The sequence below is a fragment of the Cupressus sempervirens genome, chromosome 10 (genome assembly GCF_028749045.1).
Source record: "Cupressus sempervirens isolate cs-2001-9-10 chromosome 10, ASM2874904v1, whole genome shotgun sequence".
Taxonomy (NCBI): Eukaryota; Viridiplantae; Streptophyta; class Pinopsida; order Cupressales; family Cupressaceae; genus Cupressus; species Cupressus sempervirens.
Genome location: NC_143127.1, coordinates 358,847,198 through 358,919,286, shown reverse-complemented (window position 1 = coordinate 358,919,286; position 72,089 = coordinate 358,847,198). Strand labels below are relative to the sequence as shown.

The window sequence follows — 72,089 nt, the reverse complement described above, 5'->3', positions numbered from 1 at the left end:
TTGTGTTGAGGATATAGAATCATGTCATGCTGAACGAGTGCCAGAGGATGTTCAGACTGATCAGCAGGTAGATCATGTGGCACATTCAAGTAAAGAAAATCTATGTTTTGTTCTTTTAAATTAAATTTTTGATTTATAGTTCTTTTACTTAAATAAAAACTCGTAATTCACTAATATAAAATGGTGGGAATTTAACCTCATGAAGTACTTGTTATTGCAGCAGACCACCCTTTGGTGTAGCGGCCTCATGGTGTTCTTGAACAGATAAGGAGGAGACATGTGTTAGAACCAGTAGAGGAGGGGGATCCTAATGAGGACATTGATATTCCTCTTAGAAATTTTATGAAAAAAAGAAATGGCAAGAAAGAAAAAAAGAGATGATTATTCATGAATGACTTACTCTTGAATATTGTTAATGAATATTGTGTTAATGAATTATTCATGAATGACTTACTCTTGAATGTTGCGTGTTAATGAATTATTTGTGAATGTTGTGTGTTTATGAATTTTATGTGTTAATGAATGTTATCATGTGATTATAATGATTGAATGTTCTATTTCAAAAATGGATGAATTCAATGTTATTAAATGTTAATGGGGAATTTAGAGTGATGTTCGGGGGGGGGGGGGGGGGGGGGAGGGGCCAAATGAGCTTCCACCTTCATGTGGTTGGCCCTGTTAAGTAGAGAATATTTAACTATTCTCGAAACCAAGTGAAGCTCAAAATTTAAAGATAAGCTTATAGTTAATAGTGACAACCAATTAGCAAGTCGAAATGAAGTTCTTCGTTACAGGTACCTTTTTAGTTTTTAAAGTACGATATCATGTTTTAATATTGTATAGTTTTTTTCTCTTAAGTTAAAGTATTCTTTTACTATAACAACATAATTTATGACCATTTTAGTAACTATTCTAACATTGCTTTATGACAAATCCTGTTTCTCAGATGTTGAGCATGGTTGCAGTTGTGCAATTGGCATTTCAGAGTATTGGTGTGGTTTATGGGGACATAGGAACATCACCACTTTATGTGTATGCGAGTACTTTTCCTGATGGCATCAAACATCCTGATGACATTCTTGGGGCTTTTTCTTTGATCATATATTCTCTCACTCTTTTGCCCCTCATCAAATACGTCTTCATTGTATTGTGGGCCAATGATAATGGAGATGATAAGATTATAACAACTCTAGTTTCACTTTGTTTTTAGGTCAAAGTTTGATCTTTTTGATGTGAAAACATGTGTTCTAAGTTTAAAGGGATGATTTCTTTTTTAGGTGGAACATTTTCTCTTTATTCTTTGATTTTCCGCCATGCAAATGTCAGCATGATACCCAATCACCAGGAAGAAGATAGGAAACTCTCCTCATATACACTTGAAGTGCAGGTAGACAGCCCAATAGAGCCATTAGGATAAAGGAAGCTCTTGAAAAAAGTAACTTTGCCAAGAGATGTTTGTTAATAATAGCCCTTGTGGGGACTTGTATGGTTATAGGAGATGGCATCCTCACCCCTTGCATCTCTGGTACATATTATTGTTTTTACAATATGTAATGCTTTTTGTTGTTATTTTTCAATATATTATATGCTTGTTATATCAATGTTTCAATAGTGTGATCTATTATCATATGTTAGAAATCAAATGATCTTGAAGTCTACTTAATTCACAATAAATCCATTAGATTATACAAAATTTGTTAACTTTTCCCTTTCATTTGTTCAAGTAGTTTCACTAACACTTAATTTGTTGATATATTTTAGTTCTTTCAACAGTGGAGGGAATCAAAAGGGTGGACAAGTCACTCAACCAAGGTGAGTTTTCGGCATTTGCTCACATTATAATATTTGAGATGGGTAGGAAGGTTATGGTGAGCAGAAAACATGAACACAAAATTAGATTGATAAACTAATGACATTTCATTCTTTGTCATATTCCTCAATTTCATGCTTGGGTTTTGTAACCCCAATTGATCTTCCTTAAAAAAATATTCCATTTCTTTTATGAATTTTGAAGTCAGGAATCTTTGAAATTGTAATGAATTTGCAAGGTATCCCAACAAATCTCAAATTCACATTCTTTTTTTTCTATCTTAAAGTCTTGCCTGTAGGAAATTGTGATCTTGTGTTGAATACACATGTTAACCTGCAAATTTATCTAACTTTCTCTTTAGACCTACTTTTGGTGTAATCTTAGAACCCATATTGTTGTACTTGAATTTGGAAGGTGCGCTGGAGATGGCATAGCTGTGAAATTCCTATGTTTGGAAAGCTGTTTAGTTTTTATCTTGATTGATGAATAGTTTGCTGTCATTATGTGGATAATGGCTTTGGTTATGAGCATCTTATCTTTCCAAAAGCTATCATACCTAATGACCTGAGAACATCCTAAAATTTTGACGTGTTATATCTATTTTGGAGGAGGAAGAAGTACAAACGATTCAAAAGGTTGTCTAGAATGAGAGAGTAGTGTGCTTCCATAGTTTTCATCTGTCTTTTTGTATATTGGAATGACTTGAATATTTTTAAATGCAGGATGAACTGTGCCAAAAAGAACGTAAAAATCGAGATGAATTTTGAAGATTGCTGGAGGATCATAAAGCAACTAGCTTGCTTACAACAAAGACACACTTCATCTGAAGCAGGCTCTTTGCTTTATGATCCTCCAGTTCTTTGATAAAGTAAAGAACTGGAGGATCATAAAGCAAAGAGCCTGCTTTAAATACATCTGGTTCACCACCCAAGGATTTGTTTGAAGATGTTGTAGAAGGGATGAAAAAGAAGGTAAGAAAGTTGCATATATTTTAATGATTTGATTGTAGGATTTGATTGCACTTTCACAATTAGGCTTGCAATCATTATTACTCAAGCTAATGTATGTTTGATTCCTTTGATGTAACCATTTTTTGAATATGTATCTTTGGTAGTACTAGGAGGACAAATCAAACATAAAAGATGCTATGGAGTCAGGAAAGGTGTGCCTTTTGTGCTTTAAGATTTTCCATTGGATGTAAAATATATTGTAATCTTTTTGATGTAATGATTGCAGCTCGCAGTAACATCAGCATGGACTCTTGACAAGTTCAAAGCCTCCATTGGGGAACTATATGATTTGGCTGCTGCATCTGAAACAAATCTTAAGGTTTGTTCTGGTTACATTTCTAGATTTTTTGTCTCAGCTACAAAAGACGTCACAATAAAAGTATTTGGTATTTGCCTTTGAACAATGTTGTCACATATTGTTATGTTCCTAGTAACTACTATTTATACAAACAAGGATCTTATCCTTATGTTCCATATGACTCTGGTTCCTAATTGATTCAATCATTGCATCAGCTATATTATGTTTTGACTCATTTGCACTGGTAAGTAGTTGCTGGAAGTGAATCGCTATCACAAATGCATTAGTCCGTTCTCATTAGTGGATAATGGATTTTTATTAGGTTAAACTGAAACAATTGCAAATGTTGAAAGTAATGCAAGTTATTTAGGGATATATGATTTTGTTAGGTCTTACTGACATCCTGTGTATTGCTTGCAGCTTGTGTTTGAAGAAGTGATTGAACAAGTAAAGGAAAAGGAAGAGAAAGAAGCAAAAAGGAGGGAAAGGCTGGTAGATGATTTTATGGCTTTGCTTTATTCTTTGAAGGTTTACATTATTCATTTCGGAAAAAATCCTTCTAATGTAGTCTCTTTTTCCTCTACTACTTTTACACCTGGAGTAAAATTTCACAGAGTTTTGTACATTAAAAATCCTGAATATGAATGAATTTCTATTCTTATCATAAATGAATTTCTATCTATGTAACGATAAATTAGTTATATATTGTTTTTCCATTTCAGGAAATTGTTGCTTCCTTAGAATGGGAGGATTGCATACCTTTTCTCAAAGATGCGAAAGCATACAGGTAAAAGAGCCACTATAAGGAATTAATCTTATTGTGAGTAATTAAAGGTAGTTATCATGTACCTTACACTAGTAGTAGCTATAAATATATTGGATATGAATATTCAAGACAATTAGTGATGAAAGCCTCTGTCGGGAGATATTTGATAAGTACATTGCAAATCTTCACGAAAAGGTTAAGGAAAACAAGCGCAAATGAGATGAAGAAGAGGTACATGACCTGATTATCATTTCCACTTTCATATCTAATTTTGTAAAGATCTAATTGCTGTTTAAATACCTTTTGAAAGCATATTTGGGTGAGTGTTGTATTGAGAATGCAAATTAGACCTCCTTATGAAGATAATTGTATTACTAACAAGTTATTTTGACTACTTTTACAAACTAGCTATTAGAAGTTAAATTGTTGCAAACTAGCCCTTATCAAGATCTGATATGACCTAGATGAGATGAGTTAGGGTTAGTAGACTAACCAACATGAAAGGTCATTCCATGTTGAACTAGAAAAAAATAATTTTAAAATTTAATATGAGAGGCACCCACCAGATAAGATTTGGATGTTGTCTACAAGCACAACTCTTAACTATGGTGTGTTAAGATTTGGATGCCTTAGTTCAATTTCCTCTTGGTAGAGTTTCAAACATTAGCTCAATGCAATCCTTTTGGTTTAAAATTTGACAAAAAAAGTTTCTTAAAATTCTTGTAAATGACAAAATGTTTGTAAAATAAGCCCTCATATTTCTATACAGTGAAATTTCTTTTTAATTACAAATTAGATTAATTGAAACTGTGCACTTCACTGTACTATGACCATTTCTGCCACTTAGGATAGCCCATACATTGCGACCAGTCTTTTTCTTGTATTTGCAGCTTAAGTAGTTCACCGCCAACAATTTTTCTCTTCAGTTTTGCTACTATTAAGTTAATCCATACGACTAGTTTCTTTTTTATTCGAGCTTCTCTTCAAGGCTCTCATACATGAGGAAAATGGGGCAAAATTAGTGCCTTGGCTGTATTGATGTTTTCACATATTATTCACCAGACCTAATTAGAACTAACCTATGAGAACTTTCTGCCGTAGCAACTTTAGTAAGTACATTATTTGTGGATTAGATAAAAGGTTCTGTCTCCAGCATTGAATGCCTTGTAGATGGAGAAGAAGTCTAGTGCCAAGGTTTGTACATTCCATAGAGATTTTTGCTGTCTTTATCACATGGCACCATCATTTTTTTGTTTGAGGTATAATACAAAATGGTGATGTACAAAATGTAAGGTTGCTCAATCAAATTATATTAAGTTCCTCATTTGTAGGAATAATTTAAATAGTTAATACTACAATATATTGCATTATTATTGATTAGTTTCAAAGGATGATGAAAGATTTTTAGGATAAGCAATCTATGGTTTAGAACATTTTGTTGTGCCGTCATAAAAAAATCAACTCTTCAATGGGCAAGTGACCTACAACAGTTGTCATCTTGACTATAATGATTACAAATATATGTATACATTATGGTTAACTTCAACAAAAGTCATTCTATTGGCACAAGATTCATATACATCGGCCATTTGTGAAGCAAATATTAGCCCAAAACAGTTGGAACATAGTCATCAATGTTAAAGCCAAAAGAAATACAAAAGTTGTCAACAACACTCTTGACATTCTCTATGTATATCCTAAACAAATGTGCTATCATCAAATGCACTTATCGATGATGTCAACCATTCCAATATGCATGCAACTTTAATGTTAAATGAAGATAATTCTAATGTAACAATCAATCATTCTAGTGATTCTTTTGGCCACAACTTCTTCCAGGCTAAAATCTCTTCCTCTGTAATTAACTTTCGAATGCCTCCATAAAATCCTTCAGCCTCACCTCCTACTTCATGATGATGTTTCCTATTGATTGGAGCACATCTCCATTGAGAATCAGAGGTATATTGATGAAGAGATATTGAATCTTATTAATATAACAACTAACTTGATAGCATTAATATACATTATGGATGAAGAGATATTGAATCTTATTATGGACCTTATCCTCAAGGTGGCTATGAAATGACATCTAACTTGATAGCATTAATTTTGAAGTTTCTAACTAAATGCCCTTAGGCATTGGAGCATTATTAAAGAAAACATCAAGGGATAATATTTGAATTGTGGATATTTGTAAATTATGTTGGTTTTAGATAGTTATAGTTATAGTTATATATGCGCTCTTATGATGATGTGATTGGGACTGTAAGTTTTTTTGTCACGTTTATCTGTTTGAAAAATAGATGAAATTATTTGCTTTCATTCCTGATAAATAATTATTTCCTAATTTTATTCTTCCCTGCAAGAACCAAAATTTAGACGCGCTGTGCCAATTATTGCAAAGCCTTTGCTCTCATAGGAGCCTTCTAAACTCCACAAAATTTGAGTTGTAAAGCATAATAGCTCGGTGGAAAAAGGATATCATGCACATTTCTTCCTCCTTCCCATTGTTTTGTATAAAATAAATCATTTGACGAACGAAACAATAGTGTGGAGGAAGAAATGTGCATGATACCTTGACTCTCATGCATCAAGCAATTACGCTTTATAATCAAGTTTTGTGCAGTTTTGAACGCTCCTATGAGAGCAAAGCTTTAAAAAAAAATGGTACAGCACGTCTCAATTGCGACATATGTTGGTCTCAATTGCGACCAATCTTCGTCGCAATTGAGACACCAAACTGGCACCATTTATGTCGCGAGTATGGCTCCGACATCGAAAGCTAAGGGTTTGTCATCGAAATTCCAACTCAAAATTGGGCAAGTTTACATCAAAATTGGGAAAATAATAGTTTAGGCTGGATAGAGAAATGGACAAAATTTGTGTCAGTAAATCAACGTTTATGTTGTCAAAATTCTGACGTGCAATGAATGTGGCAAAAAACTGACAAAATTTGTCTGACGACGACTTTGGTGGCTTTAGTGACCAACTTGTGTCAAAATTGAGACCTTTTCGCGTCGCAAATTAGGCCTAAATTTACTAGTGGGGTTAGGGTTAGGGTTAGGTTTAGAATTAGTGTTAGGATTAGGGCTAGAGTTAGGATTACAGTTAGAATTAAAGACAGAGTTAGGATTAGGGTTGGAATTAGGGTTAGATTTAGGGTTTGAGTTTGAGTTAGAATTTGAATTAGAGCTAGAGTTAGGGTTAAAATTAGAGTTAGGGTTAGAGTAGAATTAGATTTCTAGGGTTAATGATAGGGCTATAGTTAAATTTTGGGTTAGCATTAGGGTTAGGCCTAGTTAGAATTAGAGTTATAGTTAGGGTTCAAGTTAGAGTTAGAGCTAGTGTTAGAGTTAGAGTTAGAGTTAGTGTTTGGCTTAGGGTTAGTGTTAATATTATAATTAGGGTTACAAAACTAGGGTTATATATAGTGTTAGGGTTATGGGTGGAATTAGAGCTAGATTTAGGGTCAGAGCTAGGGTTAGTGTTAAAGTTAGGGTTAGGGTTAGGGTTACAATTAGAGTTAGAGTTAGGATTAGAGTTAGAGTTAGATTTAGAGTTAGGGTTAGAATTAGGGTTAGGGTAAGGGTTATAATTAGAGATAGAGATAGAGCTAGAGTTATAGTTAGAGTTAGGGTTTTAGTTCAAGTTAGGACCTTAGAGTTAGAGTTAGAGTTATAGTTGGAGTTAAAGTTAGGGTTACAGTTAGGGTTATAATTAGTGTTAGGATTAGGGTTAGGGTTAAGGTTAGGTTTAGAATTAGTGTTAGGATTAGGGTTAGAGTTAGGTTTAGAATTAGTGTTAGGATTAGGGTAAGGGTTAGGGTTAGGATTAGGGTTAATGTTAGGCTTAGGGTTAGGGTTACTCTTAAGTTTACAATTAGATTTAGGATTAGGGTCATAATTTGATTTAGCGTTAAAGAGTTAGGGTTCTAGTTCAACTTAGAGTTAGAGTTAGAGTTGGAGTTAGGGTTACAATTAGAGTTATAGTTGGAGTAAACATTAGGGCTAGAGTTAGGGATAGAGTTAGGGTTAGAAATAGGGTTGGGGTTAGAATTAGGATTAGAGTTAGGGTTAGAGTTAGAGTTAGAGTTATTTTTAGAGTTAGAGTTAGGATTAGGGTTAGCATTAGGGTTAGGGTTATAATTATAGTTAGAGTTAGGGTCAAGATTAGAGTTAGAGTTAGGGTTTGTCTTAGAGTTATGGTTAAGGTTATTTTTGGGGTTACTACTCCTATAAGAGTTGACATTAGTGCTATTATTACACTCTAAGTTAATGTTATGGTAATTGTTAGGTCAATTTTTTAATGTGGGTTAGTTATATTAAAATGCTCATGATTAGTACTATTGTGACTAATATTTTTCTAAATTTTTTCCTAATGTTATATACTAATATTTTTCTAATATTCTAGACTAATGTTTTTTTAATATTTTTCTTATATTTACTAATATGTTTTCTAATATTTTCTAATATTTTTCTAATATCCCTAAGATTTAATTAACCAATAAAAAATAATTATGACCTTTAGCTCTCAAAGAAAATCATTTTTTTCTTCTTCTAATGTTATACTAATATTTTTGCTATACATTTAACCAATGTTTTCCTAATGTTTTGTAATGACTTATTATTATTATTTTGTGTTTTCTAATATTATAATAATATTTTCTAATTTTTTTTCTAATGTTATACTATTTTTTTCCTAATATCCTAGACTAATGTTTTTTTAGTATTTTTCTATTTTTTTCTAATTTTTAAAAAATATTTAAAAATATTTTTCTAATATTTTCAAATGTATTTTCTAATATTTTCTAAAGTATTTTCTAATATTTTCCTAACAACGCCAATATTTTTCTAAATTTGTTTCCTAATGTTATACTATACTTTTCTAATATTCTAGACTAATTTAAAAAAAATATTTTTCTAATATTCTAAACTAATTTTTTTAATATTTTTAATATTTCAAATATTTTCAAATATTTTTTTCTAATGTTTTTCTAATAACACTAATATATAATTAACCTATTAAAAAATTATAAACGAAAAAGTTAATATAATTACCTAACATTAATAAGAAATAAAAATATTAAATTAACACTAAAATATTTATTGAAGTCTTAAAAAACATTTTAAAAAAATTCAAATAATCACATATAAACATACCCAAAATAGCGCAATGACCAAAAACTTGAGAAAAATGACGTAACTCGCTCAACACCCACGACATGTTCACTCCAATCTCTAGACCAATTTCTATCGCTCTAAAAGTAAAAATGAAAATGGAAAACAATATAATAGAGGTTAAAAACACAACTTTTATATGTTTGTGTGAACATATGGTGCACATATGTTTGTGCAAACATAATTAATTATGTTCATGTGAATGTTTGTCAAAGGTATGTTCGCATGAACGTTTATTTAATGTTCACGTGAACATTGGGAGTTTGGGTGAACAGTTGAAAACCATAAATTTTTGTACTGTTGTAATTTTTTTCATGCCACAAAAGTGACACCCATTATTGTGGGATCACCCAAGTACAACAAAATACAAAGATGTGCAAGATTTTGAAGTGCAATAGAGTGACACTTTATCTTAGCGTGTTTGCAAAAATACTACAAAAGGATTTCAAAAAAGATCAAAAGAGACATAAGGTTGATACAAGACCTAGTACAACCCATGAAAAATCATTCGAAGCAACAAAATTGAACCTCAGACTTGAAACAACCAAGATATCCACCATAATGCAAACAAAACTAAATAGAGTGTGTCTGAAGTAGAATCTAGAAAAAAACCAATATCAATGGAAAGAGTATAGAAAGATCTTTCCAATGATATAAAGAATTCCCAAATCAGAGATCAGATGCTCAAGATATGTCTCTTGGAGTGCAAAATAGAACTTTTAGCTTTGATTGCATAAAATGTGTTAGGATAAACCACAGACAAAAATAAAAACTACATGCAAATATAACCAATAACAAAAAATAATAGATCACATAGAAATGAACACAAGGCACCAAGATTTAACGTGGTTCACCCAATCCATGGGCTACATCCACCAAATAGCAAGTCCGATCTTATTACAATCCAGTGATTAACACCTGATTACAGTCCGTAATCCCTTACAGCTCAATACTGCCGCAAGAACCAATTTCGCATCACAACATAATGAAAAAATACCCAACCCTAAACCCTTTTATACAAGTATTAAACCATTTTAGGGTTATAACATGTCGGCCATAATCAACCATAACTTTAGTACTAATTATGAAGTATGTACAGTACTTTCTTGATCAGTCACCACAATCTAACAAAATGGAAACCAAACAACATCAAAAGTCTAAATAACCTTCACCATCATGATGAGCTTGGAAAGAGATTTTTGATAATATAAGATTTGTCAAAAAATACTTGTGTATGACCAAGATATAACCAAAAACCCACAGATAGTTTTTTAAGACAAAACAAATCAAAGAAGAGACAATTTGTAGGTCATCAAATTTTGGCTCCAAAATTATTGACATCACACTTGTACATGCATCAGTACCTTGTTGACATATGCATCATTCAATGATGCAAGGCATCACATGATGTTTAGAAAAAAAATGCACTTTTCAAAATGCTTTTTGAAACTTTAGTTTAAAAAAAAAGTGGTTTTTTTAATAAAGTGCTTTTTTTTTTTTGTGTTTTTTTTAATAAAAAATTAATTCATCTCCTTAGGAAGCATGCCTAGATCTAGGAGAAAATTGTTTGTGTTACTAGTCAACTATGTCCAAATTGGACAAATTTTATATGAAAATAAAGGTTTTTGGGTGACACAAATCCAATGATGAGGTCTATTTGGGCTCAAAATGCACCAAAAAAATAACTCCGTAGATCCAATATAAAATATTTTTGAAAAGTGAAACCCTCTGAAATAGAAATACAGATCTAAAAACCAAACCAAACCTCTGATAAACAGAACACAGGCATGAAGATTTGGAGTTTTGATAGCATGTTGAAGTTGATGAAAGATCAACTCCATAGCTTTCAAGAATCACTTGAATGCAAACACTTGTCACAAAAAGAGAGAAGCAAAAGCTATGGAGGATGAAAATCCTAGATCCATAGATACGACATTCTTGATGAGCCAAATTAGAAATTGCTATAATAAAAAGTAAATTAATAAATTACAAAGAGATCTATCCTTATAAAAGGAGATCAAAACCCTAATAGGTAACTAATCTAAGTTGCATGATAATAATTAATAAAAGAATTAATTATTATATGCCCAAAGTTTAGCTTAAATAAACTAGAGATAATAAGTGACTTAATAATTAAATCAATATGATTTAATTATTTAAAAAAACTTTATTACTCTAATAGAAACCATACAAAATATAGAATTTTCCTTAATGCATTCATTTCAGATCACAATGAACCGTGGATTTCAATATACATTGTAACATAAATTCCAGATTTGATCATGGTGCCCTATCATAGACATTACTATAAGTTGTTACCATTAAAGTATTCAATAGGTACAACCCATAGATTTTGTAATAGATTTCAATGCATACACTCCATAATGCCTTATAACACAAAGTTCTTTCTAATAGATGTTCCCAAACTATGTAGATGCATTATGACTAAATTTCAACCACATTCTTACTACACATTCAAGTTTCAACAAAATTTTCATTCACTCCTAACTCAAATGTACATCATACAAGAACAATATGGTGATAGTTAATGTTTTTATTTGAAGTCAACACATCTATATTTCAATCGCATGAATCTTGGCTCCTGATACTAGTAAGTAGAGTAGAGAGTAACTAAGTTCAACTTTTTGTTTCTATGGTATTCAACATTCCAAAATGTAACTGATATATTTCAAGAAGGAGAGGTGACAAGCTACATAACCACTCCACTCTATGGTCATCAATTGTAAGGAAATACCATTAATACATTCTCAACATTCACAACATTGGAACCATCACCATTCTTTGGTCCTTATAACACTACCAACCATTTGCCTAACTTAATTTTAAGTCATTGTCACCTCATTCAAACTTTACATGAGAAAGATCTAGTGAATCTTAAGCAATCCTATAATGCATATTACATATCCCATAACTTCTTAGTTTTAACAAAAAAAAATGTAAAAAATGTCCATATGTTAATATGATTGGAAATATTTACTACACATAATGATTTTCATTGGTTTTTATTTTGAAAGAAAATTATATACCATTCAGGCATATTCTTTACATGGCTATTATGATGAAATTCACCCTCTTAATACATTCATGGCAAAGACAAAATATAAAATGAACAACATTCAAAAAAAGATTTTTACTTATATTCATTCCATTCACAAAAAGACATCTCAATTCCCTCTTTTCTCTACACTTAACAACATTATTACCAATCTTTGGGAATCGGTTCACATTATTTACTATTCACATCAAACTCTTGGAAGTTTCTAGAAAACTCTGTGTTTCCATTATCTTCTTGAATGGAAAAGATGTTTGGTTGATAATTCTTAGAATTTTTTCTATTCAAGAAGTATCTAGGTCTAGAGACATTTAGAGAGGAAAGAGATTCATATAATTCTCAACTTTGTTTTGGTTTAGATGAGGTAGTTTAGATCTATAGAGATTTTAATTACTATGGTTTTGAAAAGATTCATGGTCCAATGTATGACTCTAAGCATATCGAATATGTAAAGTTTTGGTCAAGCTCAACAACCACATCATTGTGGTTAGAGTATACTCTAATGTCAGGCATGATTTGATTAGGTAGATCTTTCAACAATACAATGTTTACAAAACCATTTTCCCATCCACATTATCTACAAGATATGGTTTTCATGTTCTTGGCTTGTATTCTATTGGCCACTACCTAGTATGAATGAAGGAAAATTTTCCATATGAAAAGATCACAACAACTACTGAATATGAAGGTGGAAATTCTAGTGGACTTCAACCAGAGGAATGGACCAATGACCAATACAAAAAGATCAATTATGCTAACAAGAAACAAGGTCTAATCATAGGTTAATCCTCAAGAAATTTTAAATACAATCGAGCCTCGAACGAAGGCACAATAGATTTAAGAAAGAAAAATGAAGATCTACCATTAGTTAACATATATCTTTCAATATCATATGGAATTTAGTAATCTACATAAGACAAAAAGGGGGAGCCTGGGGATTTAAGCTTTCTTTCCAAAGCCTAATTGCTCTTCCCAATTCCCAACTGCCTTCTAGCTCCATTCTTTCTTTCTATTCTCCCCTCTCTTTTTGCAAAAAGAGGGGTAAAAATTTATTAAGAAAGAAAGGAATACAACAAGGAGAGCTCAACAAGGAGCTTGATCCTGAGCAACAAGATCATCAAATTCTTGCACCATCTCAAAATAAAGTTGCCTCCTATCCCTAATATTCCAACCCGGATCATGACTAGATGCCCATTTGGCTAAACAATCAACAGTTCTATTCCATTCACAAGGAATATACGTGAACCTAATGAACTAAAAAGAGGAAGAGAAGAAAAAAATCTGCTTAACAACAGTAGCTAGCTGCCAACTAACATCCTCAAGCTCTTGCGAAGAAAGCATGTTCACCACTACTTGGGAATCAGACTCACAGATAATCTTACTCCATCCCCGCATGCAACACTGTTCCATAGCATATAAAATAGCCTGAGCTTCCATGAGATTGTTAGTATAATCACCTTATGAAATGAGAAGAAAAATTTTAACATCCCCAGAACTACGAGCCACTTCGCCAATACTAGCCGGACCAAGATTCCCACGGGAAGAACCATCAGTGTTAATTTTCAGAACTCCACAGGGAGGAGGAGTCCAGTGCCCATCCCGGTTAACCCGATCCTTCCTCTAATGATGAAGCTACCTGGACATAGAAGGAAACCTATGAGCTACAACCCCATCCTGCAGATGAAAATTGAGGCGATTATAGATAGCAAGATCAACCGGATCCATACCCCCATCAAGCCCAAAGTTGATGTTGTCCAGAGCACCATCGCCAATAAAGTTTAGTAGCCAAAGCTTGACTACTCAATAGAGCAGATCGAAGACCAAGACCACCCTCCTTTTTAGGCCTACAAACAGTTGCCCAATTAACCAAGCTCCATTTAGTACTATGCAAATTACCACTCCAAAGGAATTATCGAGAAAGAGCATCAAACTCCTTGAGAAAGTAAATAGGTGCAGTGTGAACCATGCTTCGATAAGTAGGAAGAGCTTGGATAACAGCTTGAAGAAGAGTAACCCGGGCAGCAGTAGAAAGCCATCTATGAGTCCAATGATTTACCTTATCCTGAAGCTTGGTAATCAAATTTTGCTAGAAGAGACGTGGCTGCCTGGAAACAGGAATAGGGATGCCAAGATAAGTCAAAGGAAGTGATCCTATCTGAAACCGTAGGATACCAACAATCCTGTGCTGAATAGAATCAGGAGTGTTAAAAAAGTAAATGGAAGATTTGTGCTCATTAACTTTCTAGCCTGAAGCTACCAAATAAATGTCCAAAGCATGTCGAAAGGCTTCAGCTTCCTTGATCCTAGCAAGACCAACAAGAGCAGAATCATCAACAAATTGAAGATGGGAAAGAGAAGGTAAGACAATACCCCACTGCCAGCCTTGAATAGAGTTCTGGGACACCTAAAGCTTAATGAATCTGCCCAAGCCTTCAGCCATGATGATGAATAGATATGGGGAGAGAGGGTCACCCTGGCGGAGGCCTCTAGAAGCACCAAATAGTTGAGAAGGTTGACCATTAATAAGAACAGAAAAAGAGGCAGAAGTAACACAACTCATAATCCAACTCACCCAGTCAGAGCTAAATCCAAAAGAAAGAAGAATACACCTTAGGAAGCTCCATTTAACTCTATCGTAGGCCTTAGCCATATCCAGCTTAACAAACATGGCTCTCTCCCTTGAAGTAGCCATAGAGTGAATAGCCTCAGTAGCAATAACCACCCCATCCAAAATTTGTCTGCCAGCAACAAAACCACCTTGTTCTTCTAAGATAATAATGGGAAGCCACCTTTTCAATCTCTCAGCAATCAACTTAGTAATAACTTTGTAAACCACATTACATAAGGTAATTGGTCTAAAAAACTCCAATTGATTAGCACCCTCTCTCTTAGGAATAAGAGTCAAGAATGTAGAGTTCAAAGCTTGAAGCATCTGCTTGCTAGCATAGGATTCTTTAACCACCTCCAACAAATCATGATTAATGATGTCCCAAAATTCCTGAAAGAATTCAACTAGAAAGCCATCAGGACTAGGAGCCTTCCCTTTAGGCATGCCAAAGACTACCTCCTCCAGCTCTTCCAAAAAAATAGGACGCATGAGATAATCATTCATTTTCTAAGTGATAAGGGAAGGAATACAGGACAAAATAAGATTTTCTTTATTATTAGCAGGAGGAGAGTCCTCAGAGAAGAGGGTAGAGAAGTACCAAATAGACTCCTGGAACAAATCTGGCAAGGAATTCAGTTGGATACCTTGAGAATTAACCAAAGAAGAGATAGTGCTCTGATTCCGACGAGATTGCACTGTTTTATGGAAAAAGGCAGTGTTACGATCACCTTCCTGGAGCCAATCAACTCTAGCCTTTTGCTTCCAAAAAATTTCCTCTCCAAGTTCCCATTCTTCTAGAGCTCTAGAAGCAAGGGATTCAGCCTTGCCAAGATCCTCTGAGAAACCTCGATCTCTAATCTCCCTTGTGATGACATCAAGATCTTCTTGAGCAAGCCTCTTCATAAAGTGAAGGTTCCCAAAGCATTCCCTATTCCATATCTTGAGCTGCCTTTTAACATATTGAAGCCTTTTAGAAAATGAGAACATTGCAGTACCATATGCAGGAGCACCATCTTTCCACCAACAGAAAACACAATCATGAAGAGAGGAGTCCCAAAGCCACATCAACTGGAACTTAAAAGGAGGATGCTTCGGAACATAAGCCCCTATAGCGGAAAATTTGATTGGCCAATGATCTGAACCCCTCCAATCAAGGATTCCTGAAGAGATAGTAAGGGTGCCACTAACCCAGAAGCAAGAAACAAGAAATCTATCCAGACGTTTTGAGATAGTAGCAACACCAGTCTGGCGATTATTCCAGGTATAGAGACCATTAGAAGGCTTAATATCAAAGAGATGCAAAAGAGATATATGTTACCGAAGAAGAGTAGAAGAAGGCCCCAATCTAGCCAAACCACCATGCTTCTCCTCCAGACTTAAAACTGAATTGAAGTCCCTTGCTAACACCCAAGGATGATAAGGATGACAATTTCTAACATATTGAATATGTTCCCAAAGTTCCTCCTTTCCCACAAGATCAACAGGTGCATACACATTAGTAACCATGATTACCTCTTCTGAGTCTAGAGCAGAAGCTACCATAGAGAGAGCTGAGTGAGAAGACATCTAACCAAGAGGAGAAATTTTTTGAGGATCCCAAAATATAGCTAAACCACCTGCACTGCCTGTTGCCCCAACACACTGGCATTGGCCACGAGACCAAATACTAGAGGCATGTTGGACCATAGACTCCACAGAGAGCTTAGTCTCTTGGATACAAAAAAAATCAGGGCTATGATCAACCACCAAGTTATGAATAGCCTTTTGTCTAGGGATGCTATTCAACCCCCTAACATTCCATGAGAGAATAATCATCATTGGGTAGAATTGGGAAAATGAGAATCCAAAGGTTTCACTGAACCAGACTCAATCAATATATCTCCTATGAGTTTAATCTTCTCTTGGTCTATTTTGCGCCCACTCCTTAGAGGAGGAGTAGAAGAAGCCCGCTTAAAGGGTCGAGAAATCAACCCCAAGCGGAGAGGAGAACCCCTGCCCTTACCTGATGGTAGCACATCCTTAACCAAATCAGCTAAAACAACATCATTATCCTCCAACACTGCAGGAGTCACCAGAGCCTCTGTCACAGGAGCTACAGGGACCTCACAGTTCTGATATACTACAACTTGGGATGCCCCACAAACATCATTAGGAATAGATCTCTCATCTGGGAAAACTAGATCAGAAGAGATAGGAGGAGGAATACCCTCCTCTAGAACCATACTATCCAACACCTCAAAGCGGTTAAAACCTAAATCAGATAATCTTTCTTTCAAAGGCCTCTTTTGACCACGACCCTTAGCACGAGAGCGAACAGGGGTAAATCCATCCTTATCCTACATTTGAGCCTTACCCTTACCTGTAGCATCTTGTGGATTCATCCCCTTGGTAGTATTAGCCATTTGAGATTGTCCTTTCCCTGTAGGATCTGCCAAACCACCAGTATTGCCAGCTATAGAACCATCCACTCCTTTGAAACTTGAGTTACGAGGGTACTAACGCAGTAAATGACCATACTCATGAAAAATCTGGCAATGAAAAGGGAGAGATTCATAATCTAACTGCTGCACCCAAGAAAAATCCCCCATACAAATTTCCAAAGAATCTGGTAATGGGTTATTCAAATTAATTTCAACACAAATTCTAGCATAAGAAATAACCTTTTTATCGAGGGATTGATGTGCGATCGCATCCGGCTTCCCCAACAAAGTAGCAATTTGTCGAAGGATGTCTTCACGCCAATATTCCAAGGGAAGACGAGGCAAGCGAACCCAAACTGGCACTATTGAAGGGAGATCCTCAACAGAATTAAAACCTGAATGCCAAGGTTTGACAAATAACCCCACATAAAGGGATGACAAATAAAGGGATGCGTGAGGCATTTTATTACAACGCTTGCATTTATAGTGATTCATCGATAGGTAATGAGGGAAGATCAATGCTATTGATTTTTTTGTTTTTAATTGGGGATCATACGGGATCAAGGAAAAACACTCGATAGGACATGGTGCCCAAAAGTTGATGATTGTGTTGTGGTATAGTACACATCAAATATTCTTTGGTGGAAAGCTTTGTGTGTTTTCTATTGTCTTTTTTGTCTTGCAAATTCTTTAGGTAGTGGTGTTTCCTTTACTAAGATTAAATTGTGTTCTATGGGAGCAAAAAATTTAGGCTTATGGTTTCTAAGTGCTAAAGTTTCTTCTCTTTGTGAGCCAGTGATTAGGAAATACTTGGGAGGGGTAGGAAGTCATATTATTCCCCAGTTCTTTTGGATGTTGTTTGTGTGACTCAACCTCAACGTACCATTACATGGGATAAATAGTTTTCAAACCAATTTTTTTGACAAAATTCTAAGAGTGATAATTATATATATATATGGTTGACTTTCTCTTCTCGATTTTGGTCATAATATTGTTAAATGTATCATTTTGTGCAGCTATCAAATGTTGAAATGTCTGTAAGTTTGGTTGATAACCCAACTTTATCATCTCTTCATACTAACTTTATTGAACTAATTAAAAACAACAACATAAAGAGTAAAAATAGAGCTAAAAAAATAGAGCAGCGAAAAAAGATTGAACATATCAAATATGCACACTTTATATTATTAAAGCACTATAATTTTTCTTCATGCATTTACAACTAAGAGGAATGCTCTATTTATAGAGCTTATACATATTTCCAGAGATTTCTTGAGAAGCTTCAAGACAGGAACCATTCTAGAGATTTCTAGATATATATTTAAATTTACATATTGCTCAAAGAAAGAAGCTTCATGAGGTAAGTGGAAAGTTCTAGAGTATGCATTAAATGCATTCCTACCACTGAATAAATAAACATTATTCCAACACCCTCCCTTAATTTCCACCACTAATGGATCTATATGTGGGAGAAATTAAAAAATCAAATAGGATGGGTCTCAACATTTAACCTTCTTAGGTACCCATTTACAACATAAGATCTTTGTTCTACTTATCACTATCACTTTGTTTTTGTTGTCATTATACTTTGGGTTTTAAATCGGTTTACTCGTAACCATTTGAGATTTTTCAACTAATACATTTTATTTTTGCTTTAGGTTTTTCACCCAAGAAAGTGGTTTTGGATTACCACAAATCCTTCAAAGACTTGGCACAAATATCATCTCAATGATGGGGAAATGATCTTTGGGCTTTCTCCTTTATGAAATCTCACTTTTTGTGGATGTTACTAGATGATGATTTTGATTTGCTCATACCATTTGTACTCCTTGAGAATTCACAATTTGATGGATTCACACTTGAACATTTTTACTTAAACAGACCTTTGATCATACCTACAATCTTTTGCCAACTTGATCCATAGCTCCATCCAAAATTCATTTTTAAGCACTTTTCCATAGAAATATTTTTACACTCTTTATTCCAACACATCTTTTCAATATGACTATTTAAGCCACAAATATCACATGGATGTAGATCCCAACACTTGTCTTTCGTGTGTACTTTCCTATTACAATTTGAACATTGCATATATTATTTACTTTGAACAATTTTTCTTGAACCAATAACATCATTTCTTTCATTTGTTGTAAATCCTAGTCCTTCATTCTTTGGTCTCATTGTTGGTAGAATAGGTTCTATGATTCCTTGTTCATGTTTTTCCAATCCTTTACCTTTGTAACCCATTTTCTTCATAATATTCCAACCAACATTCTTATTATCACAACTAGTATTAATTGTGAACACACTGTCCTTTTCTTTTTTACATTCGTTATCATCTTTAAAAATACATTTATCAAGTGATGATTCCAAATCTTTCAAATCTTCTATACTACATGAAATATCACATATTGATTTTATCTCCAAGCATACATTCCTCAAAGTGAGTGATTGATTTAGTTCATCTTTTATCAAGTCATTCTCTTCTTTTAGTCTCTTCATTTTGTCCTTTATTTCATCATTTTTTTTCTTAATATTATCAAACATTTTTAATTTTTGTTCTAATTCTCCATTTGATTCTATATAAACATTAATTTGATCTAGAAAGTTACATCTTTCTACACTTAGTTCATTTCTTAGCTTTTTCAATTCTCTTTGCAAAACATCATTTTCACATATCACTCTTGTATTTTTCTTTCTTTACCTTCATTGATTCTTCTTCTAAATTATTGGGCTTCTCCTTTTTAACTCTTCTAGCTTTCCCATTGAGATTAAACTCTCTCTCTTTTGTCAATTTCTTTACAATATCTCAAATCTTTAAAAAAACACATTTACTGAATAATTATTGTTCTATTAACTTTAACCTTCCAATCCAAGCTAACCCTCAAGCTATACACAAATCTTACACTCTTTGTCAACATCAACAATTGTCATCAAATCTTATGCGTACCTTGATTCATTTTTTATGACACTCTTGGTAGCGATTTGGAAACTTTGATCATTTTCAACCTTGGCCAGGAGCTGAAGACTTCAATCTCCTACTGAAGACACATAGCCTTTTTTAATACACTTTAATGTGCTTTGTAAACACAATAGTGCCTTTTTTCTTCTTCAGAACTGGCTGATCCAAAACAATGCTTGCTCTTTCTTCTAGCTAAACCAATCATTTTACCAAATCAGACTTCAACAACATTTCTCTTCTCCAGTCAAATTTCTTTACAACCACCAATTTGTTTATTACAGAACTTTAGATCTACAAACAAATTAGAGTTTCACATAAAAGAAAAAATAGCACAACCCATGAATCACAATATGCTCTGATACCATATTGAACTAATTAAAAACAACAACATAAAGAGTAAAAACAGCGTTAAAAAAATAGAGCAACACAACAAGATTGAACATATCAAATATGCACACTTTATTATCAAAGCACTATAATTTTTCTTCATGCATTTACAGCTAAAAGTAATGTTCTATTTATAGAGCTTATACATATTTCTAGAGACTTCTTGAGAAGCTTCAAGAAAGTAAGCATTCTAGAGATTTCTAGATATATTTTTAAATTTACATATTGCTCAAAGAAAGAGGCTTCATGAGGTAAGTAGAAAGTTTTGAAGTATACATTAAATGCATTCCTACCACTAAATAAATAAACATTATTCCAACAAACTTCCTCTAACAAAAGCGCCTTCAAATTTCATGTGGTGTAATTTATAAGACCCATTTTCAATCTTGATCTAGGCTAGGATCTTTTGAGAGAATATTATTTATTTCTTTGATCTCCCCAATGCAATTATTTAGACCTTCTTGTGTTGTGTTTGCTTCAGCCATTGCAAGAAGGGAACTTGTGTTAAGCTAAAGTACTGCTTCCTCAACATCAAGAACTGCACATCTTGAATCTTAATGTGTGTTCTTTTCTAACAATAGAACATAAAGCATGATCTAAAACAATAATTAGTTTATAAAAATCTTTAATATCAGCTATGATCAATAGACCATTGGCTAATAAACACACTTGATAATCTCTTTTCAGGGAAAGTATTCTCGCTACTTCAAATATCAGGAACCTTCGTCCCAATTGAAAAGATTAAAACATGCGGTGTTTTATCTAGTGTTTATTGGCAGTCTAGAGACTAAAATCAAATCAATCTATTTTTTTCTAAGCTTTTCTTGAGTGAGCTCACATAATAATGAAGAACACTAGATGTCTATTTTTACAATACTTAGTCATGAATAGTTTTTGATATCTACATATAACAATCTATAGTCTGTTTTGTTTTAGAATACTTGACTCTACGCTGTAATATTTTTTTGTTACCTTGTGATAGAAATTTGCTCATTTCTATTTAGTGTATTAGTATTTCTTTCTAAAATTTTCTAAACATAATTAGCAATTAAGTAAATAAAATAGTTCAGAAACTACTCATTTTGAAACTCTTTTGTCACATTGTCATGTTTACAACAGCTTCATATTAAAATTGGTTAGACCCTAGTGACAATAATCTTGAAGGCATAACTGATCCCAATTTCCTATCTTCTCAATTTAAGATGAATGGTCCATTATTATCTCATTATTAGAGAATAATGCTAGGGTCCCATGGGGGGGCGCTTGGGCTCTATATTTAAGGAGCTGGAGATCTCATGATAATATTTTGGAGGGGCTAAAGCTTAACTTGGAATCTTTTCCTATTAACTAGGAGCCCCTACTTTTTAGTTGAGCAGATGAACATGTGGGGGGGGGGGGGGGGGAAGGGGCTAGAAATAGCTCCACAAGCTTAGGGAAGAATTTTTCCACTTGGCAAGAACCTACCCTTCATTTTCCCTCCAAAGTGAAATCATCCCCCCAAAAAATCTAAAAACAACAATTTATATTTTTAATATTTCATATGCTGCCTGCGCATGATGGTGATTGCACACTAGATAGAGGAAAACGACACAAGAAGCAGAAAAAGGTACCATTGTTCCTCGTTAATTTTTTTAATTTGTCTTTGTTGATTTATTGCTAGTACCAGGGATTGTAAATTATTTCTACTTTCTCCTTACAGTGCCTTCTCTGTGAAATATTTTAGTTTTTCTAAGACTTCTGCAATTGCATTTTGGTTTTTTTGTCAGGGGAGAGTGTATTAGGTGTGGGCTTTTTATGCGGGTCTATTTTTAATGTTGATTCTATGTGGTTTTGTTCAAGGTGTGTAGAGTTTATATTGAAATATGATGATGGTTCCTCCCCATAGCAAGAGTTGCCCACCATAGATCATGAAACCTACAATTGAACCCCCAATCCCAATGCCTAGTTCAGAAATGTGTTCTTTGAGTATATAAGTATTCATCAATTTATTTGGTTTTTTTCTCTTGAGATCAGCTATATTTTGAAATTTCTTGTTGATCTCAAAGTTTTCTTGGTTGTTGAAACATACAAGCAGTTTTGAAAATTATCTGGTGAGAAAAGATTTAGAAGGAATTCACTGCTTTTCTTTGAATATAGAAGTTTCTTTAGTTTTAAATCTTATCAAGTGTCTGTAATGGAGTGATTAGGGATGTTTAATATTGGACAGTTTGGAAGAAATTGATTGAAGCAGGGAAAACTAGGAAAAAATACCAAGAAACAGTCATCCATGCTTTTCAAAACATTTTTTGAGTGGTAAATCTCTAATGCGACTAATGTTGAAGTGAGAAAGTAGTGATTTCATTACTTAGAGTTTTGAATGGATTAGGTTGATAATGTTCTATATGTTGGAACAAATTTTGGCTTCCTTATCTTAGTTTTGTCAAATACCTGTCCACTGTGCTAGATTATCTCCCAGACCTATAAATTTTTTGGTATCTTGAATCTCTTTTATATATATTGCCAAACTTGCAAAAAAAAATAAATTGCTTGCTACTGAACAAGTTTGGGTTTTTTTCTCTAATCAAACGTTGATTTGATGCAACATTAAAACATCTGTGTGCATGTATGATACAATTATATACTTTTTAATTGGAATGAGGTAGGGTATAGTTGTGCTGCACTATTGTATTTAAATTTTTTGACTTCAGAATCAGAAGTGACAAAGTTAAGGTAGTGCTTTGTTTTTCAATATCCTCTTCCACTGAATGACCCTTTTACTAATATCATCTTTGACTGAATGCTCTATTTTTCCAATGCCATTAGCCTCCAAATGCTTTGTTTTAACTACAAAAACATTCAATCTATCACCATCATTGATCTTGAAATCCCAAATTTTAGTTGGTCTAACCCAAATGGTTATTGTAGTTGAAGGGAGAAATCTCCTCATCTACAAGTTTGAGGGAAACTAATCCCAAGATTGCTGCCACTGAATACAAGACACCTAATCAATCACAAATTTAGGAATTTATTGTTGAGATAATGGGTGTTGCACACATTGCATAATATTGTTATTTTATTATTTTATTTTATTATGTAATGTTGTACCTAGATGGACGTGCAACATGTAAAGATTCCCATGGAATATTCTTCATGAGTTGTATTGTAACATTGTGAAAATATTTCATGTAATTATTTAATATTGGGAAAAAAAGAATTAAATGCCCAATATTAAATGTGGGGTCAGTGGGTTAGGTAGCACATGGTTTTAGCACATGGTTTATGTAATACCACTTGGTGGTTTTGTGGGACTTGCTACTATATAAGCAGCCACAAGGGTAGTTGTTGTAAAGAGAGAGAGTGAAAAGGAGAAGAGAAAGGCAAGAGTTGAGCGGGACAAGGCTTGACAGGTTAGCCAAGGGAGCATTTGTGAAGGTTGAAAGCATGGCATGGGATGTGTGGATTCATGCTTGTTCACATAGTTTGCTCAGTTGTGGCTATGGCCATGAAGGCTTCCATGGATGTATGGCAATGGTATTTTTTGCTGAATAATACATGGTGATGGATGCTTTTGGAGGCTGGGTTTTTCCCTCAATGAGGGTTTCCCAGGGTATATCTTGTGTCACATTTTGTGGGTATGTTGTCTATTCTCTTGCATGTGGATTTTAATTCTATGTTTAATTTTAGATCTATTATGGGTTATGTGGAAACGGTTATATTCTTTATTGCCAAGTTTCCTTACATTTATTCCTTAAATAAAACATATCTGTCCAATGATGGCCTCTCCATCGAAAGGTTAAAAAAAAAAGTAGGGAAAGATATAACTGTATCTTATCAACTTTGCACCAAGGAAAAAAAGTTGATATTATCACCTGCAACATGTCTCTGAAATAAAGGGTCTCCAAACACTTGCATCCACATGTAGTTATCATACAGAGAATGATACACTGGATAGTCTTCTCAAAATTTGATTCAAATCAATATTTGCTGTAAAGCCATACTACTCTGGGGTTGCTTTTAGTGATCAAGATTTTTATCTTTTCAGATCTTACAGTAAATGAAATATTAATTAAGTGATCTTGTAAGTTAACTATAGGCTACACTGTTTAATAGTTATTGACTCCTAAGAAGATTACAGCTCCATATAGGGCACCCATAACAATAAATAGATTAGTATTGTTGCCCCTGATGTCAAAAAAATCTATTTGTTACTTACTAAGATAATCACAAGCTCAAATGGATGTTCACTAGAGCCAAAATAAGTTATTTGATGTTTCTGTATTCTATTTAGTAAAGCACAAACAAGTGCGAAGAAGTATCTAACACTGTTATAATTAGGGCTATGCCAGTAAGTCCCCATTGCTTCCACAAGCAAGACTTGAATTGTCCAAAGAACGATTGAGAATATTGGGTTGGAAAGTGAAGTTCTTTTGCTTGTGGAGGTGGAGTATTAAGCTCTTTCACCAGTGCTTTATTCCTCTTGTATATGAAAAAAATGACTCGATGTGAAAAATTTGATGTACTTTTATGTATTTGAATGTAGCTTGGTTTGGTTTTTTAACTGTATAATGGTCTTCAAGCTAAACTTTAACAAACTTACTTATAGAGGGATGAGTTTCTATAGAGCTTTGTAAAGTCTTTTCCCAGATGAACTTCAGCAAAAGCAAAGCTAGCCTCTAGCATCCATGTAGCAGGGTTATATTTATCTTTGATATGTATCACTCTTGGAATGGCCTATAGTTCACAATTGTGCAAGTTTAACAAAAATACTACCTTTCCTATTGTAAATTTATAATACCTTATCTAGAAATTCTTACCTCAAGGTATTTGACAACCTTGTGAGAATGGATTGTTTAGATTGGTTGAAAATTGATCAACATAATAGTAAATTGAGTATTGCTATGAGCCTAAGGTACTAGGAACTTCTTTTTATAGTTCTATTATTTGGAGTTCACCGTGACTATCAGCCACTGCCTTTGCTGGTGTATTAAAGTTAAACATTGTATTAATTTGTCACTTTTAGCTCTTTTCTTTTGTATATAAATTCTAATGATAACCTTGTTAGTTATACAAAACTCAAAATTTTTAATCATACTAGTTTTTCCTCATGTAACTTATGTGTGTCACTGCAAGATTCTTACTAAAAATTATAATTTTTCATCATTTATTGTAGCGTAGAGCAAGATATTTTGTTAGGAGGTTTACAACAATGTTATCCCAAAATTACATAGAAGATGATGATATATATTCTATTAATGAAGAGTTCATTGGTTTTTTCCCAAGTTCTCAGAAAATGAATGAAACATTCAACTCTGATATTTCCCAAAATATAGAGAGGGAAAATGAGGAAACAATACCATGTACTCCATTTGAACAACAATCAAAAGTTTAAGAAAAAACACCTATGGTTTCTTCTACACAGAAAGGAAGGACACGATGGACCATTTCGGACACCATAGTACTCATAGAAGCAAAGCGCAATGAGAAAGACACAGTTTCAAATGGTGGGCCAATGAAGAGGGCTACACCATCTATTGAAAAGTGAAAATTGTGGAGGAACATTGTTCTCATCATGGAGTCTTGCGTACAACAAATCAATGTCAAGACTGCTGGGAGCATGTTTTACCAGACTACAAGAGAGTAAGAGATTATTAGTTGCATATTCCCTTTGGCCATGGTAGTTATTGGACTATGACAACTAGAGAAAGAGCAGAAAAAAGACTTCTATCAAACTTCCCGAAGGAGCTTATGGATGCAATGGAGACAAATTTTGGGACTGACAGAGTTATTGATCTTGGAAATACTGCTATTGACACTTCTTACTACACTAATACATCCAGTGACAAAAACACTATTGAAAATGAAAATTCTCCAATGGATGAATTTGATAAAAATGATGGAGCATGTCAAGGGTCAATGCATACTGACAATGAAAGTGAAAAGGGATACACGGGAAAAAAATGAAAGGAAACTTTGAAAACAACTGGCATGAAAGATACAATTCTTGAAAACAATAAACTAGTTGTTTCTACATTACAACCTGCTAAAGATGGCCACATGAAATGCCATGAAAAAGACTACGCTTTGATGGAGATGTGTCACGAAAAATACTATGCTTTGATGGAAAGGCAGTTGAGTATGGAAGAAAAAAATGATGAAAAGTTGATCAAATTGGAAGAACAAAAACTCAATGTGCAGATGAGCCTAGTTGCTGCCCTTAGTTCTATAGGGCAAGCAATGGTTAAGATATCTGAATCATTTTCAAATGAACAATGATTCAACTTAATTTTAGTACTTATATAGGTTAGAGTTTTATATGACATTCAAGTAATATTTTGTTTGACATTTGAAATCATTGCACTTGCTTGTCTTGTGCACTACTTTCATGGAACACCCGTGCTTGATTTTCATTTAAATTTAAAGTTCAAAATTTTATATTATATTACATGGTTCTTGTCTGGAATGCAATCTGTTGGTAGCTCTTCTACATTGGGATCTTTGGTGTTATCTTTTTGAAAGCTTCTCTATTGAGTGGTTTTCTTATATTGCTTTCATACCTGTAAATGAAATTCTGGGATGGTTCATATATGGGGAGAAGTTTAATTTTGTAGATGAAATTCTGGCAGTATTCATATATGGGGATAAGTTTAATGCTGAGAAAATAAAGTAGTTTTCTTTTTAATTGCAAATGTATTTGCTTTGATCCACTGAAGTAAATTTAGAGAGTTATATTGTTAGTTAAATTCTTTATTGAATAGAGTTGGGAATTGTCATATCTATAAAAACATTAAATCTGAAACCAACACCATCATAGCTCTAAAATATTTAAATCTGAAACCAGTAAAGCCATAGCTCTAAAAGCATTTTCTTTGGAACTAGTACAACCATAGCTCTAAAAGGATAAAATCTAAAACCAATAGTCATAGGTCTAAAACATTAAATCTGATTTGCAAATAGGAAATGTAGTGATAAATCATAAGTTTCTTCCTAGGTACATAGAGTCCAATTACTTATTATTATTGTGGAGCCAATTGCCATGTGCATTTTTATTAAGCATCTTAGGAAGTAGAGTTATATGCCTTATTTATGTAGCTGTCTATAGTGGTTATCGGACTTAGATCAAACTTGTTCATACATATATATTTGATAAAGTATTAGTAGAATGGAAAATCTGGCAAGAAGTCATAACCTTAAATGGCATGCAAAATGAAAATACTTACTTTTGTTTTTGATCTATTTCTTCTATTATGTGTTCATACTAAAATTGTATTTCTTACCATTGTTAATGTAATTTTTGAAGTGTTAATAATTGTTTTGTATTTTGTTTTTGGCAGGGTGGACCTAACCACTGCATAATGAATTCCAATTCAATCAAAAAAAAAAAATTTCTTCTTGCTGTTGCATCAAATGTTATCTAGTTGGCATTACAAATCTGGAATGAAACTCAGAGCTCAAAAAATATACAGAACAATTGTAAGAAATGTAGAGTAGATTTCTCTAAAATGATACAATTGACAAAAAATGGACTTAGATGACATGGAAATGGTCCTTCATGCAATCAATTTTGAGCTAGAACGTGAGATTATTGGAAATGATTTATCTATTTCTCAGTGGGAAGGAAGAATTTAGGGTGAGTGGTATGTCAAGCTGTACTCTTTACATTGGTGGAACCACTATATTTTCCAAGTTAGATGTGATGATGAATGTTTTCGTAGCATTTTTAGGTTGCCTTATGCATTATTTAAAAATATTTGTGAAAATTTGAATGATGAGTTGAAGCAAGGTGTAGTACCATATTCATTTTCTACTAGCATAAAAGGTAGGGTATTGTTAGTCAAGAAACAGGTTGCTGTTGCAGTTTTATGACTGTCATCCAGAATGACAATGATTAACATTAGTGAATTGTTTGGCTATGGTAAGTCCACTGTGGTAAGAATTATAAATAAGTTCATTAATGTCTTTTATTCTCGATATTGAAATCATATCCAATGGCCTAGTAACCAGATGTCACTTGAACATGTAAAAGAAGGTTTCCATTAGAAATGAGGATTTCCAAATTGTTGTGGAGCGATAGATGTAACTCATATTCAATTTCATTTTCCACCTAATGAGTGCTCTTCTGATTGGTTTGATGGTGACCATAATTATAGCATGTCATTAAAAGCAATCGTTGACAACACTGTATTTCATGGATATTTTTACGGGTTGGCCTGGCTCTGTAAATGATTCTAGACTTCTATGAAACTCAAGTTTCTATAGAATGTGTGAAGGTGGGGAGAGATTAAATGGGCATTCAGTATCAATCAGATCATTGAATACGAGGGAGTACATCATTGGTGATGGAGGATATCCATTGTTGCCATGGTTAATTACACCTTTTAGTGGAGGTCTAACAATTAGTCAAAAAGAATACAATTTTAAGTTGTCATAAACACATATTGTGGTAGAATGTGCATTTGGGAGGCTAAAAAAAATGTGGTAGATTTTGGAATAAAAAATGCGGCATCCAAATCTGGAAGTACTTCCAAAAATTATATTTTGTTGTTGTGTATTGCATAACATCACATTAAATGTGGAAGATGAAGATGACACATGTGATGATGTTTTTGATGGAAGTGGAACAAATATGCCAACTAATGAGTGGGCAGATCCAGGTGCAACAATTGCTTAAGAAGCATTAATGGCTTTTGGAAATGGTGATATGAATAATGTAAGCATGTAGAGCGATTAAGAAATCAAAGGTTAATGAGAATTTGACTCTTTTTTGAAATAGTTTATATTTTTGTTTAAGTTTCGGTTATTATATGAATACTAAAACTTTGATGTATACAAGTCAAATCAATTTACATATACCTTTCATGGGCACCTATTATTGTAGGTTTATGATAATGTGTTAATGAGCTTCACACCCATAAATCAACAAACCTAGTTGAAAGTGCGGCAATATTATTTTTTCATGTTGTTTAATATAATAAAAAAGTATGAAGATAAATGTGAAATATCATATAATTTTCAAACAATACAAACAATTTTTTTTTTTTCAGTTTTATTATATTTAAATAAATTACAATAGACATTATACAATTTTTATTATTAAATATCATGATTCTAAAAAATTCATATATATGCAAAGTACACTATTTATAAAATAAAAAAGTTTAATTATGATTATTATAAAACATTATTATCAAAAATTTACAAGTTTAAGCTGATTTCATTTTCAAATTCATGGGACCACCCGCTTCCTTCAATTTAAGAGCTAATATTTTAAAGCAGATTTATATGTAATGTCCATGGGACTGCTCCTCTTTAAATGTTCCTAAAAAAGCTTAGTGACACCTGCTCTATTTTTAAACAAGTGGGTGCCCATGAGACCCCAGCCTAAGGCTATTAAATCTACGTGGCATAGAATTCCCAACTTTGTTCGGGTTGTAGGGAAACGAGTTGTGACACCAGAACAAAGATGTGTTTTGGAAAACTTATAAGGGAATCAAGTCATTTGAAATTGAGGATCCCTTGCAGGTTAATTAAAGTGATACCGCCAGCTCGATAATATTAAAAAGAGAGGTTAATCCTAAATCAGGTTTCCCTATCATGTCAAAATAATGTGCAAGTTGGTGAGATGCTTGGGTTTAGTGGACTGCAACTGTAGTGACAGTAAACGAAGCTCTGGTTTTCGCTTCGTTTACCTGGTGATCTTGTCAGGTATTGGCAATCCGAGGTGGGCCTTGCTTCCTGTGTAAAAGATTTTTTATTGCCAATCTAAGTTTTATTTATATTATATCCGCCTTCGCTCATTTGGGTTCATGTATATACACGATTGATGCATCCAATTGAAAGAGAAGTTTGAGTCTGTGATTCGTAGTAACAAAACAAGATGGTTAAAGTTGCAGGAGAAATGCCTCATGCATTGCTTGTGCCATTTCCACTTCAAGGCCATATCAATCCTATGATGCAGCTGGCGCAGAAGCTCATTTCGGACGGATTTATCGTTACATTCATCAATGGCGAGTCCAATCATTACCTCATAATGGAAGCGAAGAAGAAGGTGGGATTGAGTACAGATGCACTAGATACAGAGGAAATCAGAATGGTATCACTGCCCAACAACTTCCCGCTGGCCGAAGTGCAGCAGGGCGATGTTCTGAAGCTGCTGGACTCAATTCAAACGCTCGCATCTTCTGTGCGCAAACTCATTCAAGATAACAACGAGAAAGAAGAGCATAAGATCACTTGTTTGATTTTCGACCTTGCCATTTTTTTCATCAAGGAAGTAGCCAAGCATTTCAATATTCCATATGCTATTTTTCCGCCAGTCTCCGTTGCAACAGCCGCCACTTGCCATATGCCATCGAGATTGACCTCTTCAGGGATCATTTCTCCCAATGGTACATTCCTTCTCTGAGCCTGTTTATTCAAACTTAACTTTTCACAGATTATCGGATTTACCAATAATCATTGCTGCTGCAATTTATTGTATCAGGGATTGCAGAGGTGGATAAGATGATCAACGTTTTTCCTTGCATGCCGCCCTTGCATTCCACACAGTTTGCGTGGATGCTGGGGACCGAAGATGAAATTCACAAGACGTTCCAATCGGCTCTGGCTACGGAGAAACAAGTTAGGGAGAATATAATTCTGTTCAACTCCTCCTACGTTCTGGAAGATGCAGTTATAGAGGAATATCCAGAGAAAGGAGTGGCTGTGTCTCCAATTGGTCCTCTCATTCCTGCACAAACAGGGCACCATAACAGAGCCGGTGCGTTTTGGGCGGAAGATTTGAAATGCTTGGATTGGCTGTACAAACATCTTCCAATGTCTGTCGTCTACGTGTCATTTGAGAGTATAGAGTGTTTAAACGAGAAGCAATTGCAAGAGCTGGCTCTGGGTCTCGAAGCCACCGGAAGACCTTTTTTGTGGGTGTTGCGCTCTGATTTTAAGGAAGCCATTTTTCCTCCTGGATTCGTGGAGCGCGTGGGAGATCGCGGGTGGTTTGTCTCATGGGCTCCGCAGCTCTCGGTTCTTTCGCATCCTTCGATTTCTTGTTTTATTACTCACTGTGGGTGGAATTCGACATTAGAGAGCGTGAGCACCGGCGTTCCCATGCTTTGTTGGCCTCAGTCTATGGATCAATTCCTCAATTGCTCTTACATTGTCAATTGCTCGAAAATTGGGTTTGAATTGGAAAGGAACGGTTCGGGTATAGTTGAAAAGGAGGTGATTCAGCAGGCAGTAGAGGGACTTTTCATTGGGGACGAGGGTGTCGAGATGAAGAAAAGAGCAATGATGCTCAAGGACAGTGTTAGGGTTTCTGTCAAAGAAGAGGGCTCTTCCTCTACTAACTATACCCGAATTGTAGAGGCTATGAAAAGCAACCTTGAATTAATAGAAATTATTAGACGACTCTCTGAAGAAAAATAAATTTATTAATTATCTTCACGGACACCACTAAAATTACCTACCAGTAGTTGTCACATTTTGTTCATGTTTTTTTACATTAAAATTCTCAAAGTAGGAATCAGTCCTCTTCCTGCGACAGTGAGTATTGATTTTTCGTCGGTAGCGTTTGTTTGTTTCTTTCATAATGGACCACGGGCCGGTGCAGTATATAAAAGAATAAAACTTTTTTCAGTATTGAAATGATTTTGGCTTTATGAAATAATTCTGATTAAACTAATGAAATTCGCTCCTTTCATCTTATTTTGTTTTAATTTGTACCGATTGATGCTCGCATATATAATCAGCGGTGACGACCTTGTTGATAGTGACAAAATAAAAAGACAGCCAGATACATTGTTGTCAAAATTATCACACTTAGAATAATATATGGGGGTCCGATTGCCGTCCTGGAAATATACATATGTAGTATGTACATTGTCTAATCTTAGAATCGTAAGATAGCTAATTGGCGTCTTAGAAAAGCAGAGAGAAGATGGAAAGGCCTCATGCAGTGCTTGTGCCATTTCCTCTACAAGGTCACATTAATCCCATTCTGCATTTCGCTCAGAAGCTCATCTACGATGGATTTCTCATAACGTTCGTCCACAGCGAGCACAATCACTCACGCATAATGGAAACAAAGGAGAAGATGAAAATGAAAGATGGCGCAAATGGGGATAATATGAGATTGGTGAGCAAATCGGATGCGCCGGACGAATCACGTTCAGATGTCCACAGACACAACTCATTGACAGAAACGCTTGCTTCTTGCCTGCAAAAACTCATTCACAACATCAACGAAACCCACCCGCATCGTATTACATGCACCGTTTCTGACTTCAGTTTGTATTACGTTCGGCATCTCGCAAAGAAATTGGATATTCCATATGTTCTGTTTTCCACGCCCTCTCTTGCTACTTGCGCCGTTTGTCACCAATGTTGGCGGAGTAATTTCTCCCACCTATCTGCCATCCACAGCCATAGACAAACAGCCAAAAGCAGCAGACAAGCAGTTGCCATTAGCCGTCCTTAGCCATCCAAGCACCGTCCAACACACCAACCTCACCGTCCAACATTAATTATAATATCTAACTCTATGCACAGCCAAGATAACATTTAATATGTATTCCTCTATAAATTAATAAACTAAGCCTGTAATCAGCAGAGCTCATTTTATGGGTTTCTCCATGCCTTTTTTTCTCTATAGCTTTCTCTCTTGTTTAGTTTCTTTGTTGTGTTGTGCTGTAATTATTCTCATGGTATCAGAGCTTATGGTCAAGATCCAAGAGTCTGAAGAGCTATGGCTAAAAGATTGTGATTGAGAAGTGTGGAGGATTGTTATTCTCTCGTGAAGAAGTCTGCAGGTGTGAAAAAGCTGCCCATTACAAAGATGGAATGAAGATTGGTGAATGTTAATTTGCTAAGTGAGCTAAAAGAGCTAAAAAGTGTTAAGTGACGAGCAATTATTTATGGAGCAGTACATCATACTGTGTATTTGATTAATATTGTGTTCTTCATTCACTTTGAGTTGTCAAGGGATCTAAGCAATGTGGTAGTAGAAATGTGCAATTTGAGTTGAGTGAAAAGAATAAAATGAGAGATTGAAGGCCTACTATAAATATGAGAGAAGCCATGAAAAGAAGGAAGTCAAAGTTGAAGTGTGTTTGAGTTAGTGTTGTGTGACACTGTTATTCATAGATTAGAAGCATGTGGAGCATCTCTATGCAAGTGGGAGTGCTAGAGAATGCATACACATGACATGGAAGATATTGATCATGAAAATGTTTATTACGTCTTTGTGTTTGAAGTATGTATGTTTGATGTTATAGAATAGAAAGTGAAAGTAGTTTGGATTGGTGGTGAGTTGGTTGTTATGATTCAAAGAAATTCCAAGGTATGTGATGATGCAAAGGTCTGCGTGTGTGCTGATTGGATAAAAGTGCTAGGATCAGATGTGAGAAAATATTTAATCAATTGTGAAGGCTATGTTGTTTTTGATAGTAGTCAATGTAATGGAAGTTTTCTGCATTGATATCCCCCAATCAAGTGATGGAGATTAAATTAGAATTGTTTGTTAATGAGCTATTGTAAGGGGTGCATTATCAATTGTATTCGACACCCTAGAGTTTGATTTGACATATTGATGAACCATGTACTTGAAAAGGATTCCTATAGAACTAGCAAGTACAACGGCTGGGTACCCATGTATATCGGTAGATGGATTTCTTTTTATATGGACTCAATAATTAGTCTAATGTAGGTCAAGAAGGAGAAAAACTAAAGTGATGATAATTTTTCCCATTATGTGAGTTTTTGGTAATCTAAAACCATTTATGATGTTTCTACATCATGTGAGTTTTTGGTAATCTGAAACCATTTGCAATGTTTCCACATCATGTGAGTTAGTGGTAATCTGAAACCATTTTGTGTTGTGTGGTGGTTTGTAATCACCACTCTTATGCGAGGTTTCTGGTTAGTCGAAACCATTCAAATGAAAAGTTTTTGGTAAGCTAGAAACCATTTGTATTACATTGGTTAGGAGTAAGCCGTAAAACTTGAAGTAATTATGACAAGGGAAAACAATATAAATGTAGTAGCATTAGTGGAAGAAATTAAGGGAGAGTGTTGGTAGAGTAATTTCTCCCACCTACCTACCATCCACAATCATAGACAAACAACCAAAAGCAACAAATAAGAAGTCGCCATTAGCCGTCCTTAGCCACCCAAGCATTGTTCAACACATCAACCTCACCGTCCAACATTAATTGTAATAGCTAACTCTATGCACATTCAAGATAACATTTAATATGTATTCCTCTATAAATTAATAAACTGGGCCTATAATCAGCAAAGCCCATTTTATGGGTTTCTCCATGGCTTTTTCTTTCTATAGCTTTCTCTCTTGTTTGGTTTCTTTATTGTGTTGTGCTGTAATTATTATCAACCAAACCCCCACTTTGCTCTCTTTTGGAATTGTGTCTCTAGATGGTAATTAGGCTCGATCACTGGGTTTTAGACTCTTCCACCGTTACCCTCTCATTTTAATGTTCCTTGTCTGTGATTGTAGAAAGTGCGACGGTGGATAAGATGATCAACGTTGCACCCTTCATGCCCCCTCTACATTCCATCAAGTTAATCTAGATGTTTGGGAGCAGAGATGCGATAAAGAAACTACTGGAGAAGATTCTCAATGTAGCAAAAGAAATGTGAGAGGAACTCATTTTGTTCCAACTCCTTTTATGACTTGGAAGCTTCCTTAATCGATGACTATTCTAAAAAGGGCATAAAACTATTGTTAGAATAAATTAATTATTCAGCATGTTCTAGAATTCAGTGGTTGGTGGTCAGTACGAACCACTCATTTTCCATGTGCAGCTATCCAAGCACCAGCCAATACATCAGTCTCACTGTCTAGCATTAATTGTATTGCCAACTCTTTGCTACAACATTTAATATGCATTTGCTTATAGATAGAATAAGTTGGGCCTATGATGAGTAGAGCACATTTTGGGTTTCTCATCTTCTTTGGTTTCTCTCTTGTGTTGTGTTGTGATTATCATCATGGTATCAAAGCAATGTTTATATTTTCATCATGGTATTAGAGTTGATGGTTGACAAGTCAAAGAAATGATTGCTATTTAATGAAGTTTTGAACAATCTATTTTGTTGAAGTGTGAGGCACTTTATGATCTATTGTGGATCCAATTTCAGGGACTTATGCTATTTGCAAAGTTGAGAATACTATTATAATGCTGCCCAAAATATTGGTGCATTGACATTGTTGAAAGTGAGACGCTTGGAGTTTGTGCGTTTTGGAGGGTATGCCCAATATTATTTTCTACAATCAAAGGAGAGAAGTGTTTGTTGCTAATTTGAATAAAGATCATAAAAGTGTTAAAAAGTCTAGAGAGCAAGAAGAATATGAAGGATTGTTGATTTGAAGTGTTGGTTTCCCGTCGATCATTAGTGGCTTGTGGAGTACCTCTATGCAAGCAGGAGTGCCAGAGTGTGCATACACATTTCTTGTAAAAAAAAAAGTGTGAGAGTATTTGATCAAGTTATTGTGAAGAAAGATGAACAACATTTGAATGCTAGTTTGTTGATGGTGCAACACAGTCTTAAAATGGTGCATTGTGAGAAGAACAAATCAAGAGACTGTTATGAGAAAGAGAGAAGCCATGAAAAGAAGGAAGCTAAAGTTGAAAGTGAAAGCTTATTTTGTTATTATTAATAGTACTTTATTATGTGTTTTTATTTGAAATATGTGAGTATTATAAATCAGTTGTAGGAGTTAGTATTCATTAGGAAATGAGATGGCATGCTAGAGTTTGTTGTCATGTTGCAAAGGTCTCTATGTGTGCTGATTGGATAAAATTGTTGAGATTGGAAGTGAGAATTTGTTTGTCTAATTGTGAAGGATATGATATTCTTGATAGTGGTCATGTAATAGAAGTTGGTTGCATTGATATCTCCGAACCAAGTGATAAAAATTGAATTAGTGATGACTGTTAATGGGCTATGTGAATGTATGGGGTGCATTATCGGTTGTGCCCAACACCCCAAAGGTTTTTGGTTTGACATATTGATGAACCACGTACGTGAAAAGGATTCCTATAGAACTTGCGAGTACAATGGCTGGGTACCCATGTATCTTGGTAGATGGATTTTTGGATTTCTTTTTATATGGACTCAATAATTAGTTTAATGCATGTGAAGAAGGAGAAAAGCCAAAGTGATAATAATTTTCCCATCATGTGAGTTTTTGGTAATCTGAAACCATTTGCGATATTTCCACATCATGTGAGTTAGTGGTAATCTAAAACCATTTTGTGTTGTTTGGTGGTTTGTAGTCACCACTCTTATGCAAGGTTCGTGGTTAGCCAAAACCATTCAAATGAAAAGTTTTCCGTCAACTAGAAACCATTTGTATTACATTGGTTATGGGTAAGCCATAAAACTCGAAGTGATTATGATGAGGGAAACAAGATGAGTGAAAGAATTTAATAATTGATTGTAAATGGGTACTTAACAAGGCTTAAGGCCAAGACCCATCGTCTCTAGATTATGGGAAGATTTTTGAAAAACAAAAAATATGATAATTAATTTATGGGGGTATCTTAGACTAAATTAATTTGTTCCAAAATGTTCAGTGGTTAGTACAAACCACTCATTTTCCATGTGTAGCCATCCAAGCACCAACCAATACACTAGCCTCACCATCCAACATTAATTGTATTGCCAACTCTTTGCTACAACATTTAATATGAATTTTCTTATAAATAGAATAAGTTGGGCCTGTGATCAACTGAACCCATTTTGGATTTCTCATCTTCTTTGGTTTCTCTCCTGTGTTGTGTTGTGATTATCATCAACTATGCACAATCGGTCCTGTTATCCCACACAGAATTCTTGAGTTGGGAGATTCAGAGTAGGGCGAGTGTGGCAGGTAGGGAAATTTGCAAGTGGAGGAGATGGGCTGTTTGGCATGGCTAGACAAGCAGCCTGGCTAGTCTGTCATCTAGGTGTCTTTCGGGAGCTTGGTGATGTTGAACGTAAAGCAGTTTGAAGAACTTGCTTTGGGGCTAGAGGCAACCGACAGACCATTTCTGTGGGTTGTCCGCTCTGATCTGATGGATAGGATGACAGGCGAAATACCTACTGGATTTGTTCAACGTGTTGGAGGTCACAGGTGCTTAGTTTCCTGGGCTCTGCAGCTCTCTATTTTGTGTCATCCCTCAACTGCTTGTTTTATTACTCACTGTGGGTGGAATTAGACATTGGAGAGTGTGAGCACCGATGTTCCCATATTGCGTTCACCCTATTTCATTGAGCAGTTCCTCAATTGTACTTACATTGTCAATGAGTGGAAAATTGGGTTGGAATTAACTGCAAATGAGGACGGAATTGTAGTGAAAGGAGAGATTGTGAATGCTGTGGAAAAGCTAATGGTGGGCAAGGAAGGTCTAGAGATAAAGAAAAGAGTGACCTTGCTGATGGAAAGGGGGAGGGAGTCTGTGAAGCCAGGTTGCTCGTCATCGATAAACTATAATCTGGTACTGGACACCCTACAAAGTAAGAAAACATAGAAATGTATGGCAACAAGTACACAATAATATAGAATAAAAGATGAAGACTTTTAATGTTATAAAAGTATTGTGTGTAATAGTTACAGGTAATAATTGTATTTTGGTGTGCAATGGTTACCTTAAATGGATGTGAAAAGTTAATTAGAAGATAGATTAAATTTATTTTTGCATACTTGAAATAGAATAACAAATTGTTTAATAAATTTATTGTTTGCGAAAAAATATTCTTCATAGTGAAGTAATGGTTTTAAATTATCTATATGTTTACTTATATTGACCCCAACATTAATAAAACAATGATTTACAATAGAAAGATAATGTAGCTTGGGGGATGGAGGGAAGGAATATAGAGATAGAAATGAAGATGGAGATGCTAATGAAGGGGGGGAATTTAGAGAGGAGAGGGAGGGATTAAGAGAGATGATTGAGGCATATATAAGATAGAAGAGATAAATATAGAGGAGAAGAGGTAATGATTTATAGAGAGAAAGAGATATATGGGTAGATAGAGTTTGAGCAATGATGAGATAGAAATAGTGGAAGAGATGGAAGAACAAATATGGAAAATTGGAAAGAGAGGCAGATAAATCTAGATATATATGTACATAAGAAAAAAGGAAAGAGATAGAGGGAGGGGGAAAGATGGATCAATGGGGTGGGGGGAGGGAGGGGGGGATATGTCTAGAGATAGAGGTGATAGAGTAAGACAACCATAGAGATATTGATAGAGAAAACAAAGAGTGAGGGAGATAATTGATAGAGGTAGAGGGTGAAGATGGAGAGGAGATATAGATAGATAGGTATGAGAAGAGAGGGGAAAAAATAGATATAGATAGAGATAGAGGGTGATTAAGAGAGGGATAAACAACATAAATTTTTTAAATCAAGTTGTATGATTTAATTATATATAAAAACTAAATTTACTTAAACTTACTTTTATATAAATTATATAAAAGTAACCTTTATAACACAACAAAAAAAATCATAGATGAGAAATAATTTTATAAATTAAAAAAATCCTTTTAAATATAAAGATAAAAATAGTAACTAGAAATAATCTATAAATATTTATTTAACATCAAATCATTTTAATATTCATTAAATCTATCTACCCAAGAAACAAAGCTATATAGAAAATGAATACAAATTAATTCATGTACACAATATCAAAGAAATTATTTTTATTAAAAAATAATAATTGAAACATAAATAATAAATAATTAAATTTAATCACAAACTTGTATAATCTAATGTTGCAATAAATAATTATTCATTTGTTAAAATATATAATATTTGAAATATGTACATCACATCATTAGTTTAAAATATATTAAATAGTAAAATAAATTGATAAAATAATGTTTATAAATATTTTATGTTATTAAGTAAAGTATATATATATTTTTTGAAAAATATGTTGAGTAATCATTTATGTAATATATATTATGAAAATTTGACAATACCTATATTATTGTGAAAATGTTTGAATTATTTTGTTACTAATCAATCATTTAAATAATGCTTATTTTATATTGCATATAGATGTTGTTAGAGTAATAAAGTTTATTCTTATTAAATAAATTATATTGATTTAATTATTAAGTAATTTATTATCTCTAGTTTACTTAAGTTAAAATTTAGGCATATAATAATTAATTCTTTTATTAATTATTATCATGCAACCTAGGTTAGTTACTTGTTAGGGTTTTGATCTCCTTTATAAGGATGGTCTCTCTTTGTAATTATTGATTCACTTTTGATAATAACAATTTCTCTTTTTGCTCATCAAGAATGTCTCATTTGTGGATTTGGAAATTCCATTCCCCATAGCTTTTGCTTCTCTCTTTCTAGGATAGGTGTTTGCATGCGGGTGATTCTTGGGAGTTGTGGAGTTGATCTTTCATCAACTTCAACATGTTATCAGAGCTCCAGATTTTCATGCCCCTATTCTAGTTGTGAGAGATTCGGCATTGATTTTTAGATCTATGGCTTTAAGAGGATTATGTATTGGATTTGTGGGGGACCTAGTTTTCAGAGCACTTAGAGCATAAATTAACATCATCGTTAAGCTTAGAGCACTTGAAAACCCCATTTCCATATAAAATATGTCCAATTTGGATGCTATTGAAATATGAAGAAAATATTTTTTGCACCCAAGCCATATTGACTGGGGCACACAAAATGAGACAGATGATTTTTTACATTTTTAAATCAAAAATACCATTTTTTTGGAAAAGCATTGCATTTTTGTTCACTTTTGAATCAAAGTTTTAGAGGATGTTACCCGTATTAGCATTCATGATTTAATCTACAAGTTAATTGAGTTTCTCCTCTTTATGGAAATCCTAAAATGTTATACTTGAAAAGTTTGGAATCTCAAAGGTGACATGGAGATAATTAGAGATGCTAATAATTATTGACTTATTTGGTTCTTATGCATGGTTGAAAAAGGTAATGCATTTTAGGAGGGACAATATTTTTATAGTTGAGTTGGGCACTTCACTACAACCTAGATTGTGAAGTTAACTTTTCTCAGGATCTTCTCTTGAGAGTTCCAATTTGGGTTCATCTCTCAAGGTTTCATTTCAACTTCTAGAGGAGTGACATTCTCTAAAGAATTACTCCTTTTTCTTGGAAAACTAGTTAGCTCTACACTGGAAACTTACAACATAACGTTACTTTGTTATGTCCAAATATGTATTGAAATTAGTTTAAGTATGTTTTCTAAAGATGGATGGAATGGTAATCAAATTATGTTCTTGTAGGTTTAATAGGGCGATAGTATGGATATAGATTTTCCCTCTTGGGTTGCAATCATATTTGTACTAGCTTGGGTGTTGATCCTAAAAGAAGTTTAAGGCCATCCCTTCAATTTGTCCTTTGATAAAAGAGGCTGAGGAATCTACAAAAAATAGTAGAGTTTCTCATGTGTTTGGGCTTGCAATGAAAACTCCTTAAAATAGGCCTCTTATAGGGAAAGAGGAAGACTAGGAGAAGGTGAATTTGATTGGTGAGTTTTGATGGAATATATGTAAGTAGAGGTTAAAGAGTCCCTTTACACCTCTCATAAATTATTATTTTTCAGGAATGTGAGGGTTATTAATAATATCCCTAGATAAAATGATATTCATGATCTAATTAAATCTCATTTTGTAAATATTCTCTTTAGTAAGAAAGTAAATTATAAGTAAATGGTTTGTTAAACAAAGCTGTTAAGATCTAATCTCCAGATTTATTTTAGATCATTGCAGATACCATGGAAATTTAGGTAGAGCAACATTCTCATGGGACCCTAGGAAGGTTATCCACCTTTAGTGGATTTTGAGCCATTCTTCTATCTCTACAGTTTCTTCTGGTGCAGACTTAGACTTTGGTGAAATATACATCTTTAGTTATTTCTATGTTCCAATATACAAATTGTAGCTAAATCTCAATGATGGGATCGTATTAAATTTGTATATATCTCTAGTTCCTTTTTTGACTTGTATAATAGGTGATGACTTTAATGTACAATGTAAACTAGAGGAAAAAAAATGATGGCTTAGTCAAGATTGATCCATTTTCTATCTTCCTTAGGGATGATATCAATTATTTGAATGTTATTTATGCAAATTCTAATAACGACATCTTTATGTAAATGAACATAAGAAGTGGTAGCTCCTAGATGCTCTTTCAAAGAGGTTGGATAGATTTCTTATCTTGCACTATTTAACAAGAGATATATGATTTTTTTCTTTCAAATATTTTATTCAATTGGAGAGGTTGTAATCATTAGACAATCAATACTCACATTAGCTAGTTTTAGAGCTTCAAAGATACCATCCTCTATGTTTTAACTTATGTGGTTGGTTGGATCATTCTCTCCATAACTTAATGACCAAATAATCATATGAAGGGAAGCATGCTTACAAAATGGCTATGTATTATTTGGTTAAAATATCACAATATGAAAAATAAAAGCTCAAGAAGTAGAATAAATAATCCTTTGAAAGCCTTCATTGTAACTAAATGGTATCTCAAGCTTAGGTAGACATTTTCTCACTTGATTTATAACCACAAACTTACTTTAGGCTTAAGTAGAGAGGAGAGTTAGAATATCGAAAATTTGGATGAATGAGAACTTCATAAAGATATATTTTTAAAGAAAAAGTTTCATATTAATTGATCTTAGAAAAGGAATAAAAATATTACCTTGGTTCATAATTTTATTGAATCGAAAAGAAACGATAATTTTATTACTTCTCTTTTGTCCTTGCATAGTGCTCAACTTTCTTCAATAGATACACTTTCTCAAGATACCTTTTAATTTTTTCTATGTTAATTAAAAATTACCCCTACAGGTGAAGATGAACTCTATATCATAGATTGCATTCTCTCATTGGTGTCTAATGAGATGATTGAATTTGTCTTGCATCCTATCTCAATAAAATAATTGGAGGATGTTGTGTTTCATATGAGAAAAGCTAAGGCCTCAGATATAGTTAGTTCCAAGATTTGTGAGAAATGATCAAATTCGGGTCCACGAATCGTGGATTAAGAAGAAGATGCTAAGAGCTAGAAATTCTACTTTTGAAGCTCTTATACCTAAAAGAGGCCATGCAAACAATACAGACCAGTTTAAACCAATTGCTCTTTTGTAAATGGGTGTATAAAAGTATCACTGAATTGATTGTGAAAAATACTCTAGCATTGCTCCAAGCCTTTGATTTCTGATAAGCACGGTGAATTTTTTATTTATTTTTGTTTTTTGGCTGCAAATGCAATTAATTCCATTGTATAAAAACACGCTTTGTTTAGCTAATATTATGATACTAGATGTGCACATATAGTCCAGTTGAATTTGAAAGTTAAAAGTAGATGATAAGTTACAGTATACAACGTGTCATGTGAAAGTAAATTTGTTTTTTATTTCTTTCTTTGAAAATTGCAATGGCCACTGCGGAGTATATGATTAAATCTGAATAAACCAAAGAAATTTGCTCGTTTCATCTTATCGTTTCCTCCCTTGGCCTGAACGCTATGTTTGTTTATTATTTGTATCGGTTGATGCTAGCATAATAATAGGACAGCCATTGTTCTCAATATCAACTCAATGACAATAATGTAGGTAGGTGGGTCCGATTGCCGTCCTTCGACACGAGTACATATATACATCGTCCGTTCCTTATAGAGTTGTGATCAGATAGGCTTGGCATTGAGAAGAGCCGAGTGAAGATGGGAAAGGGATTTGCTGGTGATCAGAAGCCTCATGCACTGGTCGTGCCATTTCCTCTACAAGGTCACATCAATCCCATTCTGCATTTCGCCAACAAACTCGTCTCCGATGGCTTTGTCGTAACAATCGTGCACAGCGAGCACAACCACTCGCGCATAATGGAAGCAAAGGAGAAAATGAAAATGAAAGATGGCGAAAATGGAGATAACATGAGATTGGTGAGCATATCCGATGCTCTTGCGCCGGATGAATCGCGTTCCGACGTCCACAAGCTACTCGACTCATTGCCGAAAACGCTCGCTTCTTCCCTGCAAAAGCTCATTCACGACATCAACGAAACTGAACCGCATCCGATTACGTGTGCGGTTTTCGACCTAAGTCTGTATTATGTTCGCCATCTCGCCAAAAATTTGGGCATTCCATATACCCTGTTTTCTACCCTCTCTGTTGCCACTAGTGTCGTTCGCCACCAAACGCCCACCTTGGTCTCTTCCGGAATCGTGTCACCTGACGGTAAGTTCGATTTGCGAGTTTAGGATTCTCTCTTTCTTGCCCTCTTTTAAAGTTAATTTTTTTGTGTGTTAATTGCAGGCACTGCGGCGGTGGATAAGATGATCAACGTTTTACCCTTCATGCCGCCTCTACGTTCCACCAAGTTAATCTGGATGTTTGGGAGTAGAGATGCGATAAAGAAACTCCTGGAGAAGATTCTCGATGTAGCGAAAGAAATTCGAGAGGAACTCATTGTGTTCAACTCCTTTTATGACCTGGAAGCTCCCTTGATCGACGAGTACCCTGAAAAGGGCATAAAACTATGCACAATCGGTCCTCTTATCTCCCATGGAATCCTTGAGCTGGGAGATTCAGAGCAGGGCGACGGTGGGAGGCAGGGCAATTTGCGGGCGGAGGAGGTGGACTGTTTGGCGTGGCTAGACAAGCAGCCCGGCCAGTCTGTCATCTACGTGTCATTCGGGAGCTTGGCGATGTTGAACGCGAAGCAGTTCGAAGAGCTTGCATTGGGGCTGGAGGCAACTGTCAGACCGTTTGGGTCGTCCGCTCCGATCTGATGGACGGGACGACAGGCGAATTACCCACCGGATTTGTTCAACGTGTTGGAGATCGCGGGTGCTTAGTTTCGTGGGCTCCGCAGCTCTCTGTTTTGTGTCATCCCTCGACTGCTTGTTTTGTTACTCACTGTGGGTGGAATTCGACATTAGAGAGCGTGAGCACCGGCGTTCCCATGCTGTGTTGGCCTTATTCCATTGAGCAGTTTCTCAATTGTACTTACATTGTCAATGAGTGGAAAATTGGGTTGGAATTCACTGCAACTGAGGACGGAATTGTAGCGAAAGGAGAGATTGTGAATGCTGTGGAAAAGCTAATAGTGGGCGGGCAAGGTGTAGAGATTAAGAAAAGAGCGACGTTGCTGAGGGAAAGGGCGAGGGAGTCTGTAAAGCCAGGCAGCTCGTCATCGATAAACTATAATCTAGTACTGGACGCCCTGCGAGGCAACAAACATATATAGTGCTGTCTGATGGTCGTTGACAACAATCTGGAATGAAAGACAAAGATTTGAATGTTTGGAGTGAAAAGTTTGCATAGGATAGTTACTAGTTAGTAGCACCCGTATCTTTATCTTTTAAGGGTGCAAGGGTCAAGTTGATAGTCTTGTTTACTTTTGATGAGTTCTTGAGTAGTCTGTATCATATTTCTAGTTATAATTAAGTTTTGGAGTTCTTGTAACTTATTTGATAGAATATATTGACATTTACTACTTTATGTTGTCAGAATAAATACATTTTGTTGGAAGTGCAATAAGATTTAGGAGAGCTTCCTCTGTTTTTGTATAACTGTATATGGATTACTTTGCAATTCTTATCTTATCTCCCCCATCCCTCCCCACTCTCTACCTCTCTTCCTTCATTCTATTATTCATTTCAGTCACTCTCCCCCACCTCTCACTCCTTATCCTGCCCTATATCTCCCTATCTCTATCATTTCCTATATGAAATGAACAACATATCCTTTTAAAAAGCAATTCAAAATTGACTTTGTCTTATTGTCTCTATATCTTCCACTCCATATTCCTCCATATTTGTACATCTGATTATCCCTTCTCCATATCTCCCTCTAGATATCCATATCTTTTTATCCCTTCCCCTCCATATCTCAATTTATATCTCCATATCTCTTTTTCTTTATCTCTCCTCCTATAATCTTAAAGAATCCTTCAAAACAATCTTGACATGAAAAAATAGTAAGTGAACAATTATGTCATTTAATTTTGTTTGGCTTACAACAATCAATATTTGATTCAAATTAAATTAATATGCATTATAATAAAAACCTACTTAGTATTAATCTATATTCAGTCTAGTTTATTATTTGAACAATTTCAATATATTCTTTCTTGATTGGGTGAATATGTTTTAATTTAAGTTGGTTAATAGAGTGAGAAGTGGTAGTCTATCCACTCTCTATATGCATATTCCTGAAACAAAAATAATGGTAATTCATCAATCTCTGTAATTGATGAAGTTATCAACAATGATTAATCAATTCTTCATGAGATAATTACAAAAAGTTCAACATCAAAATTACTTGTGAAAGAACTTTATGTTTCAATGTCAAAATAATAATAGATTAATAATCTAATATGTTATATAAATATTAAATAAATCTATTAGAAAAAGTAAACATGGATTAAACTCCATATGAACAAAGTTAGTTAAATATGCTCTTATTTTAATTTCATCTAAGTTTACCAAGATCAATTTCAACATTTTTATAGAAGTTATCATATTTTATTTTATATTTAAGAATTTTTTAAATCATCTCTCTATTAATTATATGATTATAACTTGTTCCACATTTACCTTATTATTTTTATGATCCAAAATGGTTAGGATCACACACAAACACTTCAACAGAGAGAGGAAATATATTTAGGAGGACAACAATATGATATTAAGTATATGTATGATGTAAATAATATTGCAACTTAAGAAATATTAAATGATATAACTAAGTACTCTAAATAGGTGAAACCAAATTTACCCCAAGGCCCTCCTTAAGTACAATTTATAGAGAAGATTTATTATGGAAAATTGATGGTATGATAGGCCTCAACAACTAGGCCATGTTAAGTACCCATGTATGACTAAGAATGCACCAACATCTTACAAATGGAGATAAGGGTAAATCATCATGGGACAAAAATTTGCCCCAAAATAGAGATATGCAACTCATGTATGAGTGAGAACTTAAGTTATGTATGGAGGCCTTAGCACTAATACCACTCAAGAACTACATCCATCATGAAGATACAAACAAGATCCCCCCTATAAGATGGATGTAAATAGGCAATTTTTTCCTCCATAATGAAGCATCCTCAAAACCATTGAAACATGTTTGAAGCTCAACCAAGAAATAATGTGATTTGACTGAGAATTCCTAAGTGAAAAGTAATGTTGGGTAAAATCTTGATTGAGTGTGGAAAGACAACTTAATTGCAGAAAACTAATTAAAAGGACAAAAATATAGTTTAACTATTCTTACAATGTATAAATACTTCTTGTCCTAGATGATTCTTCTAAATGAAAATCTTTCTTTAGTTTAGGAAGAGTGGAACCTTTGTTGTGTATAAAATTGGCACAAATATAGGCTTTTAATCACCAAAAACCTTGGATAGCTCTAAAAAAATGTCTCATTATGTCTTATCCCCAACTACCTGTCATTCACGATAATAACTACTATATTCAATCTTGTTAGGCCCCTTGGATTGTGCAAATAGAAATGAATTTGGACATGTATAATAATGGGTAAAAACTTCCATTTCATATTGTCTATCTTAAGTAAATTATTTTCATTTAGGTTTAAAATTAATCAAATTTCATTTCTATTCTAGTGTGTTAAAGAGATTGAGAATTTTAAAAGTTTATGTTTAGTACAATTGATCTCCTCTATTTATCTTTCCAAGAATTTATGTTTACTATAGATTTTATTTTAGGCTAGAATAATTTGAAAATCTATAATGTACAAAAAATTTCATTTCAAATATTTATCATATTGAAAAATGTATTTGTAATGTAGCAAATAATAAATTGGGATTATATAAATTTACTTTAAAAAACAAAACTTAAAACTTACAATTAATTATACATCATGTCTCTACATCTCATCACAAATTAAAGGCCCACCCTTCCCTGAAGCTATATATATTCTAATGGTTTAAATTTGTTAACATCTTCAAGTTTAATTTAGAAAAAAATTGTATTAATATATTCTATATTATTGAAATAATTAATTTATATATACATTTTATAATTTACTAGAATAGTTTTCTTGCCTTACTAACTTGAATTTAAATATTTTATTTGATTTATATCATAATTTTATTTAATTATATAATATAATATAAAATTCTTACAAACTTATAATCTTTTAACTTTTAATATTTTAAAATATGTATCATTATCTTATACTTAATATAGTCATATAAATAATTAAAAATCTTTAAAATATCATTAAAAAATAAGTTATTTAAATTATATTAATATATAAAATTTTTTTTTTAAGTTTAAATTTTACTAAAATGAATGGCCCCAAAACTCCTGCTAATTCATAAATTTTCTATTTGTATTATTGATCTAAAAATAATTTAAAAAAAGTGATGAACTATTCACAGGATTCATTCTGGTACCAAAAAGATAGTTGTAAAACCTAAAACATTGTCGTAAATGCCAAAATATTCCATCAAAAAACTTTCAAAAAATGGGAAACCTAGATACCATAACATTAAATTTTAAGTAAATTTCTCAATAATTTAAATGGAAATCTAGCAACCTGATATAACTTATTGGGTACTCCAGTATTCAAACTGCATGCTACTTGGATTCCTATGAATTCCAATATAACTTGTATTGTGTCCTAAGGATTTTCATCTCATGAAGGTTGAAATCCATGTTTGAAGGATTTCATCTCCAAGCAACAACTGCTGCAGAATAAGAATTGCAAAGTGCTGGTTGTTGATGGATGGGATCATGGAGATTGACAACTCTAATCTTATGGCTAGAAAGAGAACTAGATGGAAACCTCTGTCAGATAACTGGGTCAAACTTAGTTTTGATGGTGCTGCCAAAAAGGAGGGTTCGACAGGAGGAGGGGTTTTTAGGGACTATAAGGGAAGGATGTTGCTGGCTTATGCTGGTTCGTTAGGGAAAGTTTCAAATAATGTTGCAGAAGTAATGGCTCTGTACTGGGGTTTAAAATTTGTCTTGAGTGTGGGATGGTAGGATGCACAAGTTGAAGGCGATTCTAAAGTCATCATTGAGATAGTTAAAGGCAATATGTGAGAGGGATGGACTATCAAAAGTATTATTAATGATATCAAGTACTAGTTAGCCACCATCAATAGATTTGATTTGAATCACATTTTTTGAGAGGAAAATAGTGCAGTTGATGGCATGGCGGTGGTTGGCTTAAAATTGGAAGGGCTAAGAGGTTGGAGGAATTTGAATGCTTTGCCAAATTTAGTGAGGGAGTTGGTGAATAAGGAAAAAAATAATGATGAATCCTAGCTAGTTAATTTTAATGCTATTGAGTTGGTAGGGTCGAAACATACTTGATGCTTATGTGGTAAGGAGAAAAGACTTGAGTACGGGAAATAATTATTACTCATGGTTCAAAAATTGGATGTTTGAAATGGGGGATTTTTTATTCATTTCCCTTTATGGATCATCGTACGTCGTGCAAAAAAAAGATTTATATTTTATATATTTGTGACATGTTGGGAATGATGGAAGCGATTGTGGGAAAGATTGTGGCAGCCAACTCATGATCTTTCTCACCAATTTGGTAGGTTCCATTATGACTATTAAATGTAATTATAATCTCTATTTATGGGTTTATCTTTCTAAGAGTGAAGTATTTTTTAGGACCTAGGCTTTGAATAAAGAGAGTGAAGAGGAAAAAATTATAGAGATGGGAGGTGACTTGTTTTGCATTGAACTGGCTATGATCAATGATAACTAGTGTGAGGAAGCCCTTGGTTTGGTACATTCTGAAAGAGGGCAATTTTGTTCATTTCATGGAGACCCTTAATGGTCATGATGAGAATTTCTCTATGTAGTTTGTAAGGAACCATTAATGGTATCTCTTTTCAGAATGGTATCTCTTTTCATGTTTCAGAAGAGGTGATTTCCATGGCAATGGGCATGGCAATGAGGGGAAGAAAATGGTAGAAGGTGACATGGGTAACTAATAAAACTAGTTTGCAATGATTCTTCGAGGATGGTAAAGAACCAGTTTGGCATAGAGGGGCGTTTATGAGGGAGAAGCTGCTTGACCCATGGAATGAGGTTTGTCTAATTATGATGAAATATCTAACCCTAGAAGGAAGGTATGGAGTTTGCTACTACTACCATTTTCCTCTTCTTAATAATTTCAGACACCATGATTTTATTTCAATTTCATTCTTCTTGTTGCATGATCTTGAAGATTCTGTTGTGGATGTGAGAGATAAAATGAGAAGGATTGTGGAAGTTGATATTCCTGTTCACCTGAACCCTAGGCCCCAAGGATTACTAGCCCCAGAGCCCTCACCCCTCAACCCTCTCCCAATGGGTACCTAGTTAATCCCTCCCCCAGGGAGAAAAAAGGAAAAGGTAAGGAAAAAATGGAAATAGAGTTAGAGGATGAGGAGAGAGGGGGAAGGAGGAGGTTGGCTAAGTCTCAAGCTAAGAGGAAGTTAAGGGAGGGAGCCTTGTAGGAGGAGGAATTGGACTATGAGGATTCAAGTTGCCACAAAAAAAGAATGAAGGAGAAAACTGTTCACTTTGGTAAGGGAGGTATGGAGGGGGTTGAAGAAGAGATTTTTGATTCCTCTAGGTCAATCTCAAGTAATGGCAAGGATAATAAGGAGGTGTTGCGTGTCTCAGTGACAGTTGTGCCCGGGTGTGTGGACCTAACTAAAGATAAATTCCCCAAAATGGTGGACAAGATACCTTCCCCTATTACAATCTTGTCCCCTGTTAAGGGAGGATCTAAAATGGCCACTAACCCCCTTATTGTGCAAGATACACAGGTTGGCAAGGATGGTCATCCAGGTACTTCAGATAAGGCTGGCAATGAGCTGTGGGAGAGAATTTAGGCACTGGAGGAAAGAATGGGACTATTAACCAAGTTTATGGTTAAAGTCACTCATGTGGTGGCCACCACTCTGTGCCTGTTGAGGGAAGTTGAAGGGGACCTACCTAAGGAGGACTCCAAGCTGCTTTATGACTTCCTGGTGGAAGACTGGGTGAATGTCCTCCTAGGGAATAAGAAGGTCAAGAAATTTTAAGGGTTCCTCCCCCCTTTTTTTTTGCATGCTATTAATCTGATAGTTTACAGACTTTTTTGGTTTTAAGGCTGTCATGCCTTGGTTTTTGTTAAGTGACTTCTATTGGCTAACAGACATTTTGTTTATAGCCTATAGTTATCTCTATAATTTTAGTATTTACTTCTGTTGCTTGCTAACAGGCATTTTGTTTAAAGCCTATAGTTACTGTAATTATTATAGCATAAACTTCTATTTTTATTTTTGAAATCTTTAGGGGTTAGTTCTGTTTTGATGGTTATCTGCTGGTAGTCGTCCAACTTGTTTGTAATGGGCCAGCCGCCTTGTTTTGGCTACTTTTATTTCAAAAAAAACTACTGCAACAAAAATAGATCATAAATCAATAATATTATCTGAGACCAAAATCTCTATTTGAAACATCCATGCACTGCCATTGAAGAAACAAGGAAAATATAACGAATGCTAGATTTCATAGTCCATGAGACTAAGCCAAGAGCAACAAAATTGCAACATGGACAAAGTTCAACTGTTCTCGAGGCTTTTCAAGCTCTCTTAAATTATCTCCTAAAATTAGGTAAGCAAAAAAAATCTCTCTTCAACAACAATCCAAGGGCAAAAATATACATAATAATATACAAGCAAAAAGAAGATGCTTTCATATTTTTTAATAGGAAAATGTTCTTCCTAGAATATAAAACTCTCCTTAAAATGTACCCAAAAAAAAACCATAATATTTTCAATGGGAGATGAAGAAAAAGTATTTACAAGTTAAATCAAATAGATCTGATGGTTCACTTGATTACTAACAAACATTCTACTAAGAGTATAAAATCGTGCGTTGCTTCAAGACACAAAAATAACGTTTTGACCAACACAAATATTAAAACAAGGCATGCACATATAATTTTAGGAAGTTCCATTCGTAATGATGAGCTGGAAACCTGCACCAAATTTGTCATTTTATGGTATACGACACCATCAGAGTGTCATAACATTCTAGTGGCAAGTCAATTATAGATGGAGGGTCTATTGAAGGACTACTTAAATATATAGTCTAATCCAAAGTCACAAATGCAAAAATTCAATTCTAGGATAATAAAATTTAAACTAATTGAAGTATACATATTCTATTTTTTCAATCCGTTATAGCTATAAAAAATTGCTAGGCATATATACAACTATTTCTTGAAGTTTTATATTATTTATATACTAAAAGATCTTACAATATAATGTGATGATCTTTGTTATGAATTACTTCTCATATTGTAATTAAGATACATACATATTTGTGACATGCACACATTTCTAAATATTTAATTCTTGGGCAACAATAAAAACAATATATTATCTAGTCATATTTATATTAATATACCATTACAAATTCAATCTCAATTTCTTAAATACATACTTGAAATATTTATTCTCTCAAAATTAAATATCTTTTTAAAAATTTTAATCTAACATTATTTATTCATCCCCATGTTGATGCCCAAATGGGTTTTAAAGCTTATTCATATACACATTTATCAAAGTAAGCTTAACCAAAGAAGAAAGACTAGTCTTAAATTAAATCAAACTAGTAAAATATATTTTTACAACTTGTGTATATTAATTCTTTCTATTTAAAATTATTCTACTCCTTACTGCTAGAAATAGGTCTTCACTAAAGATCATTATGAACCCAAATCTGCATTCTTACTTACTTTGATATTCAAAATAACGAGTAGGTCACTTTTTCCACTACAAGGTATACAAAAAATACACTTCTTATTTCAATGTTATGGAAAATAACTTAAATAATTAAAGTTTCTATGAATTAACATTACTATTTACATATGCATATACAACTCAAAAGTACTATTATTTCAATTACAAATGAAATTACTATAGAAGAACAACAGTACAAATCCACCCTTTGTGCTATCACAAGAATTATCAAGATTGATGTGAAGTATTACAAAAAGTATAAAAATAAACTCTATTAGGAGGTTTAAAAATATTGTAGATGCCATAGACACATAGGTAAATGGTACATATACCTTTAATATGATTCCCATTTATTATTAATCCTCATTTATTCCTAAATTAGACACCGACATAAATTTGATATCAATAAAGTTAATATATAGTGATTAGATAGTAGAAAATCATTTAATTTTGCATACCAATTATGAACACTTGGCTAGATTCTAGGGAAAATGTAAGCATATCTTGTTACACCTCTTCAAGTTTTTAGAGTATGGATTAAAAAATATCCTATCCCTTTCTACCAAAAGTTTGCTTTACTACACACTCTTTCCACAAGGACTAGTCTCACTTATATCATCCTAAATAGCAATTATAAAATGACCCATGGGATATGATGTGGTTGGAAGAGTGGATGTAGAAGTTTCTAGCTATGAATTCACAATTCATAACAAATTTCTAATTTCGGTTGAATGAGACTAGAACTTTGGTTGTTTTGATGGTGTCTTACTAAAAATAATTTTTGTGATTCCTACTCCATTCCTTAAGGATTTTTAGGTCTTAATGTCCCTATCTATTATATAAGCTCTTGCATTGGATGTGACAATGCCTCTATTTAAAAGGGGATTAAATAGTTAATGCTAATAATATGGTATTTCAATACAATGACATAAATCTTATATTGTTTTAAAAATACATATATTTAACACTAATAAACTAGTGTAACATTATTTTTTAATATTAACTATTTAACAAATGAAAATGATTAAATAGTCATTTTCTATTAATAAATAATATACTAGTGATTAAATTCATTAGTACATATAAAAACAAACAAAAAAATGAAAGGTCAAAGGTAGAGACGGTTGCTTCATGTGACCATTAAGATTCAAATCATGAGGTGTGTATTTTTTGTTATGGTTTTGATGGGTCTGACTTCCTAGGGAATATAATAATGTGCTATCTCACCTATGTGAACGAGGCAACAGCTAAATAGCTAAATATTTGCACCACACATCCATTACCTCCCTCATCCTTAGTTAGCAAAATCAAATTAAATCATACGTATTGAAGAGCTAATCGTCAGTTGTTAGTCAGCACAAGATTACAGTACAAAATCACTGTGTTAAAGACAAAATAAAGATGTTTTTTTTATAATGAAATTTGAGAACGATAAAAAGTATTGGTAGTCAAGGTTAAAAAATAAGAAATATATATATTATTTTTATTTAATATAATAATTTTAATTTTAATTTTTATATTTTATAATATATTATCATTTATCATAATATATATTCATTTAGTTTCATTTATGATTTTTAAATTAGTTTTTTCAAATCTATTATTAGATGTTATCAATATTGAAAATCATTGTACTTTTTAATTTTACTATAGAAAAATCTATTGTTTAATTTCTTCCAACTTAGAAAAAATTAATTATTTACAATTAATATTTTACTTTTATATCTTAAAGTTAAAATTTTCTCATTTTTTGATTACTGTTATACTCCACAATATTAATGTAATAGATATTAAATCATAATTACATAAAATGACAAATCTATTCACAAAATATAAAAAATTCATATACCTCTCTATATATTTATTATTTGTATACTTTTTATCATAGCAATTGAATAGATTTTATACTCTTCTTAATATCATCACTAACATTGAATTAATCTTCATCATTAAAATAGTTTTTACTTCTTAAAATAAGTAATGTTTAAAATTAATTAATGTGATGAATATGGTAACAAAATTAAAATATAAAAATGAAAACTTAGAACATGATTTTAAATTATTAAATTATCAAAATATAATAAATAAATTCTTATAATTCATCTCTTTATTTGATAATATAGTTTGAAAATAAATATTGTAAATTAAACGGAAAGAGTAATTCTTAAAATAACAAAATACTTAACAATTACTGATTGTCAATTCAAAAATTCAAACATTAAATCCAATAAAATCAATATATTTTATTTAAATTATTTCAAACAAATATTTTTATAAATACTAAATGTTCACATTGAAAGTTTAAATATGTAAATTTGATCTAAATAACAAATTTATATAAAATTATAAATAAAATTAAACTTTATGTTTTATAATATAACAAATTTTTAAAATAATAGTAATAGTTTGAAAAAAAACATAAAAAATTAATGTAGAAAATTTATATTTAAAAAAGAATATAAAATTTATTCAAATTGCGATGATAAAAAGTATACAAATAATAAATATATATAAAGATATATGAATTTTCTATATTTTGTGAATAGATTTGTCATTTTTAACTTACCTTTAAAATGTGTGTAATTATGATTTAATATCTATTACATTAATCTATTGTGGAGTATAACATTAATCAAAGAATGAGAAAATTTTAACTTTAAGATATAAAAGTAAAATATTAATTGAAAATAATTAAATTTTTCTAAGTTGAAAGAAATTAAACAATAGATTTTTCTATAGTAAAATTAAAAAGTACAATGATTTTTAATATTGATAACATCTAATAATAGATTTGGAAAAACTAATTTAAAAATCATAAATGAAACTAAATAAATATATATTATGATAAATGATAATATATTATAAAATATAAAAATAAAAATAAAAATAATTATATTAAATCAAAATAAAATAACATTTTTCTTATTTTTAAACCTTGACTACGAATACCTTTTATCGTTCTCAAATTTCATTGTAAAAAAAATCATTATTTTGTTTTTAAAACGGAAGTTTTGTATTGTAATCTTGTGCTGATTGACAACTGACGATTAGCTCTTCATTACGGAGAACGAGGGAAGTAACGGATGTATGATGCAGCTCGCGATGAATCTTGTTTCCGATGGGTTCCTTGTCACATTCGTGAACACCGAGCACAATCAGTCCCGCATGTTGGAGTCAAAGAAGAGAGCAAATGAAGGGGAACAGAATGATCTCAGAATGGTATATATACCGGATGGCCTTCCGCAGGATGCGAATCGGGCAGATATTTCAAAACTATTCAGTTCGCTGAGAGACACGCTTCTTTCTTCGCTGCACAAACTTATTCAAGACATCAACGAAACGGAGGCCCACACGCGGTCACCTGCATGATTGTCGACGTCAGCATCTTTTACGCTCTGCAAGTCGCCAAGCAATTTAATATTTCGTCCGTTCTTTTTGCCCCGATTTCTGCTGCTTGCCAAGTCATATGCTGCAGCGCTTCAAGCTTCGTCTCTCCAGGGATTGTATCATGCACTGGTAAAACCAATTTTGTAGGTTCACGAATATGTTCAATTTTTAAAGTTTCTCTAAAGAAATCAGTTCAAAGCGTGAATGTTTGTGATTGTAGGGCTGATGAAAGGTGGTCGCCTTAATATCATAAAGGGGGTCTCCTTAATATCATAAATCTATAATAGAAATAAAGAAACAATAACAAATGTGAGAACAGAATATAGACTTCTAAGTACAATATGCTAATCTATACGAGTACCTTCATTACATTAACTAAGCTACAAACTACCACCCAAAGTTGTTCTAGACAATGTTTTGGGCTTTCCTAAATAGGCAATTTTATGCCGTTTGAAAAGGTTCTAGACATTCAAACTTAATACCTACGGCCGACAGACCCTAACAATACATACAAAAAATGAGGGGAGGAAAAATATATAGGAAATGACCAATATGGAAGTATAATTTTTAGAAATAAAGAAGATGAGGGGATAAAACTACAAATGCAATAATATAAAATGCAAATAAAGCATTAGAAATTTACCAATTATGAAAGGAGAATATATAGATTATAAAACAAATAATAAATATGGACCAGATGGGAGGTTTAATATGATATTGGAATATGAATTGGTCACATGCAACATAATTAGACAAATCTTCTTACGATTTTATTCTCATACAAACATTAGTTGCTAAGGTTAGGAGGATTTATCAACACATAAATCCTTATCACCAAATAATAGTGAATAGACATATCCTCCTCTAACCCTCGATTGTAGCAATCATGCAATTTGGAACAAAGAATAATTCTAGTTAGCAAGACATTAGGACAGGGATTTAAAACAAGAGATTACAAAGGCAACACCAATATCAACACGATATACATTAGTAGTTAATAAAATATGCCAATAATAGGGTTCCATAAATATTCAATTAGTTATATATTAGAGCATAAACATACAATGGTTTGCGTTGAGTATTTGCAACAACTTGAAACTCTTCTTAATAAATGAACAAGCATGATTGATGTGCGTCTGCGTGTATAATAAAGATATATAAATTAAACATTTATAATTGCATACATAAATTACATTACAATCCTATTTCTATTTGGCTAAGAAGGGAAGACTGAAGTATTTCCAAGGAGGGACTTCTATAAATTCCAAGCAATGAATCCTTGTCCCAAGATAGAGTGGGGATCAACCACCTGAGCGCCTTGTAGGTATTGACCCAAGAAAGGCTTAATGACTTTTTTTATCCTTTTTGAGGGAATCCATTACAAGTTGGTCTCTGTAGAATTTGGATAACATATACTCCTTTCATCTTTGAGGTGAATTAGTAATAAAATTTGATATGAATTTTCAATATAACTTAAATCTAATAAGATGAACAACTATTCCTACCAAGGAATATTAAAAGCGAAACATTAACTAAAAAATATAAGATAAATTGAGGTTCCAACAGGGGACATAACACTCTATCACAAGGACATATTTAGTAGCCCTAATGTGTTTCATAAAAAATTGAAATAAATCTAAGACTTGCGCTTCCTAAATCACCATACCATTGGATATAAATAAGATATAAAAAATATTCAAGAAAATAATCAATATTTATTATATTGATAATGTATTAGCAACCCAAAAATGTTTCATATAGAAAATAATATAAATTTAAGACTTGTTGTTTCTAGAACTATCAATGTGCTGTTGCATATAAATAATATATCAACACCATACAAGAAAATAATTAATATTTAATCATATAGTTAGTGTAAATACAATTATCTTCTTGGCTCCCAAAGAACCAAACTTTAGTGAAAATCAAATTAAAAAGTAGAAATAAAAAGGAAAAAAAGAAAGGAAAATGAATAGACATCTAGAGGAAAAACAAAGGGTCATTGTAATGGCCTTGAAAATGAGAGACTATTTCTGGTTTGTTGGGTTCATGCTTGATTGTTGTTTTCTCTTGGGGAATTTAGGAAGCTTTTTCTTTTGGTTTTGAAATATAAGGGGAACCTTTAGGATTTCTTGATGGATTGCACAAAAAAAAATTCATCTTTGTGAAAAAGTTGACAACTAAGAAAATTTGTGAAGTTATAATCTGAGACAAATTTGCAATATATGATATATTTCATTTCCACTCTAAAATAAAACTATAATGATTCATTTTTCATATTTAATTTCAAACCTCTATGATTTTTAGTATAACAAATTGCATAAATAGATGTCATTTTGATGCAAATTATTTTCTTAAGATTTTGATGGAATATTGGGAAAAGGCTAAAACAAATATCCTACTGGGATTTTTAAGAGGTAACATAATAGTATATTCTATCATCCTATAAGATTATAGGAATAACATAGAAATACTTGGTTTCCTAGTTAGTTACTGAGGTGGTTTTACATTGGAATAAATATTCATTGTTAATGAGGTGCTAATTTCCTCTCTATATATGAATTCTTGGTGTTCAAAGGCTGTAAGGTATATACAACAAGAAAATACTTATATCTAGATGGGTCATGTTATTCAATGTATAGTATATAAGTGGAAAACATTATGTTTATGCTGAGTGAAAATATTGTTCAACTAGATTAACATAGTTTTACAATATCTACTTTTGACAACTATCATTATGAATATTTCTACCATATAAAACTTGCCTTTAGAAAATAATATTTCTCCAAAAGATAATGCTAATTATGAATAATGGTTTTAAGTATGTAGTAGAGTCATTTTGTGTTGCTAGAAGTGCTTTCTTTTAAAAATATTACTTGGATGCTTGACTTAGTATTGAGAATAATCTAGTCAATTGAAGCTTCGGATTTTGGGTAGATTATTGTGGCTTTTCCTTTGTTTGGGGTTCATTCACATGCAATTTATAGGCAATATCATACTTATTTCAGAATAACGTGTACATTTTAGAGGTTATTGTGTAATATCTATATGCAATAACTTCGAGAATATTTTTTTAATAAATTTATGAAACAATAAATGCTTATTTACATTCTAATACTATTCCCTCATCTTGACATTTACTACATTAATCTACCTTCCTAGCATATAATTCTATCCTTTGTCTGGAAGATTTTATCATAGTGGATATGGTAATAAATAGTTTCCTATTACCAATTATAAAAAATACATAAAATATTCTTATATTCCAATGTCAAAGATATTACATTTAATATGCATTTTATAAAGTGGCAAGATGAAAGAAAGCACTTAAATAAATTAAGCATGCAAAAACTACCTTTCTGTCTATCTATACTAATCAATGTAATACATTATACTAACAACCAAATATGTTATACTAACAAATCTCCCTATTACATTGTTTTGATAAATCTTTTCCTAGAAAACCCTCTCAAGCCTTTCATAACAAAAAATGTTGATTGCAAGATTTATATAGACACCTTTTGTGAAAAATATTTCTGGAGAAATAAAATATGAATCAAGTTTAGCTCCATGCCGTCTCATGACCCTAAAAAAAGTGTAGCCTCTATTTGATATCCAAAATTATTCATACCAAACCCTCCAACCTTATTGATCCATCAAGTTGAATGATGACCCTCAAAAGGGTATAATTCTCAAACACAACCTCAAGTATTAGTAGAGAATTATCTATATTGAGCTTTACAACAAACCCCTTACTTCTCTCCTAAACAAAAAAGCTTCACAATACATGTATCTTTAAATATTCGAGTAACAACAAAGAATGAACAAGAAACCAAAAGACCAAAAAAATGCTTCTCAAGAAAAAAATATTAAAAAATCTCAAAGTGGGAAGCTAACTTGATATGATAGAAATCATTCATCATCATGTGCCACCAACCTACAATATAGTAAGGCTTATAAATCTTCTCCAAAATTACTAAGAGAAACATAAATAATAACTTGACTATTTGATGAATCCCCATTCTCAATGTTTTTTTCTTCTTCATTGATTTTATCTTTGAATTTTCCTTTAAGAATATCTCTAGCTCAAATTTTACAAAGACTGAACTCTATGACCTTTTTTTATTACAATAGAAATATTTAATGTCTTCTTTACTTGTTTCAAACATATAAAGAATTTTCTTGTTGGGATTTACACCTAAACCTTCTACATCCATTCTCTTTTCTTTTACTAAAAGGATTGAAATTATATCTTCTAAAATTTGGGAGGCTATTTGGCCGTGTGTTAAAATAATATTATTGTAAAATATAGACAAGTTTCTTAACAAGATAGCCTTAACATCTTCATCATCTAATGTAGCCTTAACTTTTGCTAGTTTTCTGATAAGAAACATCAATCTACTTATATGACTTGATAATTTGATTCCATTTTCCATTTTAAACCTAAAAAATTGAATTTTTAGAGAGAATTTTGCATTTAATGCTTTTTTCTCGAAACAATTTATTGAGATAATTCCAAACTTTTGTTGATGATTTATTAAAATCTATTTGATGTAATTTTGAATTAGAAAGAGAAAGACCAATAATTTTTAAAATGGATTTATCATATCTGTTTAATCACATTTAACAATTTAGATATATGTAGGTTTAATTTCTTTTCCACTCACTATTCCCATTAATTGCATCTCAGTTTTTCTTTTCTAAGTATAAAACTTAAAACCATGATATATTTATGTAGTGGGTCAATCAAAAACACCATAACAAAATATCTTCCTTTGTTTTTGTAATTACTTCACTAAAATTGTAATTATTTTCTCTAAGCCCTAACTTCCCCTTGTAGGATAAAGAAACAAAGAACTCCAATCCATTTACATACACAAAGATTTTTTAGTTTTTCATAAAATAGGCACAAAGATTTCTTACTATTTTCTCACACCATTCTCATAGGCACATAAACACATGCATATCTCCAAATTCTCATTGCATATTCACAAGTTCTTAGGATGATTCCTCCAATACAATTTGTTATAAAAAATATATTAAATATTATTTTATTCCATTGTCAAAAATATTACATTTGATATGTATTTTATAAAGTGGCAGAGAAAAAAGAAAGCAATTAAATAGTTTAACCATACAAAAACTACCTCTCTAACTATCTACCATAAGCAATGTATACATTTACTAGTAATGTAATAAATTATACTAACATCATCAACATTAACAAACATGTCTTAGACTTATAGTTGTTCCTAATGATAATTTGGGAACCTTGATCTTGCAAACAAAGACATAATTTTTGGGACACGATTGAGTTTCAAGATAGGTCATGACACGTAAACTTTGTCATTGAGAGTATTGAACACATTGATCAATATATCATTCGTTTATTATTTCTATCAAGAATTAAGGTGGTTTCCTTCACTCTACATTAAATAAGATAATTATATAAAATAATTGAACCATTAATGTTAGTAAATAAATATCTAATATTGCACTTTCATTAGGAGCATTTGAAACTCGTTATTAGTAATTTATAGATTTTTATTGATATGGATCATATTGTTGTCACATTGATGCTATGTGAAGAGTTCATGAAATCTTCTAGAGAGAGAACATAGTGTAATGGGGATAATGTGTTCACAATTTAGAATAACTTAGAAAATGAACTATGTGACAAATCACATGTACCCTAGATGAATTTGAACATAGGCTCTTTGCATTGAAAGATTTGAAGGATAGATTGTTGGTATCAAGGAGAGGGTTGTGCAATAACAAGGATTGATGGCCGTAATAAAAAATTTGAAGATATTATTTGGTAAACTTAGATTGATGAGAAACAAACAAGAATTGCATGTGGTGTTACTAGTGCTCTATTGTGCACCATTAAAGAAGCATTTGAAAGATCAAAATTAGACTACTTGTAGATGTTAATGAATAGGGATCTTTCTATTAAATTTGAGGAAGATGTAGAAAATGAGGTTGATGATCTTTGTTACTATCTTAGCATGACTAATTTCTCTCTATACTTGAATAAAGATCAAAAAGTTCATATAAGAGAGATGGAGATCAAATAAATAGTATAGTGATTGATGAACTCACAAAAGGAAGAAATGGGAGACAATGATTCCAACAATTTACATACTAGGGATGTGTAATATATTGAAGAATTCCACAAAGAAGTACCTAAAATCCTTGTAACATCATTTTGAGAATCATCTAAGACACCACCACCTTTGACCACTCCAAGAGGACATGTAAAAGGTCAAATATTAACCTATATTATTAAGCCAACCATTAAGACAAAAGTCATTAAGAGTTCAAAGCTTCAAGAAAAATGGAAAGAGGTGGCTCCTTGTAATGTGAGTATTCCAATCAAATTAATTCTTCTATAACATCTCAATGAACATTTGTGAAATCCTTTTAGATAGGGACCTTAGTTATTCTCCAAGTCCCGTATCACAACCTTTTAAGAATTGCTCTTGTAACCCACTAGGATAAATGCAAGGTTATTTTTAAAGTAAAAGAAGATTAAAAATTATCAACATTTAAGTGAGCAGTTTTTCTCAAGACAAGTTTTTACATAATCACTATTCTATTCTATTCTTGATGTGTTGTTCTCTTGAATTGCATATTAAGGATGTGGTACATGTTGAGCCTATTTAGGCCTCTCATGTTCTAGGAAAGAATCTTCATAAAAAAACTAGTAATAATTATTTTTGAATTAAAAAGTTAGGGATAAGAAGGCCCTTGAAACTTGTTACAACAACAAACTCCTCAAAAAAGAACAAGGAACGAAAGCTTAACTAAGGAAACAAGTTTTCAAAGTCAAGCCCGAGGGTTTTTGAAAGGAACCCAAACCTTCAAGGATTTTCCCTAGGATCCTTAACTTACAAAGCCTGTCAAGACCACCATGTCTTCCCAACCAAAAATAACATCTAACCAACAAGTGCATTTAAAAATTTATAGCACACCTCACTATCACTATAGTGAAACTAGAAATTAAAAAATCCAATGAGAAATAACATGCTAAAATTGAATAATAGCTTGAAAAGAGAACAAGACAAAGGGGAGAAACTAACATCTAAACATATATAAAAGCACATAACAACTCTATGGCCTCAATATAGAGAACCAAAAAGCCTCCTGGCACTAAATTAACAAAAATAAAGGGATTGCAAACCCAAAAAATATAATCTCCAAAAGGGATAACCACAGGCTCTTGATCAAGGAAGTGGAGAAATATAAGCCATTTTATGCAAAAAAACCAACACCCTAAATGTTTTCCACCCCTACCAAACTTCCTTTCGTAACTTTCATCCAACAACAAAACCACTAAAGACCTCCAACTAGATCACCACCAGATGATCAACAAGAAAAATATTGTCATAAAAAATAAGACATCTCCCATCCTTGAGAGGGGAAATCTCTACCTCAATAGGAAAGCAACATGGAAGGGTAGCAAAGAAGCCACTATCGATGTCTTTAGGGAACTGCCAAAGTAATCTCTTAGAGGGATCCAACATCTACAAGAGAAACCAAACACCACAAAGGAAAAAGCCCCAAATCCAAAAAGGAATAGCCTTGCAAGGTAAGTGCCACGCATGAGGAACCCACAAAGGGTATTGTTAGAGTCTTCTAGATAAATCTCATCCAAGGGTTCAATTCAAGATATAAAACAAGACCCTAGGGCTTCAAGCATCTCTCCAATCAAAGACAACCAATCCCCCTTAGCACTGGAGACCAAATGGAAAGAGCTATGCCAAAAAGAAATACAACTATTACCAAAGGAATGGAACCTTCCTCCTTGAAACTACACCAGCCAAACCCATAATGGTCTACACAACACCACAACAAGAAAATCAAATTTTTTTGCATCCAAACTAACTGTTAGCCATCAAAAGCCCCCCTAGCAAGGAAACCATTGTCATCCAAGGAAGAAATAACCAATCCAACCTTCCCTAGAAAATAAATCTCCTCTCTAACAACATCTTTAGCTTCAACAATGTCTCCATAGCTACAACAAACCCTAACCCCAAAATGAGGAAACTCAAAGAGAAGCTCAAGAAAAGACACAGAGGTCCTTTTGGCAAAGCTACACTTGTTGAAGTATAGAAGAGAGCCAACAATACTTGTCTCCAACCTCAAATATAGTCAAGAAATAAGAATTTCACAATGAGATTTGTCCAAAACATCACTAAAATAGGGGCAAAAACCAGTGGTAGCAGATGTACATGTCCTCCACCAACAACATTCATGGAACCCCCATCTGAAAATAAAAGACCAGAAAGGAAGAAAAGGCTTGGAGGAATCTTCATCTAAATTTGAATCCTCCTCCATATCCACTTCCAAAATTAAAACCCTAGGTGCAAAGACAAACCCAGCTCTGCGTGCTCCACTCAACATTCTTAACTATATTTTGCTAGTAATAATTGTTAACCAAAGAAAATGACCACTCTTAAGGTTGTTAGATCCCTCTCGTAGAGGAACACAACTCTTTGTTCTTTTTCTTCTTGACATAAGAGGTCCCATCCATAGTTATCTATTTTCTACTAGTAATATCCTTCTCAATTTCTCTTTCCTTTCTCTCCTTTTGTGATGGTCGACCTAGCTTACTTTCACTACCTACATTTGGTTTTTTTTTTCTTTCTTCACTTTCCCTTCCACAATATTCTTATCAACCTCCTTACCAAACAATTTGAAGACTTTATATTGGATGAGTAGGTGGAGGGGGAGGTGGATGACAAACCTAACACTAAAATTTTCCCCTTTAGGTCAAAAAATTTAGAGAAGCCACTAATGTGTCGAGGGGTCACAACTGAGAATTTTTTTTCCTTGTTGTTCCTAGGCTCCTTTTTAATGAGATATTTAGGTTCCAATAACTACAACTATTGCACCATAATATTAACTACATTTATTTCCTTACTATCCTTTGGATTTAATATATTAAGCTACACCACCACTTCATCCAATGTTTCTTGTTTGGAAGTGTTAAGGGAAAAACCATATCTTGTAGACCTTGCCTCTGTAAACAAATCTCTAAAAGCTTCTCTATAATAGAACTAGTATTCTACTAACTCTTGTTCTTAGTGTGAATATATTTCACTATCCTGGAGGCTAGATTAGGATCCAAGGAAATAACATTCAACACCATTCCATCCTTTGAACCTAATAAGGATCCCCTAGTAGAGGCACACGAGAGGAAGAAGAGACCCAAGAAAAGAATGCAACATCCATAGAAGAAGACATTCCTTGAGGATTTAACTTCTCATATTCCCCCTTTTGAAATTTACAAACTTTATTGAGATGCCCATATTTCTTATATATCTAGCAAAACATTTTCAACATTCTCATACTCTAGGTACGAGATACAATATCTATATATTTTGATTATAGATTTATATATGTGGGTAACATAATGTTAATGTTCACATTAATATAGGTACATGCAAAATAGGATATGATATTTTAGTTGAGTAACATTATCAACAAGGTATAACTAAAGGACTTTGCAATACCTCTAAAAACTTTATTATTCCAAGAAGTTCTAAAGGTAGGCCAACAAGATGAACCCAAGTTGGAGCCAAAGCATCAAGAACACCATGCATATTTAGCCCAAGTTTCTATTTTACATAGAGCCATGATATTCCTCTAGTTTCTACCATATGTCTTAACATAGAAAAGAGGTCCTCTTTATTCAAAAATCTAAACAAGAACATGCTACATGAGTCATAACATTAGTTTTAATTCTATCTTTAAGATTCCAATAGTTCGCTACCCACATACACAACTCGTCTATATAAGGCCCAAACAAGAAGAATTTACCAGCCAAAGAATGATGCGACACATTAATTGCATCCTTGAGGATCTCATTAGGATCCTAATGGCCATACCAATGATCTTGTAGGAAACACCATATTGTTTCTTTTCTATCTTAGTCTTCATGGAGGACGATTGGACTCCCATTACTTTATCTACAAGGAGGATAAAGATTCCTAACCCAAAAAGGAATTTGCAAACCTTGCTACCACCTTCAAAGAGGTTAAAATCAATAGACCTAGGTCATCAAGAGAAACCATGGAGGACATAGCAATATGAAGGAAGCAAAAGTGAGATCAAGAGTTAGGGCAGTCGACTCTGGCAACAACAATCAGAGGAAGAAACTCAAGAGGATCTTGAGGACACTTTTGCAAGACCAATCTTCAAGGATTTCCAAATGGGAGCATAGGTGGCCCAAGCATGGTCTCCCATGAGAGACCCCTTAGCAGGAAGAAGGAAGTAACATAACCAAGAAATAAAAAAGTAGAGTAGAACAAGAAGATTTTTATTAGTGATCTTGTTGTGTAGCTGAATCATGGCAAGTGTCCTTTGTCAACTATTGTCAAGTTTTCTTATTGAATATCTTGAAGATCAAACAATATAATAATGAAATAAATGGTAATGTGGAAGGGATGGTCCTCCATTAATACTTCGAACCTTAGTAATGTATAGGGCAATCAAAATGACCAAGCTACACCTTCTATCCTTTTGGTAATTATGTTAGTGAATTTTACATTAATATTTATCTTTTTGATTGTGCTGCAATTTTTGATTTAATCAATAGATGCATTAAATTCATCTAATTAGATCAATTTTAAGGGTGTAAAGACATTGTTGAGACACAAATTTGTTTTGAAAAACTTATAAGGGAATAAAGTCATTTCATACCGAGGAGCTCATTGATTCCATTGCAGGTTTCTTTATGGCATTGGCTACGGTGCAACTTATTTGCATTGAGCCTCTTGTCCCATTAGAATGCCTCATATTTAGATGTTGTACTTTTCCTACAGCTGACACAATTTTGAAACGGTTGTGGTAACTTTTAACCAAAACAAAAATACAATAAAAGTGAGATACAACAAATTATAGAAAATTTTTTCCAAGGAAAAAATATAGATTCACTTTTAAATAATTTTTTCTTGGGATTTTGTTATATAATATTAACAAATATTATAATGACTTTTTGGCATGTAAATTATTTTTTTGTAAAAAATTATTTATAGATGCACTTTCATAAAAATTATTATAAAATATTGATAATATCATGTTTTATTGAATAGTTAAAATGACATGTAAAAATTTATTTATTAGTAAAAATATAGATTAACATTTTTAATTGAATAGTTAAAGTGATATGTAAAAAAATAATTTATTAATTTAAATTTAATCTATTTATTTAACTTTTATTTCTCAATAAATATTATAATATATTATTAAAAATCTTCTAAAAAATCAACATTTAATATCTATTTTAAATAAATTAAATATTAGATTGGTAATTTTTTCACTTTATTTATATATTTTCAATTTTTTCATTTCCAAAAAAATAAAATTCTAGCAATAAAATAATAAAATATATAATTTATCATAGTTAGTTTTTTCATTATATTCTTAAATATTTTCTTAAATTATTTGTAAAATTACAAAATCTCACATAATTTAAATGTGTATGATTTTAATTATTTTATAATAATGCAAATCATGCTAATAAATAATTTTTGTTTAATTATACATTACATATCATATCATATTATTTTAAAATTTTCATTAAAAATATGTTACAGATATTTTATAATATAAAATATGAAAAGCAATTATTAAATTATTAAAAAAAATTTAAATTTTAAAGTTAAAGTCAACTTTTACCATCTCAATATATAAATTTAGAGTTTACATTATTTAAAAAAGAAATTGTAATATTTGTTAATATTATATACCAAAATCACACCAAAAATAAAAATTATTTAAAAGTGAATAAAATAATTTTACATGCTACTTTAATCTATAATTTTTACTAATAATTAAAATTTTAAATGTCACTTTATCTATTCAATAAAATATGATATATTTTATAATTATTTTATCCAACTAGCTCTATAATTAAATTGTTACATGTCAAATTTTACCATCACAATATATAAATTTAAAATTTAATTTATTTGACAAAAAAAGTATAGTATTTGTTAATATTTAATATTATATAAAAAATCATTTGAACAATAAAAATAAATTAAAAGTGAATCGGTAGTTTTTTCCTTAAAAAATCTAATTGTCATTGTATTTCAAAATCATATCAAATTAGCGTACAATGTGGTTATCCTCCCACAAAAATGTAAAGTTGACCAATTTTCAAAAGTTTGAAAACGTCATAGATTTTTTCCAAAATTTCAGAGTTTGATCTAAGTTGGTAGTTGAAAATAATAAAAAATTAAGAAAAAAATCACTATGTTTTCCTAAAAAAAAAGTTTGACTTTCTTATTGTCTTTGCTTTTTTTTTTTTTTGGTGAGAGACTAACCTAATCCATACGAGTAGGATATTTTGATAGGACAAGAGGCTCGATGCAAATAAATTGCACCAACCGGTGACCATCTTTATAGCCAGCTCGAATAATATAAAAAATAGAGACTAATCCTAAATTAGGTTGCGCTATCATGTCAAAATAATATTGAAGTTCTTGAAGTTGGTGAACTACAACTGTACTGACATTAAAAAACGCTCTAATTATCGCTTTGTTTACTTGGTGAGTGTCAGGTATTGTTAATCCGAGGTGGGCCTTCCTGTCAGAGAGATTTTTTATTGCCATTCTTAAGTTTAATGTGTGTTGTTTCCACCTTCATTCATTTGGGTTCATGTATATACACCCAATGTAATAATCCAATTGCGAGAGAGGTTTGAGTTTGTAATTGGTGGTTAAAAAACAAGATATTTAAAGTTGTAGAAGATAAAACTCATGCATTGCTTGTCCCTTTTCCACTGCAAGCCCACATCAGTCCTCTTCTTGTGACAGCTAGTTATAAATTTTGCTTCGTAGCGTTTGTTTCCTTATTTCAAAATGGACCACGGGCCGGTGCAATGTATAAAAGAATACAACTTTTTTCAATATTAAAACAATTTTTTAATGCAATAATTCTGATCAAACTAATGAAATTTTCTCGTTTCATCTTATTTTGTTTTAATTTGTACCCATTGATGCTCACATATATAATCAACGGTGATGACCTTGTTGATAGTGACAAAAGAAAAAGACAGCCATAAATATTGTTGTCAAAATCATCACACTTAGAATAATATATGGGGGTCCGATCACCATCCTGGAAATATACATAGTCTAGATAAATTCATTCTAGCTAAGTTATATATGGCCTCACACTTTTCTAATTGGAAATGTCTATTAAATGCATGTTTTATACTAGTTTGTATCCAATTACTAAATAAATAAAATTATTTCAGAAAAGTGACATTTCAATAACTCTTACAATTTTTTATGATATATTTTTAATAACATATAAACACCATTATATAGAGCTTAGAGTCAAGAATATTCTCATGTAGAGTTTATAGCGTTTTAATTAGATATAGTATATTGAAATTGAAAAATTCCACAACCACATATTTTAACACTCAAAAAGATGTCAGTTTTGAGAAAGAAAAAAATATTAAATCATATTAAAAAAATTTAAAAATTATATGATGTTCTATAGGAGAGAGTCCTCTTCTAGAATGTATAATTTTTCTCTAGGTTAGAATTGATTTGTTTTGAAAAATGATGGGGGAGATGAGAACTATTGATTTTAGGTGAGTTAAAACTTCAATCCTTATAAAAGAGAAAATATAGTTCTAAAGCTAATTTTTATTTTTGATTGTTCTAGATATATATGTTATCTATAAGATAGCCAGAGATCAAAGGGAAATACATTTATTTGCATATAGTTTTGTGGTGGGAACTAGACCCCTAATTTTCAATGCTTTTTAGCACCTAAAAAACTATCTATAAAAGTTATGAAAATATATCTATTCTTATTCCAAATAATTATTAAAAATTGTAATCCTAAAATTCATCCATTTCTACACATTTCATTATTTTATTTCATTTCCAAATTCAAAATAATAATACCAATTTTATGTCATTGAAGGTGAACAGTTATACTTTTGTTAGCCTTTTCCTTTAGAAAAGGGTGACATAGGTTTGTGCTTTTATTAAGGATTATGATATAAATGTGGGCCTCAAAACTCAGAAACAAACTTCAACATAGTCATTTCATGATGGGTTTCATTTGAGAATGAACATGAGATTATCCATCTCGAAAGACCCAATCATATCAACTTGTTTCATTCTATCTAGTTGAGAATCGAGAGTTTAGTGACCAAAACAACTAAGAATGAAGGATTTGGGCTAGAATGAATGCCAGATTACACTAGATTTTTATTATTTTCTATGCAAGAGAAATAAATCTAACCTAGATGAATGTGCAAATTTAAGCATAGAAAAAAAGAACAACTAAGCTAGACATGATTTCAAAATAAACTAAATGAAATCACTATAAGAAAAATACAATTGAAATCTCTTGAATGCACAAATGTTGAGTTTTCAAACTAACATAGTGGCTTTTCTCACAAATTGCATCCTCTCAAATGAGAGACATAATTTCCAAATCTATAAAATCATAGAATTTATCAACATTGGAGATCAAATCAGATGAATGATGGAGATTAGATGAGAGTCCAATTTGAACATCAAGCTTCCAAGAGAGTAGCTTTTTTAAAAAAAAAACTAAAAGAGGGGTAAAATTTTTATTGAATACCAAAGAGAGTAGAACAACACAAGAAACAAAGAGAACTACAAAGCTTTATCCTAGTCCACAAGTTGATCCAACATCTAAGATAAATCAAGGGGAAGCATCCTATGATCAATAATGTTCCAAGCCAACCCATGCTCAGAGGCCCATTTAGCCAAATAATCAACCACACCATTCCACTTACAAGGGATATGCATAAAAGACACAGAATCTAGAGAACTGCATAACTAAGTGATCTGCTGAATAACTAGAGCCAAATGCCAATCCACATGCACAAGGTTCCTTTTATTCAATACATTCACAACCACCTGCGAGTCAGTCTCACAAATAATTCTTCTCTAGCCACATTGATAACATTGTTCCACTACAACCAAGATAGCCAGGGCTTCCGTGAGGTTATTAGTATGGTAACCCTTGTATATAGAAAATTAAAAACTAAATATCACCAGAACTATCACGCCCAACTCCCCCAATACTAGCTAGACCAAGATTTTCCTGAGAGGAACCATCAATGTTGATTTTAAGAATTCCAGCCTCAGGAGGAGTCTAATGCCCCTCATGATTAACACACTAAGAGTGTTGCCTAGCTCTATTCCTAGAGTGGCTATGGGGGACTAAGGGAGTGCCACCCTGAAGAGGAAAGGAAAGGCATGAGTAAATACCAACATCTCTAGGATCTAAACCTCCATCAATGTCACATTTATCTAGGAGTGTTTCATGAAGAGAATTAACAATTTTCTCCCACAGGTGCCTAATCTCAAACTGCACATCATGAAAGATCCTCCTATTTCTCTCAAACCAAAAATACCATAAAATAAGAGAAGGGCCAATAGTCCAAGCAACCTAAAGAAAAGAAGTCTTGGAAGGGGGATGGACCACACACTCCACTAGAAGTGCCAAATCTATTTGGAAAAGGGGCACTGGAAAAAAAGGTGAGAAATAGTCTCTTCACTATTGCAGTATAAAACATAGATGGAAGGCCCCTGGAAGCCTCTTTTGTAGAGATTATCCCAAGTAAGACAACGATTGTAAACCAAAATCTATAGGAAAAAGTTACACTTAGGCTGTGAAAAACTATTCCAAACTTTTGTCCACCAGGAGACCTCCACCTCACCAAAAAGTTGCTTAGTCAGTGTAAGGTACTTGAAGAAACAAAATGCTTGCCAAAAGAAGCACCTCCCCAAGCCAGAACATCAGGTTCCTATAGAGAGCTACACTCCCTAGAAGCCAATATTTGAGATAGTTCCAACCGATCCCCCAAAGAGCCACCCAACGGAAGAGAGTAGCTTTTGAGAGTTTCTAGGAAATAAGATTTAGTTTTGAGTCACGCAACTGATTCATTTCTTCTTTCAAGTTAACTCAAATTTTCCATTTATGAGTTGAAGAGAAGATTTTGGAGATTTATATTTGAATTATTTAATTATGACATCATAATTGAATATTCTTAATTAATTAAATAATTAAATTAAATAATTGAAATGAGGCTATTTAATTAAACCAAATGTATTTAATTCCTTTTTTGTGTGTATTTAGCTAAAGGGGCTTTTTAATTAAATTAAATGCATAGGACCTTTAATAAAATTTAACTAATTCGATTAGAGGTGTTTATTAGCCAAATTAATTCAATATTAGGAATTAAATAAAGAGATGTGATTAATGCAAATTAAAGGTTTTCTACTTTTGACACTTAGGTCAAGTAGAGTCAAATGATTAGAAATGCCTAGTATATTAGGACTTTGTTGATTGAGAATTTGATGTTTCAAGACCAATACGTCAAATTAGATTAGGATGCCAATTATAGGGTATTAATTTT

General features: G+C 32.8%; 3 protein-coding genes and 1 pseudogene across 3 annotated transcripts; all 4 read left to right on the top strand.

Moving 5' to 3' along the window:
* The first annotated feature begins 30,385 nt into the window (after window positions 1-30,385).
* Window positions 30,386-31,908, top strand: LOC149534116 (UDP-glycosyltransferase 83A1-like). Its single transcript, XM_089805977.1, has 2 exons — window positions 30,386-30,875; window positions 30,971-31,908. Exons 1-2 carry the CDS (start codon window positions 30,386-30,388, stop codon window positions 31,906-31,908), a joined length of 1,428 nt encoding a protein of 475 aa, XP_089662103.1.
* A 511-nt stretch (window positions 31,909-32,419) lies between these two features.
* On the top strand, window positions 32,420-32,959 carry LOC149534115 (7-deoxyloganetin glucosyltransferase-like). The gene has a single exon (XM_089805976.1). It carries the CDS (start codon window positions 32,420-32,422, stop codon window positions 32,957-32,959), a length of 540 nt encoding a protein of 179 aa, XP_089662102.1.
* Window positions 32,960-37,469: 4,510 nt separating this feature from the next.
* Window positions 37,470-38,012, top strand: LOC149534114 (UDP-glycosyltransferase 85A5-like). The gene is made up of 2 exons (XM_089805975.1): window positions 37,470-37,601; window positions 37,701-38,012. The coding sequence occupies exons 1-2, from the start codon at window positions 37,470-37,472 to the stop codon at window positions 38,010-38,012; spliced, it is 444 nt and encodes a 147-aa protein (XP_089662101.1).
* A 5,214-nt stretch (window positions 38,013-43,226) lies between these two features.
* Window positions 43,227-44,752, top strand: LOC149534113 (UDP-glycosyltransferase 85A5-like; annotated as a pseudogene).
* Window positions 44,753-72,089: the final 27,337 nt, after the last annotated feature.

What these genes read in the sequence shown, in the direction of transcription:
- LOC149534116 (XM_089805977.1), top strand. Translation starts at nt 30,386, where the DNA reads ATGCCTCATGCATTGCTTGTGCCATTTCCACTTCAAGGCCATATCAAT. An exon ending in AGGGATCATTTCTCCCAATG is followed by an intron (nt 30,876 to 30,970) that starts GTACATTCCTTC and finishes TTATTGTATCAG; the next exon opens with GGATTGCAGAGGTGGATAAG.
- LOC149534115 (XM_089805976.1), top strand. Translation starts at nt 32,420, where the DNA reads ATGGAAAGGCCTCATGCAGTGCTTGTGCCATTTCCTCTACAAGGTCAC.
- LOC149534114 (XM_089805975.1), top strand. Translation starts at nt 37,470, where the DNA reads ATGTTGAACGTAAAGCAGTTTGAAGAACTTGCTTTGGGGCTAGAGGCA. An exon ending in CTACTGGATTTGTTCAACGT is followed by an intron (nt 37,602 to 37,700) that starts GTTGGAGGTCAC and finishes GGGTGGAATTAG; the next exon opens with ACATTGGAGAGTGTGAGCAC.